The sequence below is a fragment of the Hemicordylus capensis genome, chromosome 6, assembly GCF_027244095.1.
Source record: "Hemicordylus capensis ecotype Gifberg chromosome 6, rHemCap1.1.pri, whole genome shotgun sequence".
In the NCBI taxonomy this organism is placed as follows: Eukaryota; Metazoa; Chordata; class Lepidosauria; order Squamata; family Cordylidae; genus Hemicordylus; species Hemicordylus capensis.
This window is the reverse complement of record NC_069662.1, coordinates 117,362,914-117,433,530: the sequence shown is the minus strand read 5'-3', so window position 1 is coordinate 117,433,530 and position 70,617 is coordinate 117,362,914. Positions and strand designations below refer to the sequence as shown.

Here is a 70,617-nt window from a genome sequence, read left to right as displayed (position 1 = left end):
AGCTGGAATCGCATCAGGAGCTTCTTCCCAGGTCTCCTGTCAGATGTTGGGGTGAGGCAGGGTGGGGGAAGGGAGTGGATTGGTGGGGGAGTGACAATCCACAGGAGTGTTTGGATCATCTGTAAACTCTCAACTTTTATTTTATTTATTTATTTATTACATTTATATCCCGCTCTTCCTCCAAGGAGCCCCGAGCGGTGTACTACATACTTAAGTTTCTCATCACAACAACCCTGTGAAGTAGGTTAGGCTGAGAGAGAAGTAACTGGCCCAGAGTCACCCAGCTAGTTTTATGGCTGAATGGGGATTTGAACTCGGGTCTCCCCGGTCCTAGTCCAGCACTCTAACCACTACACCACGCTGGCTCTAGATTCACAATAGATTCACAAGATCTATTCATAGTGCGTTTTACTGCCGTCTGTTGCCTTCTGTAGAATAGCCTGTCTGCTTCTATACTTTGTATGCATGTTTGTAAATAAAGCAAAAATTATATGCTTCCACACACAGCCTTCCCATCCCACATACCCACAAAGAAACTAAATCCTATAGTATTGCCCTTGGATCTTTCACCACTCAAGGAAACTGAGAGATTCTAAAAACATGTTGTAGTCTTCAGTTACTCAGATTCTTGGGTTTTCTTCCATAAATAAAGCTTCAGCAGTTGGCTTTAATGAAAAATGAAAGAACCTCTAGATCAGGGTTTCTTAACCTTGGGTCCCCAGATGTTGTTGGATGACAACTCCTATCATCCCCAGCCATGGCCTTTGTGGCTGGAGATGACGGGAGTTGTAGTCCAACAACATCTGGGGACCCAAGATTAAGAAACCCTGCTCTAGATGCAATCTACTCCTCAATCCACATAATAAAATATCTTTTAAAATCAGAAATATAGATAATAGATTGAACAATATTAATCTGATTCTGATGAATATTAATTTGTCAGAGTTCCCCACCAAAGCTTCGTGAGTAAACTTAGTAGTTATGGGTTAAGGGGACAGGTTCATGTGTGGGTTGACACAGGAAGTGTAGAAAGCACACTTCCAAGATATGTCCTGACCCCATTGTAGGGAAAATGCCCAGGAGAGAGATCTTGGGGTTGTGGTGGACAGCTTATTGAAAGTGTTGACTCAGTGTGTGGAAGCTGTGAAAAAGGCCAATTCCATGCTAGGGATCATTAAGGGGATTGAAAATGAAAATGCTACTATTATAATGCCTTATACAAATCTATGGTGCAGCCACATTTGGAGTACTGTTTACAGTTGTGGTCACCGTATCTTAAGAAGGACATTGTAGAACTGGAAAAGGTGCAGAAGACGGCAATCAAGATTATCAGGGGTCTAGAGCACTTCCCTTATGAGGCAAGACTACAGCATCTGGGGCTGTTTAGTTTGGAAAAGAGGTGACTACGGGGAGACATGATAGAGGTATATAAAATTATGCATGGAATAGAGAAAGTGGACAGAGAGAAATTGTTCTCCCTTTCTCACAACACTAGAACCGTGGTCATTCCATGAAACTGAAGGCTGGGAAATTTAGGATCAACAAAAGGAAATACTTTTTCACAAAGCATATAATTAATATATGGAATTCTCTGTCACGGGAAGTGGCAATGGCTTAAAACGGGGCTTAGACAAAGTCATGGAGGACAGGTCTATCAAAGGCTACTAGCTGGTGACTATAGGCCACCTTCAGCCTCAGAGGCAAGATGCCTCTAAATACCGGTTGCAGGGGAGCAACAGTAAGAGAGAGGGCATGACCTCACCTCTTGCCTGTGGGCTTCTCAGAGGTATCTCATGGGCCACTGTATGAAACAGGATGCTGGACTGAATAAGTCTTGGGCCTGATCTGGCAGGGTGGTTCTTATGTTCTTATCTGCAACCTATTATCTTAACTATATTTCTGCTTTTAAATGATATTTGATTATTATGTAAACTGAGGAGTAGATTGCATCTAGAGGTTCTTTCTTTTTCATCAGCAATATCTTTTGGAACCTTCTAAGGTTTTTTTGTAGAATCTGTTGTCTTACTGTAGAATCTATTATCGGCACAGGAGGAATAAACTAGCCAAGCAAACTATGGCAAGAACAATTCAAATTTCAAGAAAGCCCAACAAAAAACAAAAAACATGACACTACAACAGTGAGCAGCAAATATTCCCTCTCCTCTCCACCATGTATGTCTTTCAGGGTATTGCTGGCACAATTTGAGCCACTTTTCCTCCTGAACTTAATTTTCTGAGCCCCTGAAATGCTGTTGCAAAGGTCGAGGGACCTTCAGCAACAGCATGGTATATAGTGGGGGGGGGGCTGCAGTGGGAGGGAGGAAGTGATGAAGAGAGGAGAGTGGTGCGCTAGAATTTCTCCAGTCCAGCCCACCACTCTCCTCTCCTCCACACTTCCTTCCACTCTCAGTCCCAGCCTTTCTCCTCTGCCTTTTTAAAAGCCAGGAAGTAAGAGGAAGAGAAGAAACAGTGGCAGCTGGTGAACTGCCTGGTTATAGAGGGTTTTGGGAGAGAGGCATAATGAGCTGGCAGGTGGAGGTGTACCCACCAATCTCCTGCCAATTCTCCCTCTAAGACAGCTATCCTTCTGCACCTCATTGGCAGTCTGGCCCTGCTTATAAAGAATGGGTCTGGTAGTGGCAGCAATATCCCAGTCTAAGAACCTGAAAGGAGAAAATAGAAAACGGGTAGATGATGATGTACAACATGACAAAGGGTTCGGTTTAGATTCAGATACTGAATACAGATTTTAAATATATATATATATAGTTTCATTGATCTTGCATGCAACTAAAGAACCATCATACATCACTGTGGTATATACTGAGAGCAAGACAATATCATTTTGTCTAACATATTGAGGAAACGACATCGCTTCCTGTTCACTATATATCACATTGCAAATAAATCCTCCACTGCTTTTGGTGAAATTTCAGCAGCTACAAATTCCAACCGAAGCCAAATCATTTTCAAAATCGAAGTTCCATTTAATTCTAGGTTTACAGATCAGACTTTATGCTGTCAACAGCAGAAAACTAGAGATAATCCTGCAGCAAGCCTATGCATTCAATTAAAGTGGTGTGTGCAATATAATTTTCACGATGTACAATGATAGCTGTCTCAAGATTATTAGCGAGGAGGTCAGTTCTGAAGTTTCCACTTTGAAATGACCCCAGTAAAAATTAATTTTTACTGTCAGGGTAAAAGACAACTGTCCCATGTCATTTTGCAATAACCAATGCCAGCAAAGCCAGCCTTGGCCGTATATGTTTACAATGTGATAAGCCATGTCAGCTTGGGTGGTTTCCAGATAGTGAGCCTTACAACACAAAAAGTGGTGTAAACTGCAGTGTTTTGTGCTCCAAACTCAAACCACAGTTGAAATCTGTTGTAAGCAACAACGGGGGAAATTTCCGTTGTAAGCAACAACGGGGAAAATTTTCTGTGATGCATATGCGACGTTATAGGGCTACAACGCAGCAACAAAATCCAAAAGAAGGCATCGAAAATGTGAACGGCATCTTGCTTACAGCACAGGGACAACGCAGGCAGTGCGGAAGCACACTTATAAGGGATACGTTGTGAGACACTGTGGTAGCATGCAATCTGGAAAGCGCCCAGTAGAGGTCTCTGTTTCTTTTATGACTACTATTACTCTTGATTATTTAACGGTTTATATATTAAGAACACTCTTGTGCTGAAATAGTGTATGTCAAAAGCTGAGATAGAAAATAGTACAGTACCGCCCACCCCCCTCCTTTAAGGGCATATTTGTGAATCATTCTTGAAAAGCTCTGCAGATGGAGTAGCATTTTAAAATTGACAGATATACATGTAGTGGGAAATTAATGAAAAATGCTAAATATATATGTCTATATGTGCATAGAGAGAGGGAGATATTTGAGAATCTTTCACTCTCCTTGACTGCAACTGACATTTTAAATAGGGAAAGAAGAATATCACAGTAAGGATTGGGGCAGATCCTCATGGACTCAATTCCATGATGGTGGAGCCTGCAGCCAGGGGCAGCCTTTTCATGAGGTGGGGGTGGGGGGTGATCACCTCAGGCATAAGTGCAAGGAGGGGCAAAGGGTGTGGCAAGCACCACTTCCCACTACCACAGACCCCATTGACTACCCACAGACTACCACTACCCCATTGCCCCCTCCCGCCACCCATTGCCACTGCCTTTCCTCACCCCACTGGGGAATGTTCATCCCCCCCCCCGCTTGCTCTGTTGGTGTCTGTCTCTTCTTTGGCCCCTTTCCCCTTAAATGCAAGCTAGGATTTCCCTGCACCACAACCTGGCCAGGCAGCATCTCCTGAGAATGCTGAGCAACCACGAATTCCCACCCCCAAATGCATGCACATTTGTGCTTGAGATTTCCCTGGAACAATGGCATTTTTTGTGACAGCACATTCAGTACATTCTGCATGTCAAAAACTGCTCAAACCACCCACCCATGGGGTGGGGGCCAGAACAGCGGTGACATGCATTCACTACCGTTACTTCAAATTGTTCGACTTTCAGGGAAAAAAGACTAGATGAGTAGGTTGTGCTGGCAGTGGTGTTGCTCCATATGCCAAAGAGAATCCTGACAGGAAAAATGTTAGAGGTCTTAGGAGGAATACATTCAGTCATTGACTCACCGTCAATGACTGAATGACGGTGAGTCAATGACTTTCACAGTCATTGAAACAGTCATTGAAACACCAGGCCAAAGCAACCATGATATAGTTGCACCAGTAACCCCTGCTAACCTGTCAAAGAGGCACCTTTTAACGTGGTGATTCTCTTTATTGAGCAGGGGGAGAGTAACTGGCCCTATCCACCCCCAGCACAGTACCTCCAGTGACTGTTGCTGGTGTGTATCTCTTGTTTCTTTTTAGATTGTGAGCCCTTTGGGGACGGGGAGCCATCTTATTTATTTATTTATTATTTCTCTGTGTAAGCCGCCCTGAGCCATTTTTGGAAGGGCGGTATAGGAATCGAATTAATAATAATAATAATAAATAATAGTGCTGAGGTCATACTATCACCTCCCTGATCCAAGCTCTGATGATGCTCTCGAGATGCGGGAAGAAATAACAAAGGATTCCAAAAGGGAAAATGTTGTGATAATAGATAACTTGAGGAAAGGAGGGGAGAAAACATGTCCATAGGCAAACTGTGTTAGAGATCCAACTCCAGATGGCATCGACCTTTTGCGCCAGTAACCCTAATGACCACTAGGGGCATTGGGAGTAGAGATAGTCAGTTAGGGTCTCCTCCTCTTTCCTGTTTATCTCTGCCTCTAAGACCCCTCTATGGATAGAATGTACTCAGGAATTTCCTGGGAGTGACTTCCTTCTCCTCCTCCCCCAGAATGCTTCTAGCGCTCCTTCGCTCTGAGCCCCATGCTTCTATAGGTCTGTCTCTGACCTCCATGTAGCCTGCAGTTAGAAATAGGTCTTTTCTATCCTTATACACCTCTGAATAAAGTAGATTAGTTTAACCTTACATGAATCTCCATGCCTATCATGTACAAGCTGTTGCCCCTAAGACCCTGTTAACTTCTGCTATAATCAGTGGCACACCTAGGCATATTTGTAGCCCGGGCCTACAAGGCTTTGGAGCCTCCCCACCGCCCCACCCCGGGAAGGCTCTCCTCGCAGCCTGAAAAGCCCCCGGCCCCCTGGCCTGCACAGCAGCAGCTAAGCCACTGGGCCTGGCAAGACGCCCATGACGCTCGCACCGGTGCAATGCAGCCCGCAAGTGTCGCGGAGTGCATGACATCACGTATTTGCAACGTTCGCGCCTGCACAATGTGCCTCGCAAGTGTCGCAAGCATGTGACATCACATATTTGCAATACTCGCAAGGCGCAAGCATCACAGATACATGCCGTCATGTGCTTGCGACACTGTGCATGCGGGCAGCCAGGCCCGGCCAACCCCGGGAGCCATTTGGGGTGCTCTGATGACCAGACTTGGTCCTGGAAGTCGGGTCCAAAGAATGCCCCTGGCTGTAATGGGAGTGAGTTAGTTCCTGAAATACTCCACTATATAAGTAATTACCCCCAGCAATCTGTTCTAACAGGATTCAGCTTAAATTATGGTTCATGTGCTTGCCTTAATGACAGTGGAAAATACTTGTTCCACAACTTCTTGATGAGCTTTTAAGCACTTCAAAACATTCCCCACTAGCAGATTCTATTAACTTTTATGGCGGTTGTTTTTTTAATTTAGCACATATTTAATTTAGCACTTTGCAACAGCAACAACAAAGTTCTCAGGGCAGTTTACATAGCAAGGAACTAAGAATATGGTTCCCTGTTGCAAAAGGGCTCACAATCTAAAAAAGAAATCCAAGGAAGATACTAGCAGACAGCCACAGGGAGGGACATTATGCTGGGTTAAATAAGGAAAGTTGCTATCTCCCTGCTAAATAAAAGAGAATCTCCACTTTCAAAGATACCTTTCTTTGTCCAGTTCACAAGTCCTTTGTAGAGTCCATTGTCACTTTAGTTCAAGGAATGCTGTTGTGGCATACAGCATCCCTGAGAATGAGTCAGAAGCCCCCCACTCCCCTGTCCACATCCACAACACTTGTCTGCAGAGACAAACGCTGTAGAGATGTGTGAGCTGGCTCGGCTCAACAGATTCAGGGTCAAACTGGACTGGCTTTGGCTGGTCCCAACATATCTGCGGGAGAATGGGCTGGCATGGGTGAGTCACCAATTGCCAGTAACTAACTCATTCGGTGCACATATGCACAAAAGTAGAGGGAACACTTGTGCAGTGTTCACTTCAACCAGCAGAAGTGGCAAGAGAGCGGCCCATTTCTCTCTTCCTAGGGGAGGGGAAAGTGTTGTCACAAGACCACAGGCTTGCGACGATCTCTAAACTGCGCAGGCGCGCCACGCAGTTGCTTAAAGACACTGGCCCGAATGGATGGGGCCAGCATCTCTCCTGCTCCCACCCTACCACTGCCAGGGCGGGGGGAGAGGAAAGGAGTGCTCTGCTCCCCCCCCCCCCGCAGCCACCCCCCTCGGCCACAGTAAGGCTTTTAAAAAAAAGTTGAGCTTTGGTGTGGTGGGCCCCCCAAAGGAGGTTTGGGGGGGGTCTCACGTGGGGGGGAGGCTCGCAACTGGGCAGTCCGGGCACCCAAATTACCTTGGTGCACCCCTGGGACAGACCAGGAAGAAGGAGGGGTTCCTCTGCCCCAAAGCCAGAAGTTGCCAAACGACAGTTAGTCAATCGTCTATGGCATGATTCCCAGCTTCAGAGATGAAACATGGCATCATCTTCTCAAGGTTTGATATTATGCCCGCATGGGGTCAGACTTCCAGGAGCTTGGTTGGTACCAATTCAAGTAGATACTACAGATTCCACTTAGTACTCAGTGCAAAATTAAAACAGATTTTGTACTGAATCACAATGAGGCATGAAACCCGTCTCTCAACTGTACCACTTCAGACTGCAGATGGGGGCTCACATGGCACAATGGCTTCCTCAGGAGAGAGAGAAAAAAATCCTACACATAGGGCAGGTTCTCTCAGCTCAGAGGAACAGAAAAGGGGAGAGTTGTGAGGTGTGCACACTCCTGGTTGCTCCCAATTTCCAGTCTTATGAACCCATGAGTGTGTGTGTGTGTGATGTTGGGTTGGCACTCCATCAGCCTGGCATTTAACAACGATCAGTGATCTCGAATTTGATTTAGGGTTGCCCAGTCTCTGTTACGGGTCAGGTTGGCGTGCTGCCAACCCAACATTGCTGAACATTTCCGTGTTCCTACTACAACTAGAAATCAGGAGTGCACACACCTTGCAGATCTCCCCTTTCTGATACCTCTGGCACTGTGTGGGTTATGAGAGCCCAGCCCATCCGTAGAAAACTAGCATGTAAAGAGAAAGTGAGGCTCACTCCCTTCTCCCCAGTAGCTGGCTGCTGTAGATAGCAGCCAAACACTCTGTTCCTCTATGAATCTATGCCAGGCCTGCTCAACTTAGGCCCCCCCCAGCTGTTTTTGGACTACAACTCCCATAACCCCCAGCCACAATAGCCTGGGATTATGGGAGTTGTAGGCCAACATCTGCAGGAGGGCCAAAACTGAACAGCCCTGATCGATGCCCTTTAGGTGGGGTGTAAACTGAACTCACCAGTTAACTGGAGCTGGTGAGTTCACCATGGTGAACTTACTTACAGCACTTGACGATATGGTGTTACATGCTAGGCACCCCCAGCTGCTCCACTACAGAAGGTCAAGTCCCCTTAATGAAACACCTGCTTCCCCAAACACTACTTACAGCCAATATATGCTTGAGGCAGAGGCTGTCCACTCTCTGCCTTGGCAGTCCATCTATGATGAGACCTTCTGCTTGCCTACCACCCTGCCTCTATTGCTGGCTGCTGCTGAAATTATACCTGCATCAGCTCTCCTCCTTATAGATCTTACTTTTACCTCTGTGCTTTGTGCTTACTGTGCTTGCCCTTCTTGTGATTTCTGCGTTTGTAGGATTGAGTATTGGTCAGTTGTCTACAGACATGGTCAACTGCATGCAACTGAAAAGGGAAGAAGAGTACTTGAGACCCACAAGAATGCAAAACACCTGGAGGTTTTGTAAGGTAGGGTGGGGTAAGTGGAAATATGAGGCAGCATCCAGACTAGTGCTCTGCCAGGGGAAGTTCCTTCCAGGAGCAGGAAGGTGTTTCGCTTTCCTGAGCTCCCCTTCCTTCTGTAAATAAAGAAGCTTCTGCCTGCCCTGCAGTGCTGCACTATTAAAAAGGTCTGGATACTGCCATAGGTGCTTAAGTGGAGTCTGGTCAACCTGGCGTGTATGTGCATAAATTAAACATGAAATCTAAAAAAGAAAGGTGGAAGTTGGGAGTGATAGGGCAACTGCCAGGATGACTGAAAACATTTATTCAGATACACATTGATGATGTAATGATAGGTGAGCATTTTTCCCCACCCACCCCATGATATTTGAAGCCATTTTGCACTTCAGTGGTGCAACATGGATGCACCGAATAACTTATTTGTTTTATTTATATGTTTACTACATTTATATTCCACTCTCCCTCCAAGGAGCCCAGAGCAGTGTACATGATTAGGTTTATCCTCATGAAAACCCTGTGGGGTAGATTGAGTGATATCTTACTGGCCCAGAGTCACCCAGTGAGTTTCATGGCTGAATGGGGATTTGAACTTCTATCTAGTCTAACACTCCAGCCACTATACCACAAGGACTTCCACTTTTGCTTTTCGTGAAGCTTGTGTAATATGTGCAGAAAGAACTTGCACATTTCCTCTGTACTGCAGGGGAGCTGTATGGTGTAGAGTTTGCGCATGATACCCCAGGAAAGGTCTGGAAGTCTCCACTTCCCACATTACACTGAAAATGCAAGTCTTCTGTGCACTTTCTTTTTACCACTTGTCACAAGTGAAGCCACCTTTTATTTATTTATTTATTCAATTTTAATACCACCCTTCCAAAATCGGCTCACCTTAGTTTAGTAATGGAATAAACAACAACAAAAAGTATTAGAAACCCTGACATAAAATGCTAATTTATAAAGAAGGAACACAGGATTATATTCAGACTTCACAAGCTACAACTGGTATTTCCTAATCATCACTAGTGTGGTACTTAAACTGGTGATCCACCCTAACCTCATTGGCAGAAGTTGAGCATTCTATTGGGAGTGGCCTGGGAGTAACCCTGGGCTGGTAGCCGCCACATTGCTGAAGGTACTGTGAGAAGTGGGCTCTGGCTGACTGCCAAATGAACAACTTCAAAAAGTGCATGGCATCCTGGAATTGATGGGACATCTCATAAATTTTGGTGCCTAAAATTGGAGTGACAGGCCCTCAGGTTCCATGAAGCTGAGGAGTGAAAGGTCTTCAGCTCTAGGGTGTGGACAGTATTTGGTTGCAGGTCACAAACTAATGAAGCCATGATGTTCAAATCCTACTGGACAGGTTAGAGCAGGGATTCTCAACATTGGGTCCCCAGATGTTATTGGACTTCAGCTCCCATAATCCCCAACCAAAGGCCACTGGGGTGGGGAATTATGGGAGTGGAAGTCCAATAACATCTGGAGACCCAATGTTGAGAATCCCTGGGTTAGTCTACTTCATGCCCCTTACACCCACAACAGAGATTCTCTATTAATTATTATTTATTATTACTAGTAGACCACTTGAAAATTGTTGGGGTCTTGCCGGACCAAAAAATCAAATGCAGGGCATATTCTCAACTATGCTGCAACTTTTCCTGTAGGCCACCTAGATGGAGCTTGGGGAACATTGGCAGTCCACAGACTACAGTTTGAGAACTGCGGAAACATTCTTCTCCCTCTGAGATTAAATCAGTTTTGCAGTAGCAAGCAGGAATTGTCCCCTTTGCTAAGCAGAGTTTGCCTAGGTTTGCATTTGGATGGGTAACCACATGCGAGTGCTGCCTGCTGTAAGATATTCTGCTTAAGGGATGGGGCTGTAGCTCAGTGGTAAAGCATCTGGTGTGCATGCAGAAGGCCCCAGGTTCAATCATCTAGATTTCAACCAGCCATCTCCAGACAGGGTTGGGAAAGGCTTCTGCCTGAAACCCTGAAGGGTAGCAATACCCAACTAGGCAATACCCAACAGGCTGCCTTGGCATAAGGCAGCTTCCTGTGTTCTTATATTCCTGGGATTAACAGGGGCATAGCTAGGGGAGAGGGGGCCGTGTTCACCTCTCCTCCCAGCGGCCCCTTGGAGAGAAGGAGATAATGAAGGAAATAGGGAGGGGTGGAGCTGGGGAGCCCTCAAGAGCAGGGGCCCCGGGTTCTTTGAACCCATCCACTCAATTATAGCTGCGCACCCTGCCTGGGAAACACCTTCGCATGCTTTCTCCAAGTGTCTCCTAAAGACCCACTTTCCAGATCCTCCCCACTCAACTGCCATCTCTTCAGAAGCAATCCATACAACTCATAAAAGGGAATTACTAAAACTCAGGGTCATACAATTATATATCATTGGGCAGGATAGACAACAGAAAGTACTTTTGCATGCAGTGTGGGGAATTAATTGATGGAATTCACTGCCTAAACCTTGAGGTGAAGCTATACGGTACTTTAGGCAGTGCTTTGCAGGCCTGTGCTTATCTATCTATCTATCTATCTATCTATCTATCTATCTATCTATCTAATTCTCCTGGGTGTGTCCAGGAGAAATGCGTCCCGGCAGCCCAGCTGATTGGCTGGGCTGCAGGGGGCGCCTGATTGGCTGGCAGCACACCCAGGAGAACGGCGGTGGCGGCCATTGCCGGGGAGCCAGGCGGGCCCGGCCGCGGAGGTGAGGCGGCGGGCCTGGCCGGGCCCGGCCGCAGCAGCACTCTCTGGCCCGGCGGCGGCACTCTCTGGCCTGGCGGCGGCGGCACTCTCAGGCCCTGCGGTGGCAGCGGCACTCTCGGACCCGGCGGCGGCACTCACGGGCCCGGCCGCGGAGGTAAGGCGGCGGCACTCACGGGCCCGGCCGCGGAGATAAGGCGGCGGGCCCAGCCACAGCGCAGGCGGCAGTGGGCACGGCCGCAGTAGAGGCACAGATGCTCTGTGCCCGGGCCCACTAGTTATATTAATTCTCCTGGGTGTGCCTTGGAATGTGCGTCCCAGAGCCCAGCTGATTGGCTGGGTGGCAAAGGCGCCTGATTGGCTGAGGCGCACCCAGGAGGATTGGTTGCCACGATGGCGGCCCGGCCATGAAGGCCAGAGGTGGTGGGCCCGGCCTGGCCGCGGAGGCAAGGCCCAGGAGGGGGGGAGAAAGTGGGAGGGGGGCAGAAATGGCAGTGGGGAGGAGAAGTGGCTGGGCCCGGAAGCAGAGGCTGGGGCAGAAGGGGGGGAAGAGGTAACCGCCGGCCCCAAATAGCGCACGGATGCTCTGTGCAGGGTCCGCTAGTTATTTATAATACAGTACAGAATAGCAGGTTTTGGATCACCCCTCTAATCAAGACCTGGAAGCAGGTGAAGGTGTTTGGGTTTTTTAACCCTTTCCTTTGCCACAGTCCAGAATCCAATCCCTATGCTCGCTGTTATTGCCAAGGATGTGCAAAGGCTTTCACTGGTACCAGTGAGAAAGTTTTAAAGGGGGTCAGGGGCGTAGCTATAACTGAGCAGATGGGTTGAGAGAACCCACCCATCCCCGCTCCACCCCCCCTCCCTAATTTCTTCATTATCTCCCGGGAGAGGGGTGAACCCTCTCCCCTAGCTACGCCCCTGAGGGCTGCACACACTCATGAAGGAGCAGCTATTAGTCATGACAGCCAAATAGAGCCTCCATGCTCAGAGGCAGTCTACCTCTGGAGATCAGCTGCTGGGGAACAAACAGGGGCTGTTGCCTACAGCCTCTGCTAGCTTGTGGGTTTCGCAGCAAAGAGACACCTGGCTGGCTGTTGTGAGTCGCACCCAGCAGAGTTCCTCTCGTGTCAGTGCTCGGACCTCTCTTCCTCCCCCTCATAGCCTTATTATCCTTCTACCGGAAGATCCAGTCGGGATGGTGGAGAGGCGACAAAGCACGAGTTCGGGAGCTGCCAGCCCCAGCCCGCCTCCCGGCTGCTCCTCCGCCCTAGCCAAAGGCCCGGCACGGCAGCCACAGGGTGTGGGCAGAGAGCAAGAAGACACCGCGAGGACAGGAGAGTGCCTGCTCGCCGGTAGCTCGTGCGTGGGCATTTGCCGGGCAGCCGACCGAGACGGAGCAACCAGGGCGCGGGGGAGGAGCTCTGTCGAGTCCGGCGGGAGACCTTCCGCGCGGCCGAAGCTGCAGGCATGAGAACACCCAGGAGGAGGGAGAGGAAGAAGCCCCGTCGCCGCTGCTGCTCCGAGGAGGACTGGTTGCATTTGATCCTCCTGCTCAGCCTCGTGGGACTCCGGCTGGGCCCGGAGCTTTCGCCGCTCTCCCAAGCCAGCGACAAGGGAAAGCTCCTCTGGCTGCGGGAGCTGGGGGCGCCCCGCTTCCCTGCCGCGCGAGTAGCAGTTTGGCTGGTCCACGAGGGCGCCGAGACGCCGGAGCAGCCCCGCTCAGGGGGCGGGGGCAGCAGCCAGGAGGAGGCGCCCGACTCCGGAGCCCGCTTTCCTGGCAGGGCGCAGCGGCGGAGCGGCGAAGGGCGAGCCACGGGCGCAGCCGCTCCCACCAGCGCCGGCTCTGAAGAAAGCAGCAGCCGATGCCCCGGTGAAGAGGAGGTAAGGTGTGCAGCGCTTCTCTCCTTCGGTTATGGAGTGACGGGACTTCCCATCTTTCCAGGGCTTCCTTCCTTCCTGCTGGTGTCTTTCTTGGCTACTCTACGTTCTGTTTCTTTGAGCCTGTGAGCCCTGCTGGGACAGGGCACCGTCTTTATTCTTTTTCTGGGTTTGAGAACTTTTGCCGAAAAGTGGTATCTATGACATACCTGCAGGGGTGTAGCTATAATTGCGCAGATGGGTTCAAAGAACCTGGGCCCCCCAGCTCCGGAGGTCCCCCAGCCAGTTCCACCCCTCCCTATTTTCTTTATTCTCTCCCTCAGTCCAAGAGGCCACCAGGGAGAGGGGAGAACACGGTCTCCCTCTCCCCTAGCTACATCCCTGCATACCTGCCAACATGTTCCTATTTGAATGGAGAAGCAGGGACATGCAAGCAGGTATGATATAAATCTTCATAGGAAGCTGCCATATACTGAGTCAGACCATTGGTCCATCTAGTTCAGTATTGTCTACAGACTGGCAGCGGCTTCTCCAAGGTTGCAGGCAGGAATCTCTCTCAGCCCTGTCTCGGAGATGCCAGGAAGGGAACTCCATACCCTAAAGGGAATATCTTATAGTGCTCACACTTCTAGTCTCCCATTCATATGCAACCAGGGTGAACCCTACTTAACTAAGGGGACAAGTCATTCTTGTTTCCACAAGACCAGCTCCCCTTCATAGTGTAGTAGTAGAGAGTGGGGTGGTTATCCTCACAAGGCTGAGGTTAAACAGACAACATGGCAGGTAGAGAACCTGACAACTCCTGGCTTTTCCAGCACTGGACTGAGAAGTGAAAGATATCACAGGAGTTGGAACACCTTCCTTGCACACAGGAGGTTCTTCAATTGCAGAAATCTCAAAGATATTGGAGGATCATGCTAGGGGAAAGGCTTACGCCTGGCAGAGAAGTGTTGCCTGGATGAGGTGGATCAATAGTCTGGCTCTGTATAAGGTAGTTGCTTATATATCTTTATAGTACACAAAATGGGGAGAGGCTTCCTAAGAGCTAGGTGTGCTGCTGTATGCAGGGGCGTAGCAAGGTTGGAGTGGGCCGAGAGATAAGATTTTAAAATGGGCCCACCCACCCCCACTGAAGCTCAGTTCATGAAGTAAAGAAATCTTAAATGAGGCTGAATAGTGGTAACAAAAAGCATAGTAAAATTTATATATTCGATTTATATATATATTGTGCCACAATAAAACATCATCCTAAACTATTTTTTAAAATGTGGACGATGCAAGTCATTTAATGGTACTAGAGAAAGACATGCTGTTCTGGTAGCTCCAGGTCTTAACACCCACATCAGTTTTGGAGGAGGAATACAACTGAAGGAAGCCCGGGCAGGGGCGCAGCTGGGGGAGTCAGTCATGTGACTTGCCTCTGGAGGGCCCTCCCAAGGCGGAGGGCCCCCAGACAACTGTCTCCCCTTGCCCTCTTATAGTTATGCCCCTGGCTGTATGCTGCAGGACCATGCTTAACTTCTGTGAAGGTCAGGGTTCAAGCTCGCTCAGAAATTGCATCCTGTGATCTTGTGACCCTTCTCCCTTAACCAACACTCCCCCCCACACACACACGTGTGGAGGCCAGTTGACCATGCAGTTGATCTGCACGTGCTCAGATGAGCTCTCCTTCTGTTGCCACATGATTTCATGCTGAGTCCCAGCACTGAAAGATCCCAAGATGATCTCACTAGGTCAGATTGTCTTCATTATACAGTGGCTTTGGGCATTAAACAGGATTCTCTCTAAGCTCTAAAGTATGGGAATAGGAAGGGAGGTCAGGCTTTGGTCCACCAGTTGTCTGGAATATGTTTGTTGTTTTTTATATGCAGCGGCTCTGAGGAAAAACCATTGGATCTTGTCACTCATCTGCCCATTTTCTTCCCACTCCATCATTTTGGAGTCAATATTGGCCCAAATCTTCCTCTTACAACTCATTCTCAGATGTGCTTATTCAGAAGCAGGTCTCAATGAATTCATTACCTTTGTCCCAAGTAAGTGCATAAAATAGCTACCTTTGGTTGTGATAGCTGTGTAGTCATGCTAGATGAGAACTTCCAAATAAAGTGGCTGACCTAGAGCAAAGATGCATGAATGCCGTGAGAGCAGCCTGACAGAACTTCTCAACTATCTGCACCAGTGCAGTGGAGAAATGCCTCTTGCTGATGCCCTCCCTTCCCCAGGAAGCCCTCTGTGCAACCCGAAAAATTATCCCAAAGGTTGCGCAGGCATTGGGGACATATTTTCAGATGGTACAGAGGGCTTTCTGGGCTAGGGGAGTGCTGGAGATTACCAGTGCACCAGTGCACAGTTAGTTGGGCAATTGTTAGGCTGCTCTGTTGCTGCACCTGTGCATCCTTGCTCTATGTGTCAGTCAGGACACCATAGCATATTTTGGTGGAATTTGCAAGAAGTGAAATTCTGAAATAAAGGATATCTTTTTCTGTGAATAGGATGCTTTAGAATAAGGATTATCTTTTGTCTGCGAACATCTCACTATTTCTACCACAAAAATGATGTAGATGCCAATATTATACACTCTTGGGAAACAGCAGGAGTTTCTTCTCAAATTGGTGGCTCATACTCACACATGCTTCCTTTCCTGCGACAGAACAGTTGGGAGGGCAAAGAATTGGTGGCATCTGCCAATGTAGGGCTCTCCTTTTTCTCTTAAAAGGTGCACATTGTGGTCCAACAGGCAATCTACCTTGAGCATTTGGTGTAGCTTTCACTGAAACCTGGGGGAGTTGCCCTGTTGACTTTAATGTGAGTTGGTTCTAGCTTTTAATAACCTCCTGATTAAAGACAATAAAATATCTTGAAGACTGTCAGATCAGTGCTTCTGTGTAATTAAATGGAGCTACTGGAAAGGCGTGTCAGGCATACATGTTGACCTTAAGCATGCAAAGAATGGAGCAAATTTTATTTTAAATAGGTACTTTTATTTAAATGCTTTATTCTGCCTTTTAATTATAGTTTACAAGGTGGTTTACAGAATATTTAAGAAGAATAAGAGATAAAACAATTAATACTCAAATAAATGTGTGCAGATGTAGGTAGCTATCCCGCAAAGAGTTCATTGCCACATAGATTGTCTATTGTTCCGGTTTTTAAATACAACTCTCCTGCCCCCACATTGTAATAATATTTTGAACAACTATTTTCTTGGCTATGATTCCAAATCAGTTACTTCTGTATATAGTTGCAGAACAAGTTTCTCCACCCTAACCTAAAGGGATTTGTGCATTAGAGCAAGGGATGACTAATTTTGCATTCTAGTTAATGCTGAGCTTCTCTTGGAAATTTAAATCAGAATCATTAAAAGATATACAGCATAAGATAATGTTCTATTACACTCAGTCCATCTGAGCAGATACATGTTTCTTCTTTAACATTATTTTCTTTCTCCTGTCATATAGCTTCCTATCAACTATCCCAATTAAAAGTGGTATATAAATATCCTTAGTAGTAAAAAGATAAGTTTTAAGGGCTGCTAAAACTCTTAAGGCTCTAATATCCATAGGGAACACATTCCAGAGCCCAGGGAAAGCTACAGAGAAGGCCCAATCCTGAATCACCACCGGGCGAGCTGGCGGCAGCCAGAGACAGACCTCTCCTGATGACTGTAAAATGCAGTGGGGATCATACTGAAGGTCCTCTCCCAGGTAACCCGGTCCTAAGCTGTTTAGGGCTTTAAAGGTAATTACCAGCACTTTGTATTTTGCCCGGAAACATATTGGCAGCCAGAGCCGCTATTTTAAAACAGGCATAATATGGTCTCTCTGAGAAAACCAGAAAGCAGTGTGGTTGCTGCATTTTGAACTAATTGAAGTTTCCGAACAACATTCAAAGGCAGCCCCATGTACAGCGCATTGCAGTGGTCAAACCAAGAAGTTACTAGTGAGTTCATCACAGTTCTGAGATCATTAAATTCAAGGAACAGACGTAGCTGTCCTATCAACCGAAGTTGATAGAAAGTGCTCCTGTCAATAGCCTCCACCTGAGAGACCAAGGTGAGGCCTAGGTCCAGAAGCACTCCCAAGCTACATACCTGTTCCTTTATGGGGAGTGCAACCCAGAACAGGAAGTTCTATCACATCCCTCAAATTATGACTCCTCAGCATTATGACTCCTCAACATTAGTACCTCTGTCTTGTTTGGATTCAGCTTCAATTTATTATCCCTCATCCATCCCATTACTGCCTGAAGGCAGGCATTTAGGGGAGCTATGCCATTTCCTGATGATGATGTCATGGAGAATGGGTATCGTCGGCATATTGATAACACTCTGCACCAAATCCCCTGGTGATCTCACCCAGTGGTTTCATGTAGATATTTTAAAAAGCATAGTGGATAGGATGGAGTGCTGACAGACACCATACAATAGATTGTGAGCCCTTTGGGGACAGGGATCCATCTTATTTATTTATTATTTCTCTGTGTAAACTGCCCTGAGCCATTTTTGGAAGGGCGATATAGAAATTGAATAAACAACAACAACAACAACACCATAGGGGCCACAGAAATCACCATCAGCCAATTACAAAAAGCAGCTTTACTGGGAACAGCCTATATTCTGCGACGATATCTATAACAACTGACAATAAAATTCAGCCATCCCAGGTCCTTGAGAAGGACTCGATGTCTGGATAAAACAAACCAGTCAATAACACCTGTCTGACTGTGTAAACAAGAAATAATAATATAAAAAGAAACTGAAGATAGACACTGGCAACAGTCACTGGAGGTACTGTGCTGGGGATGGATAGATAGGGCCAGTTACTCTCCCCCTGCTAAATAAAGAGAATACCACATTAAAAAAGGTGCCTCTTTGCCCAGTTAGCAGGGGCTACACCCTCTCAATCACCTTGTCCAGGTAAGGTGTTTACACATGTAGCCTCCCATTCAAATGCAAACCAGGGTGGGCCCTGCTTAGCAAAGGGGACAACTCATGCTTGCTCCCACCTCTCCTGGAGAACTGTCCTGGAGATTCGGTGCTTCATAATTTATATCCTGTTTCATAGCCTGAGATTTCATTAGCTTGGCATCAGGGCAGGTGACATGGATAGTCTACCTGCAGTTTTGAAATTAGTTTTGCATAGTATATTCAAGTAGACTGCTGGAGTGGTATGATTGTAAGAGCAATAATTCTCATTGCTACTGCATTGGTTGGGAATGAGTGGCTTTATCTTAGATTGTGACTCTTTGGGATGGGGAATTGTTTTCATAGTGTATAATGTCAAGCACATGGAGTCTATGGAATTAGAGAATTTTACATTATCAGACTGATCCTATACATGATTGTTTAGAAATAACTACCACTGAATTATATTGTATTTTCTTCCAAGTTACATTCATAGGACTGTAGTGGTCCACCCTTGCTTGGGAGAAAGTCCCATTGAACTAAGTTGGATTAACTTTTGAATCATATGCATAGGACAAAGCTGTTAGTCTGATGTATATACGGGGTTTAAAAACTAAAATGAGTAAAAATAAAATAAAATTGTGGTGACTTCTTTTTTAAACCAATGAGACAGAATATGGTGCTAAACTGGAGTTCCAGTATGGCTTAGTCTTGAAGGTTTTGTCCAGTATGCAATATTTTTCCAGTTCTGAGTAACATTTTACAAATTCCGAGTTAGACTTACAGTGCAACCTGATGTATGTTTACTCAGAAACATGTTCACTGCATTGAATGGGGTTTACTCCAAGGTAAGGTACATGGGATTACAGCCTTAGTCTCATGTACTTACCAACACCCTGAAGATTGAGACTGGAGGATATTAAACTTGCATAGTGTAATATAGTATACCAAATGATAGGTTTTTCTTTGAACCAACTTGAAATCATGAGACTGTAGTGCTTTTCATGGGGCAATATCTAGTCCAGATATTGTCCCATGTTCCTTAATGCAGACCTACTGTGATTGAATATAAGTGCTCAAACATGAAATTGTTTAATCAAATCTGATTATATACATGTTTCAAGTTAAGGCACTTATAATCAAGTTTAAGCACATTTAATTTTCCATTGTACTGTCTTGGTAGTTTAAAAGTCACTTTGAATGGATTTAAAAGTTGCTCTCTGGTATGTTGTTAGGAATTTCACAGTGTAACCAAAAAATGTCTGTTTCAAATGTGTGGTGCACATGTGCAGAATAACTTGTTAAATATTGGACATATCTTTTTCGTAGCAGATCAAAGGGTAAAGATTGTGAGGCTACACCTGATGAACCTTTTTTTTAGGTTGTGCCATTGAGTCAGTGATGACTCCTTGCAACCACAGAGCAGTGTGGTTTTCTTGGTAGAATACATGAGTGGTTTACCATTGCCATTTCCCGTGCAGTATGAGATGATGCCTTTTAGCACCTTCCTATATTGCTGCCCGATATAGGAGCTTCTCAAATTCTGGGAAACACACCAGCGGGGATTCAAACCAGCAGCCTCCTGCTCTTTAGGCAGGTTACTTCCCTGCTGCTCCATTAGGTGGCTGATGAACTATTACTTTAGTTATAATTGCTGCAATATACATAGAAGAATAACCTATTCAAATAAACATGCTAATTGATGACCCATTAGAATAACACTGCTAAAAATAACTGGTTCAGTTAATAGTTCAGCTATTTACATGGTTTCATCTGATATTTACAGGACGTAGACTTCAAAGCAAGCCAGGAATGTTTGGGGAACCATCACTTACCAGAAGAAGGAGCACACTTGGAAGATGAAGAGAGTGAAGAAAGTGACCACATTGACTGGAAAGAAAGGGAGACTACAGCTTCTAGCCCTTTGGTGAGAATAAGGAAGAAAGATATGTTAGGTTTAATGGTTTTGAAAACGGATTCAGATAGTCTTCTCTCATTGATTCACACAGTCTGAGTTGTTGTTGTTGTTGTGCCATTTGTGTGCATGGTACTTTGCAAATTATGAGAGCAGGTTCCAGCCCTGAGAGGCTCACAATCTATAATTCAACACAGGAGAAGCAACAGAGGAATGGGAACAAAATGTGTTTGTTTCAGTTGCATCTACTTGGGCTCAGTTACAGTAGAACATGAGGACTGCGAGGTTGTGCCAAAGAGTTCATGGAAAAGAAGTACCGTATTTTCTGATAGAAAGGTCGCATCGGCTGATTGGTGTAAAAGCCGCATCATTGGAAAACGGCTGGAATTTTTAAAAAATCAAATCGGAAATGCCACATCGGCGTAAAGACCACAGCTAAAGCACCGAGTACATACACGCCTTTTCATTGCCCATGGATAGCTGTTTGTGCTCCATGTAGGGCATTTCGGCCCCTTGCTCTCTCTCCCCGAAGGGGATTGCTCGGGCAGGGATGACCATGTTGGGCCCATGGCGAGGCCATAGCTGTATTTAGCAACCAGTGCGGGCACCACAGGGGCAGCGGGAGGCACCTTTAAGTGGAAATTAGAAGGTGCTTCGCTCCCTTGATTGCCAGTCCTGAAAGCTCTTCCCAGCAGCAGCAGAGGATCAGCTCTCCTACTCAGCTGGGGCACACACTGCTTGGAAGAGTGGCTACAGGTGAGTAGCAGAACCGATCCACTGCTGCTGCTGCTGCTGGGAAGAGCTTTCAGGGCCGGCAATCAAGGGAGGGAAGCACCTTCTAATTTCCACTTAAAGGTGCCTCCTGCACTGACCGCTAAATATGACCATGATCTTGCCGCTGGCCCAACCTGGCTACCTGGCCACCCCCACCCAAGCAAACACCTTCCGGGTGAGGCGGGGGGAGAGAGCAAGGAGACAAAATGGCATTCCATGGGAAATTGAAAGGAGGGGGAGTATTCAAACCCCTCGCCCCTTAATTCTGGCATAAACACCACATTGGTGTAAAACAGGCGCCTTAAAGTAACTTTTTAAAATGTATGTGCCGCGGCCTTTCTACCAGAAAATATAGTATAATGTGTACAATACTCATGAGCAGAAAGAATAGGGTTTATCATTCAACTCCTTGCTATACCGCTTCCAGTTTTAAACTGGAAGGTCAACTTTTTGTTTCTTTGAAACTTTTGAATGTTCACATAGTTAATAGTTGTGTTGTTTACAAATTCAGAAATTTTTTCTTAAAAGGCTTTAGTCCCATTCATATGTTATATTCAACACTTGTACGAGTGTACAGTGCACACAGGTACAGATCTGTACACAAGAACAGTTATTCACAAGTCAAGTTGAACACAGCTACAGCAATATACTTCCTGTTTGTACTATGCATTTGCGGGGGCCTATACCCAGGATCACTTCTTAATTGACACAGTGCAGTCATTCATGCAAAAGTATGTACAGGTGTCCTTGGAGTGTACAGGCATCTGTACACTCGTACAACATAGCATCTCAATAGGACTTGTATTTATTGTAAAAAGAATTCTGGCTGAGACTTTTGATCAACAACATGCTTGAATTTCTGAAGGGAAGCCCACTTGTCCTCATTTTGATACTGTCTGCCCATTTGCCTTAGAAATATATCATTTCATTTCCAGAAGCAGAGAATGTCATACATATTTAATAATCCTCTCTCTGACTACCATTTCTTTACTCTACCCTCCCTTTGTTAGGTGGATAGTGTCAGGTTTCATTCTCTCACCTGAGAGACCGACTTCCTCTTCCTCTCCCTGTATGTAGCTAACAACCAGGCATGTAGGTCTTCTATATCTCCCTGATGGATTTCCGAAATAAACTACTTTATTTAGAACTTTATGTCTCCAGACAATATTAATTAGCCATGCTCTCCTTGTCTCTTAATTGTCTGTATTTGCCCTTTGTATGAAGCTGACAAGAGGCTAGAATGGGCCCTCAACAGAACTTCAAGGTGGAGGTGCCACCAGCAATCATTAGCTTGGAATGAATAGGGTGTACTTTGATTTCTGCAGATAGTTCTGGCACTCAGTGATATACCTGCTGAGCATATATTAGACGGCTTATTCATCCTCGGTGGCTAAGGTGGCCTGAAGTGATGAAGAGGTGTTCCTGTATTGTTTTGGCCCTCTCTCCCTTACAATTCTGTTCTGTGCAGGATATGCCATTATCTCCAATGACATGCCTGTTTCAAGGTCTGCTCTTTCCCCATCTTTTCTTTTTTGTCAGAACCACAGAAGCACAACTGATTCTATTCCCTTGGAAGGTTATTTCCCTCTACTGTCATCACTGACTGAAAATGCACTGCAAGTAAGTGTGAAAAATAAACATGTAAGCTTGTATTTATTTTTATTTACTTATTTATGACATTTATAGCCCGCTTTTTCTCCGAAGAGCTCGGAGTAGTGTACATGGTTATGTTTACCCTCACAACAACCCAGTGAGGTAGGTTAGGCTGAGAGATCCATGACTGGCCCAGAGTCACCCAGTGAGTTTCATGGCTGAATGGGGATTCAAACTCAGGTCTTCCTGGTCCTAGTCTAACCACTATGCTATGCTGGCTTGTATGGCTTTGTGCTTGTAAATTGCCCCTCAGAGTTAATAGTTTTACTAATTCATAACTAATTGATTTAATGGTCTGATCCAAGCTTGGATCTCTTCAGGAGCCCTACAGTTCAACTCTTCGTCTACCAGCCTTAAAGCTCCTCTTTTCCTGCTTCCAGGAAGCTGGACCTGTACGTCTGAAGAATCCTTTACAGTCTTTACTTCCACGCTGCCATTCTAGCTGTTACGACAAATTTCTGCATACATGACACTGGCTGAAGGTACAATCCACATACAGGGTTGAGTTGTGTGTGGTGAACTAGCTGTAACTCTTGAGGTGGAATTAAGCACCTTGAGCAAAACTATTTTTGCACTCCAGAACGAAAAGCTCTGTCCAGCCATTAACCTAGTTGTTCAAAGCACATGCTCAACTACTGCAAGGTTGATTTGTGCACAGAAGCAGACTTTCCAGGCACGGATTGCTATTTTGGATACTCTCCCTGCATACAATTGGAAAATCCTGTATTCCGACACCCAGAGCCATGTCTGCAGAGATTCTTGGAGGATTGGGTGAGAGTATTTGGGCACCTAAGTTAGTCTCTCTGATGTTAGTCAACTTATCTTGCCCAGCTCTTGGAGAGCAGCTGTCAGGGGTGGTCCCTTTTGCCTAACCTGCAGCATCCTGTTCATATGCTTTCCAGATTAGTCAAGGGGAGTGCACTTCAGGGTAGAGCTATATTTTGCAGCCTCCACCCAAGGAGGCAACACTGGCTGTTGTCCCTTGGTACATCTCTTCCACATGGTTTGGAGAGAGAGAAAGTTGGACACACAGATCTTGCACATTTGGATGCATTGTTGTTTAAGCCTTGCATTGGTAATAAGGAAAATGGTTATTTTTCATTGTTTGATCATAAAGGAGGATGTGAGGCAGACGTAATGATCAATACCATGACTTGGTATTGAGACCGGCTGATTCAAGTAAGTGGGTTAGTCCATTGTCTGATTCAAGTAAGGTTAGTCCATTGTCTTGCTAGGATATGGATTGCGGTAGCCTCAGAGTTTCTACAAGTGTGTGGATCTCTTTGAAGACATACAGATCCTTTCAGTCATCAGAATTATCTTGGAGAGTGGACCTCTGTTTGATTTATTTATAATTAAAAATTTATATCACCTTTCATTAAAACAGACTCAAAGCAGAGAGCTGGTGTTGTGGTAGCAAGCATGACTTGTCCCCTTAGCTAGCAGGGTCTGCCCTGGTTGCATATGAAAGGGAGACTAGAAGTGGGAGCACTGCGAGATATTCCCCTCAGGGGATGGAGCCACTCTGGGAAGAGCAGAAAGTTTCAAGTTCCCTCCCTGGCTTCTCCAAGATAGGACAAGATTTTTATTTTTTTTAATAGGACAAGATATTTTTATTGAACCAACAAACTACCAAAGCATACAGTACGTTGCCAAAGCACAATTATATACAAAGTGGTTGTTTGTACATGATAGATCTACAAAGATTTACACACAAGGATTTGGAAACCCACAAGGTTATGAAGTATATGCAGGTAGTACTGTAACTCGGGGGTGGGGGGTTTCAAGGCACATTAGGTAATCGGGGGGGGTGTTACGTCCAACGTCCATTTCCACAATTTGTCCCATTGCTGTTTAGAAGAGATACTCTTGTCTTTTTGCACATAACCATACAAACCTTTCCAGAAGATATTTACTGTCTCATCTGCGTGAACCTCTTGGTCGCGTCTTCCCTCCCTATTCCTATGCAGGAGCATTGCATAAATGACATACAGGTTTACTAACCTGATTACGAGAAGGGGAACGTTCCAGTTCCCTAGTATGAGGGCACCCGTTCTGTCCCGTTTCCTTGAAGGTTTCTTTCTGGGACCTCGAAAGGAGGTTCTATCGCTCAAACCCGAGGTTAGTTCTTCCCAAGTCTGTTTTTCCAAATCAGGCCAGTCTTACAGCTTGCTTACTCCCTGCCACACTCTTTTGGCTACCACACACTCGTTTAAGAAATGTGAGTGGGTTTCCCTGAATGTTTTACCTAACTCACTAGCTTTCTGTTTGCAGGTGATTTTAGGGCACTCTTGCTGGTCCTCTGGGAGCCATGGCTTAGCCGCATTAAGTGGTAGTACTTGATGGTATAAGCGCCACCTTGTTTCCCATAAATGGAAAGGGACTTTTTTCTCCTTAAAGAGAGCAATAGGGTGATCAGGTTGCAACAAGTACTGTGAAGTGCAGTGTTTGTAGCGTTTACGTTCTAAATCAGGTTTCAAGAAACCCACTTCTAGAATCTCTCCATAAATTGTTTTCCTTAGCTGCTTAACTGAGGAGGATCCTTTAAATAGATCCAGTTCAACCTTCCATTTTTTAAGTGTGAATAACAAATCTCTCAAGTAGTCCGGGTGTTCTCTTTTTAATACTTGTGTGATATTACCATTGAAAGATCCTTTCCCCCACCATGCTATGCCCCATGCCTGAGAGAGATTCCTGCCTGCAACCTTGGAGAAGCCACTGCCAGTCTGTGAAGACAACATTGAGCTAGATAGAGCAATGGTCTGACTTGCTATAAGGCAGCTGCCTGTGTTCCAGTTTACAAAACATTTAAGACAATTTAAGACTCTAAAACAGTTACACAACAAAAATATTAATTTGGAATATAAAAATAGAAATCTAATTGGAAGTTTTAAAAACATACACAAAGGACCATAAAATACAGAGCAGAAACAAAAACAACACTCATAAAAGCCTGGGCAAAAAGCCAAGATTTCTCATGCTTTCTAAAAACTGAGACTGGTGCCCACAGGGAGAGCATTCCAAAGTCTGGGGGCAATAACTGAGAAGGCCCTGTCCCACGCGCATGACAGCTGACACCACCACCACCCCCGCTCATTGTCAGCATGTGTAGCAGAGCCCCCTCCAATGACCTCGTCAAGCTGGCAGAAACCCTTGGGAGCATATGGTCTCTCGGGTATTTAAGTGTTAAATTATTATGTTCAATTGGTCAGCACCTAGCACAGGAAGCTTGCTGCGGCTGTTGATAAAATAGTATCCCAGTTCCAGCTGCTTTTGGGGAGATATTTCTTGTTTTCCTGAGTTGCTGAAGGAGATTGGGGTAGTGGCAATGAAATGACTGCAACTGAAAGATGTATGCTGAATCTGGCAGCGCATGCTCTGGACTCCATTTGCAGACTAAGAGGCAATTATGCTATCAAAACTTTCTACCAATAAACTGACAACACTGCCTAGTTCTGGATGTACAATATCAAGTTGTCTGTGTGGAGGAAGCTTGTACCCAAGGTGGAGTCTGCTTTGTTACATAAGAAACATAAGAACAGCCATGCTCAATCAGGCCCAAGGCCCATCTAGTCCAGCATCTTGTTTCGCACAGTGGCCCACCAGATGCCACTGGAAGCCAGACAGGAGTTGAGGGCGTGCCCTCTCACCTGCCATTACTCCCCTGCAGCTGGTACTCAGAGGCATCCTGCCTTTGAGGCTGGAGATGGCCCACAGCCCTCCGACTAGTAGCCATTGATAGACCTCTCCTCCATGAAGTCATCCAAACCCCTCTTAAAGCCATCCAGGTTGTTGGCTGTCACCACATTCTGTGGCAGAGAGTTCCACAAGTGTTGTTTTTGCTAAACACTTAACTGATAAAGTAATGTACGTACACGTGTGTGTGTGTGAGTCTTTTGTTGATCCAGTAGAATAAATAAGTGGTACTTTGAGACTAAGTGCAGTTTATCTTTAATTGTTACAAATAAGCATTGGCTTTCATGGGCAATGACCCACTTCATCAGATGTTCCAACTTTATGATTTGATGATGAAATAGGTGGTTGCACACGAAAGCAAATGCTGGTTTGCAGCAAACACAATACCCAGTTAGTCTCAAAGTGTCAGCCATTTACTTTGTTAGAGTAACTTTATTGATAATGTGGTGGGTTCCATAGTTAACACAGAGTGTATATGTGAGATGTTAAGATGCACAATCTTGTCATGTCTGCTTCCATTATTTTCGGAAGTATGGCCCTCGCTGAACAATACAGTTGTGAAGCTGTTCTTATATTGCATCATCCATCTAGCCTTGCACTATTTACCCCATCTGGCACCTGTTCTCACAACTACAAAAGTTATATACTGCTTTTCAACCAAAGTTTTCAAAGAGCGTTACATAGAGAAATCATAAATAAATAAGCTGGCTCCATGTCCCCGAAGGGCTCACAATCTAAAGCAGCTCACAAGCAGCCAAGACCAAGCTAGAACAGCTAAGCCTGGGCTTGACTGCCCATGGGAATCGGCAGGAGGTGTGCAGATCCCGGCAGCGCCTCTGCAGCAGACCCATCTAAGAAGCTGGGCACTTAAACAAGGTTAAGGGAGCAAACACTCCTGTAACCCCATTCAGTTGATCCTGTGTCTGCTTTCAGCCAGTGCTGAAGCACTGACAGGTGCCTGTTGGGGGGATCTCCACAACACATTGTGGGCTCACCTGGGTGATCAGCCCTGCTTCGCACTGCACTGAGCACGTCTGATCCAGAACAACAATGATCATCTGCGGGGGGAGGCAAGGCTTAGGAAGCCTTTCCCCAACCCTTGTCGGTCATGTGAATGGCCCCGCAGTGATGGGAGGTAGGCTGTGGAACTTGCTCCCCTGGGTGTGGTGCATTTATGCATAAGTAACCTATATAAAACAATAGAAACTGCACTTCTTTTAGCAGGTCATACCGGTCATGATGGGTTGCAGTTTGAAATGCTGGTAACAAGGTAACAAAAGAGGATATTGCATTTTATCGTGAGTTACTCCTGCTGCGTTTTGATATTTTGTGTTTTCTTTGTTAGCTGGTCTCATAGAAAACATTTTCGGGATAAAAGGCATGATGGAATTTTTGAAGAGCACTCTCACTTGGTGTTCTAAGACCATTTTCCAGAAATATAAAAATGAAGTGATGCTGTTTAGCCTGATAAATATTTAATAGGAACAGTTTCAGAATTTCAACAGTGCATAGAAAACATGTTTTTATCCCCCCACCCCCACTTTTAGGAACAATTGTTGGGAAATATTGCATCTGAAAGCAACGGAGGAGTGAACTTGTCAAACTTTCATAATACTGTAGACTTGACCCAGGCAATTAGCCAGGATGTGAGCCTTCATGATGCTACAATGATGGGATCTGACTATACAACAGGAGCAAATGCGGAGAGGAGGAATTTGGAGATACAAGAGACTTTGTTATTCAGTCCTAGCCTGACCCATTCTGACTTATCACTGATGAATAGCACCAACTTGCTGGGGATATTTGCATCTGACAATTGTTGTAAGAACCTGACCGACCAGGATTTTTTCATGGGCTTAAATGCAAATAGGTTTGATGAAGTTAATCTCACTCCATTAGCCATAGAGGAAGAGTTTGATCCTGGGGAAGTCTCCTCTTGTTTTGAAGAACTGGACTCTGATTCTGGGCTCTCTTTAAATCTAGATCACAGCAATTCATCATCATTTGTTTTGACCTGTGATAGTGATGCCAAATCTGCCCCTTGTGATGTTTTAGGAGCTGTTGGAGGCTGTTGCCTAGGATACTGCAAGCATTGCCACATGGATTATCAAAGTAACTATGATCTTGGTGCAGAGTCGCTTGCAGATGTGTCTCATAATCACACATACAGTCAGATCACACAGAAACTGCCATCTAAATCAGAGCATTATTTTCAATGGCCAGATAAATCCAATAATGCCAGAAGTAGGAATATATATAGAAATCAAAGCCATGATGAACGCCGTGCACAAGCCCAGGGATTTCCATTTTCTGTAAATGATATTGTGACCTTGCCTGTTGATTCCTTTAATAGCATGTTATCTAAGTACTATCTGACAGATAATCAACAATCACTTATTCATGACATACGGCGGAGGGGGAAAAACAAAGTTGCTGCTCACAACTGCCGCAAACGTAAACTAGATGTCATTATGAACCTGGAAGAGGATGTGTGTCACCTTCAAGCACAAAAGGAAAGCCTTAAGAAGCAAAAAGCCCAATGCAGTAGGTCAATTAGGCTTATAAAACAAAAATTACATTATCTTTATTGGGACATTTTCAATAAATTAAGAGATGACCAAGGAAGACCCGTCAACCCAAGTCAATACACTCTGCACTGTTGTAAAAATGGCAGTATTCTGGTTCTGCCTGGAAAAGCAGTCCAATTGGAGCCTAAACAAAATTTAAAAAAAATAAAAAGTGACCATATAGATCCAAAAACTATTCTTTAGAAAGGTGTACTAATGGAAATGGCTGTCTTGAATACTGGGGCATTTGAAACTACAGTTTACACAGGAGAAAATAAGTCAAACTATAAGAGATTCACCTCGCCTGCCCACATTAAACAGAACTTAACTGCACCACCATCTTTAAAACAGAATACTAGGCCACTGAAAGCAGCTTAGTATTTAAATATTTAATTCACTGTCTTTACTCCAGTCCAGACAGTATTCTAAAACATTGCACCTATGATACAGAGGGCTGGTTATACTCAGTGCCAAAAACAAAAAGTGTTGGCTAAGAAAAGCAGACTTCTCCGAACTGAAGACATTATGGACTAATCATATTGCATATTTCTTTTGCATAATGCTGCTTTTGCTAGTCAAGGGGAGGTATTAAAGTTATGCTGAGCTTTTAAACTCTGCCCTAATGAAATCCTGTATTTTGAGAGAACACATGTTAGCACTGCAATATTCTCATATGAACCCCTAAAAGCTGCAGAACTTATTTAAAGTTGAAATATTATATATTTATACATGTCTTTCTATAATAGGAATAAGTTTTGCTTGTTTATAGTTACTGTGAGTCACTTGTCTGATATTGTAGTTTATCCCTGGAGTGGGGTGTGGGTGGAATTCCAGCAAAGTTTACAGGATCATGCACTAAAGTAGTCCTAAGTGTATTGCCCAGCGGGCTACTGAAAAGGGTACAAGTGGCAACCTTCGATCCTACGAGTTTGGTACTATTGGGTTTTATCAAGCACCTTTGAGTTCATTTCCGATTGCTTAAGTCTCCTCTACAAAGGAATTGCATACAAGAATTGGACATTCTTAAACAGTTTATTAATACTTGGGAAACTAGATTCAACACAAAGTTTGATTCTGTCTTAACCCCCCAATACAAATGCATTGGTTCAAAAAACTGTAGTTCTACTTATACATTGCCCTTGGAAGGAATATGATTAACATGTGGTTATAAGAGGCTGTGGCATGGGTCACTGACATTTGGTAAGTTGTGTTCATCCTTCAAGCAGCTTTCATTGTCAACTGAGAATTGATACACTCAGTACTGTGTTCTGTTCAGATCTCCTACAGAAGTAGATTCAAACAGGAAAACTATGGTTTAGCATGATGAGGGTGCATAATCCTAAATTACTACTCAATTTCATGTAGGCTGATATCTAGACTAGCTAAATTGTAGTCCTGTTGAAAACTAATGGAACAAGTTACTCATGACTAACTTGTCCCATTAATTTCAATGGAACTACACATTAGTAACTTAGTCTGAATGTCAGTTGTATACTGCAGGGTTTTTAAGTTGAAAAATGTAACTCACACACAACTGAGATGTCCTTAGGATTTTTAAATTAGTCAACCATCCCTTAATACTCTGACTTGAAATGTTGAGCTCGCATTCACTCATGCTATGTATTCTTAGTGCAACAATTAGGATAGAGAGAACACCACTCTGCAAAAGGGCATACTTTCCACTACACTTTAAGAAGAGACAAGTGACAGCCATTACTTCCAGTTTGTTTATCACAAGAATGCCATACAGTTGTCTAGAAAGGAACACTGACGAGGACTCCTTGAAAGAGTATGGAGAGTTTCCAAAATGTGATAAACTGTTACACAGGTTAAGTTCCATTGTAACTAAGTGATGCATGGGTTTTATTCATCATTCATTCTGAAAGTTAACACCAGCTTGCATCCAAGAGAAAAATAGTGGCACAAGCTAGATGTGGGGAAAGTACTTAAGATTATGAAATGTATGTATTTCAACTTCTAGAAAGTCTGATAGCATATTTACTTTGTATGTTTCTTCAACTATGGTAAGGTCTTGACATCCATAATAGGCAGGTGAGCTAAAGCTTATATATCCCTTGCCTAGAGGTCAAGCACTTACCATTCCTAATCGCAGCCCATTCCATCAGAGGGAAATGACAGCCTTTTCCCTCTATTGCTCTATTGAAGATTTGCAGAGCTGTCACCAGCTCAATTCTCCTTTGTAGACATTCCAGATTGGACATTAATCTAGCAATAGTATTCAGTAGGAGGTGTTCCAACAATTTCTCTTCCCCAAGTCTGAGCAATGTCATCTTGCCCAGGACTTTGGTGCACTTCTCATCCTGGACACCATTCTTCACTGCCTGAGAAAAGAACAGTTGGACCTACTATGAGGATAGATTATCCAGCACCACCTGGGTGTTGCTGCTCAGAAGGTAGGATTGGGTGACCACTCTCTCTCTTGCAACCCTCCATTCAATCTTCTTTCCTTGGTTCTCTGTGGGCCTCTTCTGGACATCCTCCTCCATTGACTGAGAACTGCCATAGTAAGACAATTATGGCACTTTGGCTTGGATTTGGAGGACCTAGTTTTCTACACCTGTATGAGGTTTTTTCCAGATCCCCTCCCACTACAGTCCATGCATTCCTCTCTCCCCACCTGCAAGCTGTTCCTTAAAGGTAAACTAATTTCAATTTCAACTCCTGATGACTTCAGAGCCCTGTAGTTTTCTTTGGTAGAAAATGAGAGGTTTACCATTGCCATCTCCTGTGCAATATGAGCTGCTGCCTTTCAGCATCTTCCTATATTGCTGTTGCCCTATATAGTACCAGCGGGGATTTGAACTGGCAACCTTCTGCTTGTTTGTCAATTATTTCCCCGCTGTGCCACTTAAGGTGAGCTGTTCCTTGAGGAGTGGTAGTTGACACAGCATGGACTAGAACTGAAAAATAAGCAAACCCTTATCTTCCCTCAGTCATGATTGCCAGTCAGCAAGCAGCTTTTATAAAAGGCTGAGATAGCAGTCTATACTAAATGTTTAGACACAAGTCCTAGTCAGCCTTTGTTCTATATGCATAGAAGTGTCTGTATACATATGGCATATTTACCCGAGTCCTCTTCCTTTCAGGTAAATACAAGTATAATGTATATTTAACCTCTATTTTTAGAGGGCGTCTTCTTAAATTCAGAGCCATTTTTCATTCACGTAAATATGGTATACATCCTAAGAACAGCGCCTGCTGGATCAGGCCCAAGGCCTATCTAGTCCAGCATCTTGTCTCACACAGTGGCCCACCAGATGACTCTAGGAAGCCCACAGGCAAGAGATCAAGGCAGGTCCCCTCTCCTGCTGTTGCTGGCATTTAAAGAAATCCTGCTTGAGCCTGAAGGTATTCTACAGCCATCAAAATGAGTAGTCATTGATAGACCTGTCCTCCATAAATTAGTTTAAGCCCCTTTTAAAGGCTGTGTGTGAAAGACTGCGTGTGTTTAAAAAAGTGAGCTTGCAAATACTCTTGAACAAGACTGGTCAAGTCCAGGCAATAGATAGGAAGTGTTCTATTCAATGTATATGGAAGATGATCTGTGTGCCTGTACACTGTACAGAGGTTGCACATAATATGTGAGTAGGGCTTAAAATCATTCCTGCCACCACTTCAGCTAACTTAGAAAACCAAAATACTTGTGATTAAAGAAGTCCTCTCCTGCACATACCTAAAAGATTTTTTAATATCTACCAGCATGTTTCTTAGTCATTGGGAGCTTAATTTTAAAGGAAAATTTAAAATTGACTTGGTGGTGCTTATTCCATGAATAGCTCTACATCCAAGATGTAACAAGGGAGAATTCCAGAAACATATTGCTGATTTTGCAAGTATCTTGTGCACTGGAACCAAGCATGCAGTTGCCAGAAAGCTAGGATACTAATGACTGAAAATTTGGCAACTTTCTGTTCCTGGTTGGCAGAAGAAAAATATACAAATATGCAGATGGGAAGTTTGTGGTAGCAAGATTAGGTTAACTCTAGTTTGAAGAGAGAATGCAACAAGTCTAAAATATACAATTCCTTTCCCCACCCCTGCATAAAAAAGGCACAAAAGTCAAGATGTCTACACAATTGTGTTTAACGTGGTGTTAACACTTATACATTATTTTCAGCAATAGGAGGCACAGGAGGCACCCATTCCAATTTCCTGTCTTAAACCCCTTTCTATATTAAGAGTCTAATATGTGCTGTATATGTACATTCACTTTGAAATTCAAACAGCAATGTATTTCCATTGCATGTGCACATCACAGAGCAATTCACACTTGGGAGAACATTCATAGAATAAGAAAAGATGCATTGGCACTTACCTAAAAGGTCATTCTCAGTGGTAGGGAGTGTATCCAGATTGGGGTTGGTCCTCCCATCTTTTCAGAGACCGGGCTAATCAGAAGCAGACTTCATGTGCCCTATGGGAGGAGCTACCCCTCTTTGGACTTCAGTTTAAAGCCCTCAAAAATGCACTCTGGTGCAACCCCCCCCCCAAAAGATACCTAGAACAAGCTCAACAGATTAACATTACACACAACAACAGCCCAAGGGAAGGGACACCCCACCACCACCTCAGAAGGGATATGACTTATCACTATTACAATGACATAGGGAGATGGACCACCTAGAAAAGAAACTGCCTGATTGGACCGTATTGGGAAGGAAGAGGAACAGATATGAGGGAGGGGAGGATACACTCCCTACCACTGAGGAGAAAGACCTTTCAAGTAAGTGCCAATGCATCATTCTCTCAGTGGGGGAGTGAGTGTATCCTGTGCTGGGACCTGCCAAAGCCCCTGACCCTTTCTCAGTGGAATGAAGAGGCTGGTCCTCAGATAGGCACTACCTGTTGCAAAACCCTTCATCCAAATGAAGCCTCCTCAGATGCCAAGGTCTGGATCATATAGCGCCTTATGAAGGTGGACACAGAAGACCAGGTAGCCACTCTACAGATGTCATACAGAGGGGCCAGAGTAGATAGGGCTGCTGAGGTTGCAGCATTCCTGTTAGAATGGGCCATCACCCCCTTTGGAGGAGTAGGCCAGATTAATGCATTGGCAAATCCACCTGGCTAAGGTGGAATTGGACACTCTGCTGCAGAGAACAATCTCGGAACACAAAAAGGGATTCAGAGCATCTAGAAGTCTCAGTGTGTTTCAAATTAACGTGGATCACCCTATGCGTGTCCAAAGTGTGCTGTGCAATGCCTTCTACCTGGGGGAAGAGGACAGAAAGAGGGCAACACGAGCTCCTGCAATCTGTGAAAAGGCGAGTTTACCTTGGGGAAAAAGATAGGGTCTATCCTTACAGAATCTGGGAAGACTAAGCAAAGCTCCTTGTGCACTGAAATAGCCCTCATCTCAGTCACCCCGTGTGCAGAGGTGATGGTGAAAAGAAACAGGACCTCGTAGGAAAGAAATCTTAGGGAAATTTATCTGAGCAGTTCAAAAGGAGCCTTAGCATTGTGAGGACCTTAAGATCCAAGTGGGAAACCTGTGGACCATAGGAAGATTGAGATTAGAGGTGGCCCTAAGAAAACACTCCACATGGGGATGAGTGGCAAGCTCTGGAGTAGATGCAATGGCTGCTACCTGACACTTCAGGGTATTGGGGCAGAGCCCTTTCTCTAAACCCTTCTGCAAAAAGACCAATATATGAGGAACAGAAGCAGCATGGGGAGAGAATGTCTTGCACCACCCAACAAAGGCCTTCCAGGTAGCCTGATAAATCCTTTTAGTGGAGGGTTTGAGAGAGGCCATAATGATGTCTAGAGCATCCTGAGTGGCCATCAAAGAGCTCTGCTCAACCTCCAGGCATAAAGAGTCATCCAACCCAGCTCCAGATGGAACTCTGGGCCCTGGCTGAGAAGTCGAGGGTCCAATTCCAGACTTTTCTCCAATGAGAGCTCTGCCAGGTCCAAGAACCATGTTCAGTGGCGGTGCTGCTACAATGAGAACTGTATGGAGCCCAAACCCTGCAGATATTTTGATGGATGATGGCCACAGGAAAGCCATACACCAGACTGCCTGGCCAAGAAGTTGAGAGCGTCTACATCCTCTGCTCCCCGAGTACAGTACCTGGACATGAAGCGTGGTAGTTTGGCATTTGTTGTAGAGGCAGCAATCAATGAGAGGATTTCCAAATCTCACAACTATCTGATGGAATGCTTGGGAGCTCAGGGACCACTCTTCCTGATCAATCTGCGAATGGCTTATCCAGTCCGCCACTGTGTTCAATGCCCCTTTTATGTGATCTGCCGACAGTGGCCAGGTTGGCTTCTGCCTATGTTAGGAGAAAGATCACCTCCTGCATCAAGGACGACTTTGTGCCTCCGTCTAGTTACCTGGGCCTTTGTGGTGGCATTGGCCTGACCTGGGGGAGGAACTCCTGAAGAGGGAGCCAAATTGCCCTTCAGTCTAGCCAATTTATGCTGTGGTGCTTTTTGGCTGCTGACCAGGTTCCCTATGCCATGAGGTGCAGGCAGTGGGCACCCCACCCCCATCAGGCTGGCCATCCATCGTTACTTGAACCTACATTACCGGAAGGAAATAGACTCCTTTCATTGTGACTGGGAACATCCAGCACGTGAAAGAGGAAATTAATTTCGTCCTCCCATGGGAGGAATGCCCATTGCAGATTGCGAGAGTAGAACCTCACCCAGGGAGCCAGACCTATGGTGGATATTACAGCTCCCTGTAGCTGACTGAGCAAGAGGAAGCTTGCCCTTGGATGGCACTGAAGGGTCCGACAAATCCTCATTCTCTCCTGCCTGCGTCTGGGGGCAGAGGGAAACCTCTCCCCTGGTGGTACTGATATAGGCCCCAAGGTGAAAAATGCTAGACTATGGGTCTAGGGAACTCTTTTGGTAATTCACTATAAACCCATGCTCTTGAAAACAAATGAGAGTATCCTAGACATTCCTGAGGCTTTTCTGGGTGGAGACCTGATCAGGATATTGTTCAGCTATGGAGGTTAAACCCTCTGGTTCAAGTGTGCCAGAAGTTGGTGAATACTTGTGGGGCAGTCGAGAGACTGAAGGGAAGGGCTTGGTACTGAAGGTGGAGCCCATTGAAGGCAAACTGGAGGTATCTTTTGTCCTGGGTGTGATTGGGGACCTGCAGGTAGATCCCCATCAGATCTATTGAAGTGAGAAGATCCCCCTTCTGGATCATCATCAGGATAAAATGAAGTGTCTCCATCAGTGTTCTTATTTTTTTTATCTGTGCAGAATGAGTTTTGTTCTGGGCAGCAGTATCAAGGCAGTGTGTGCACATGTGAATTCAGAGTGGGGCTTTCCTGATTCAACCTGAGCAGGATCCAAAACTGACTGAAAGAACATCCAAGTGTGTAAGCGCACGCCTTATCAAGGAAACACTGGTCTCCTTTTCTCTCAAGCAAACTTCATGAACTTCAGGTCCAATATGGCTTCTCCATTCCCCCATTTCTTCTTCAATGTGATGAGCAGAATCAAATACACCCCCAGTGATCTTCCAAGGGAGGTAACAGTTTGATGGTTTAGATCTGTAAAAGATGAATGGCCTGTAACATTATGTTTATCCTTCCTTGATTTGATTGAGGGTAGAACTTGTACAGGGGTTGGGAGAGGAAATCCAGGGAGGAGCCCTGTGAGGTAGTTTGCTGGATCTAAATGTCCGTGGATGTTCAGGGAGGAGCAAAGTCCTGAAGACACCCTCCTATCGTGGGGCTGAGTAATTGATTGTTATTGCATCTGAACTCCATTTAGCTGGCGTGGGCAGGCTGGGTATTATTGTCCCAAAATGAGAATCAATTTTTAGACTGGGCAAATTGGTCTTGCTTGGCCTGGCAAAAGGAAGCCTTAAGGCCTTTGAACCGAGATGTGGACGGTTTGCTTGGAATGTAGTCCTCGGAGAATGAGGGTAGGGCCTTCTTTTTGTCCTTCATCTTGACTGGCTCAAGAACTTCAGCAAATAGTCATCATCCCCCTTAAGGTTAGTTGGCTAAATCAAGGCAAGACTTTTGGTCTACCCTCTAGTTCTTCAGCCAAAGCATCCAGATCAGCACACCAAACATCAGATGCTAGGGCTCTGACAGACAACTGAGTAGCATCCACTGAAGAGTCAAGCATGAGGGCCATGGCTTCCCTCAACTTGTTAAGTCCTTAACTTGGGTGAATCTTGAGGAATCAGAGAAGATGGATGCACATGCAAAAATAAAGTTTGTCTATGGCAAACACATTTCTTGTCTACTCCTAATGTGAGGAGGGGCCATGTTCTGACCCACTGAAGAATTAGCTAGGGCGTGTTCTTTTAATTTCAGAGCAACCCTTAAGTGTAGTGTTTCTGATGGCAGAAGGGGCAACTGAGGGAGGCTGCCATCTACCTGGAGAACAGGTGGGACGTTTAGGGGCCTGCTGCTTGCCTCTCCTCCCTAACAAGTGCCAGAGGGTGAGCTTCAATATATTCTGGGATCTCCCCCCAACCCACTTGCCTAGTTCCTGCACCGTGACAGCCACAGAAACTATAGGAGCTGCCCAGACTCACACCATTGTTGGGAGGCTATGGGCCAGAGGCAGCTCTGAGCACAGAAGGCAGAGGCACCCCCCAGGAGCCCTGAGGCAGCGTGGGCCAAATGGAGGTTGAGTTGAATAGGCCTGAGCCCTCACTTATCAGTGCCAGTGTTTCTCCCTGGCCAGAATTCACATCCATCTTAACATGCTTTGGCTTGCTCCAAGGCTTTACAGAGGAAATGGGCCACTGCTGATCAGCAGTGGGATCAGTGGCAGCTGCCACTGCTTGCATCCATTCTGCCTACAAATTGAAGTGGCAGCAGAGTCCTCAGAGAGGAGTCACCCTCTCACTGCTGTGCAACCATGTTGGTGCTGTTCTGTGGGCTGCAGCACATCCAGTTCAGAGTTGAGCAGCTGAAAACGCCATCTCCATATTTCCCCAACTCATGTTTGTGTCAAAAAGGGGAGGGGGGCAACAAGGCTCGAAATACAAGCTTACTAGCCGACCCGCAGAGCATCTGTGCGCTCTTTGGGGCCAGCTGTCCCCCCACCCCCATTCTGTCCCACTCTCTTGCCCCCTCCCTCCTACTCACCACAGGCTGCCCCACTCGCTTCCCCGCCCCCTCGCCGGCTCTCCTCCTCCACTCCCCTGACCGTCACGTCACTGCCTCCTGCTTCCAGCGGCGGCTGCCACTGGGGCCTTCCAACGCCCTGCCGAGACCTCTGATGCCTCCTTTCCCCGGATGGCCTGGCCATTCCACCACCAATGCCTCCCAGTAGCCAGGCGAGGTGGAGGCTGCTGCCGCCACCTCCTCACTGGGGATGGGCCAGGCTGTCCTGCCACTGCCGTCTCCCAGTGCCTAGCCCAGGCCACTGCCGTCTCCTCTCCCCAGACAGCCTGGCCAGGCGAGGCCATCTTGCCACCAGCACCGCCTCCTCCTCCTCACCCAGGATGGCCTGGCTGTCCTACCACCACCATCTCTGGCTGTTTTGCAGCCCACTGCCGCCACCTCAATTTTTTCTTTCCCTTCAAGTCTCGCCCAAGGCCAGAACTCTCCCAATGTGTCACGAGAATTCCACCGCCAAATCCAGGAGGACACGCATGCCAGCTAAGAGAATTAAATATATAGATAGGTACTAAGCTAGATGGAAAGGCTCCTGCTACAAGCAAGACAGGTCAAAAACTGGAGAACAAAAGGGGTAGTTCTTCCCCTAGGGCATGACAAGTCTGCTTCTGATTGGCAGGTGGGAGCATCCATTCTTTATGAAAAAACTTGTTCCTATGAATATGAAACTACATTGAACATACTTGAATAGAACAAGTATGCATGCTCCAAAATCAATATAATAAAAGTGAATAGATAGTTAATTGGCTTATTTCAAGCCATGTTCATATTAATGGTTTCTTAAGGTTTAACTTTAAGTACAAGTTAATGTCTGTTCTTTAAGACAGAAATGAAGAATATGGTCACTAAATAGTACAGATATACCTTGTTACTTATGGGGGTTCTGTTCCTCACCCATGAAAGTGTGCCTAGTAAAACCCCACAAAATGTGAAAAGGGTGTGGAGGCAAAGAAATGAGCAACAAAATGGCCCCTCCTTACAAAATGGTGGCCAGAAGCGACTTCCTGCCCTCTAGGAAATGCGGATACCTGGGTTTTAACCCTTTCATACAGACGGATAATGAAATTGGGTGTCAATTAGACACTTGTGAATACGTGGAACCATGAACAGAAATAAAGCTTATTCTTCTGAATAATCTTTCCAGAAATGCTAAAGCCAGTTGTGTACAACCCACATTCTCTTCAGCTCAGATATGGACTATTTATTGTTCAGTCATCCCTCGCAAAACCTCACGGATGGCAAGGCATTAAAGTCTATAGGAAACGAGATATGGGGAACAATGACCACAAAAAGACCTAAAAACAAAAAAGAGAAATAGAAGAAAAATTGCCTAAAAAATATATGTAAACAAATAATCATGTAATATCGCCAAGAAGAATGAGATCAAACCTCTGGAATTTTTTGAACCCCCCAAATCACAAAGGCATTTTAAATGGGCAAGGGACAGCAAGGATCACCAAGAGGAATGAGCAGATCGAACCTCTGAACCCACCAAAATAGCTGAAACCCGCTCAAAATCGCTAAAAAAACCTTACCAACCGCTGGTACTCTGGTTGGCCTGTCACAATTTTCCATTCCCATATACTCAAAACCGCAGTTGGTAAAACTGTGGTTGGCAAAGAATGACTGTATAAAGATTGTGTTATTGCTGAAAAGTACCAATAACTATCTTGATCTGGAAATGTTGCAACAAGAATCACAAGGCTTTTCTCCCACACTGTTATCAGTATGTCAAGGCCACATGCACAAGTGCATCAGGTGCTGTACATTACTGGTAAAGTATAGGTATTTTTTCACCATTCACATGTGTATTAGCAGGTTACAGGCTGTCTCCTTCAGCATAGCAGTGCTTTCAGCTAGATATAAATGTATATCACACAACATACCCCAAAGTTCCTACCTACCTCACAACACAAGCTACACCATGAAAAATTGTTATTTATATTTTAAACTCTGTATGGAATTTTAAAATGTTAGCAATCAGACTAAGACTATTTTTGTATAAAAGTTTATTATATCACTTATAAAAATATGACAGTGGTTACTGCCTTAACATTAGTTTTTATTTTCTATCCAGATTGAATTCTAAAAACAGTAGTTACTATATGTGTATATATATATATATTAAAAAGCATTACAAGAGGCTGCGCTAATATTCTGTAGTAAATTTAAAAGGTTTTTAATAAAACCAGCAAACAACTATTTTGTGATGACAACAGAAATATCTTATTTCTTGCAGTTTTCTGTGGTTGACCAATTCTTCATTAGTTACCTGCAGCCTGGCACCTTCCTGCCAAAGAAAAAGAAAGTATCTGAAGAGGTTTATCATTTGTGTCTCTTCATTTCACTTATAGGAAAATTTCACCAGTGTAGCAAGCCGCAGATGAGACAAATCCAGGTTTTTCAGTGTCAAGATTGCTTGGTACAATGAAAATTTTAAAGGTAAACATTAGGGCCAAAAAAGCTGCCATTGAATCTACCATTGTTCCCATAATTCATACCAAATAGTATAATACTCTGCATTAACATTAGACGTCAACTATATTGCAGAGATTACAATAACAAAGCATTAGGTAATGGTAGAGGAACCTGACAAGCATAACTCTACAAGACAAACTTCACTTGCATCCTAGCTAGTTTCAGTTAGCAAGTCATTTAAATTCTACCTGAAGTTTTACTTAAGTATCTTTTTATATACAACTCCCACAAACTACTAACAAGAATGTGTGCTAGAAACCAATCAAGAAAATTATTCCTGTTTGCACCTCTCTACAAGACATATATTTAGATATAAGTTTTAAAGATTTCAGTAACACTGAATGGCTTTCAAGAGAGTTAAAACTGAAGGGTCAAAACATGAAATTGATCGTGTAAGTGAACTGCCACATACCATTTTAACTAACCAGAGCAGGGATGCAACCCTTGCAAAGCAATAATGGACACTCGCTGGTTCATTTGCTCAGCAGGTCTATTGCTTGTCCATGATGCATAAAGCTAGATTCCAGTAAGGGAAAAGATAGGTTAAGTAGCTGAAATTAAAATATATTAAATCAAAATATAATAGCAAAAAAACAAAACAAAACCCAACCCCATCACAAAACAAATAAAAACAATTTTTAATTTTCAATATAAGATTGTTAACGCTTGTTCATTGCTATGTTAAACTAGATAATATAACCACTATACTCAAACAGTACACTGTCATATAGTATTAGTTTCTTGTTTTTTGGAATATTAAGAAAGGAAAAGTAAATAAGATCTTACCTAAAGAAGTTTAACTGAAGCTTAGAACTATTTTGCTCTACACCCTCAGCTTTCGTTGGCATCCTTATAAAACTACTGTAGTTAAAGTTTTGCAGAAGTACAGCACAGCTTTTTAAGACTGGCTGTACTTAGTGCCGTTCTCAAGAGTTCTCTTGCACTAGACCTGTGTCCCTGGAAGAGTACCTCGCTGGGGATATTTCCTTTCCTTGCCATTGAAGAAGCAGCATCTAAAAGATCTAAAAAGGTGTTTCTCCTCGCAGAGATATCCCTTAAGTTATCTAGGTATTTTAAACCTGGTGATTTACAGAAAACATTATCTGACCAGCATTTTACATGAACAACAACAACTTTGTAGTATTTGTGGGACCTTCTACTACCCACTCCTTGCCTTAGTTCACAACATATTTTAAATAAATCTATAATTACACAACATTTCCTTTAGAATTATTTTATTAAATCATAAATGTACAACAGCTTCTTAACTCTACACACGCACTTAAATTTTTAAAAGGAAAACGTTATGTCTTATTACACCATGATCCTGGCTAGTAGCTTTTCAAAACTTTGAGAAAATTTTTTAAAAAAGGTTTCACATGTCACCTGAAACTTACAAATTTAACATTATCAAAGGAATGCTTCTACACTCTTACAAAGACCACTAGAAAGAAACAACAATTAAAAAGCTAAGAAACTGTCTCAAAGGCATTTTTACAATCCTTCCTCCACAGTAAGGTATGTTATTAAATAATCCAATCCATTCACAAAATGGCTCTCTGCATCTGCTCTGGTGTCTTCTGCCATATCACTGCATATTTATGCATGACTGAGATAAGTGTTTCCTTAACAATGTTATTTCGAAAACCTGAAGCTGTTCTGTTACCTCTGGGCTCATCCTCTCCTATTTATACAGTGAAGCCTGTTTCAACAGAAGTAAAGAGTAAAAAAATAGGTTATGAAGTTATCCATCTAACCAATTTTTTTTAAAGGAAAGATAATATGATCCTAAAAAGCTTTTACCCCTGCAGCTAAAAATCAAGAAATACTGCCACTTTAGCATTTAAAAAAAGGTACACTCACCCATGAAAAGCTTACAGAAGATCAATAACGACTCCTCCCTCCATATCCCCCACTTCCACCACTTCCTCCAGGACCATAGTTTCCTATTTTGTGAAAATGGAAAACATAGCATTAGAAAACCCATATTTTAACCTAAATCTAATCTGCCTTGTCCCTACAAATCGCTGGTGAGAACACCATAATTGCTAACTTGTGTAATAGTGGAATCATGTTCCACTATTCAAGGTCATATCAAATATATAAGTACTACAGACATCACAGTGCTTAAAGCCCACTCTCGTCTCCAAACTGTTTGTGGTAAACTATAACACAGGGAGATAGTTATATGCCCTTCTTAAATGGCTGTGATCCAGGGGCGTAACTACCATTAGGCAAGGGGAGGCAGTCGTCTTGGGGCCCCACTGCCTCGAGGGGACCCCCAGAGGCACATCACATGATTCCCCACCCGCCCATGTTGCACCCCCTATGAATTATGTTGTCTCTTCGAGATCGGCAGGAGCAGAGAGTAAAAAAACTAGATTCAATGTGAACTGGATATTCACCGTATTCATAATGGGGATGTGAGTACACTATATATTGTGAAGTGTGTTTGTGTGTGTATATCAGTGAGGGGCCCATTTTAAAATCTTGTCTCTGGGCCCCCTCCAACCTTGCTACACCCCTGCTGTGATCTATATATTAAAAAGCCATTCTCAATATTCAGATTTAACAACAAACAGTAAGAGACTATGCAAATAGGAACAGATTTCTTAATAGCTTGAGTCAAGGACAAGGAAAAGGTTTAACCTCCACTGTAATATCTCTTTAGTTTTATGAAAGTCTGCCATTCATTTCAATGGAAATATTTTACTTGAGTGCAAGCCAGTCTAGTACTTCAAATAATGAGTGGCCCAGCCATGACCAACAGGATTATTCTATTGGTCTGAAGCAATGTTCCTTCTAAGGTGTGTGCATGGGCCCACACACACAAAATATTCTGCCCACTCACTTACATTTTAGATCCCACTCAAGTTGAATCAGGAAGGCCCCACTCTGAATGCACGTGCGCACATACCAACTTGACACTGCTGCCCAGAACAAAACCCATTCCTCACACAGATGAAAAAAATGAGACAACACTGGTCTGAAGGGGCAATGTCCCCCTTATGAAGGCAGTTCCAGGTTTTGGGGAAGGAGGGGAGAAATCTGTTTTGTAGGGAGCAGAGGACCAGGTTCAGGAAGGCTCAAGTGTAAGCTCTGGCTGGAACAAGTATCCACGACTGGGAAATGTTGACCGCCTCTGCCAACCCGTGACCTGAGCACCTGTGGTTTAGTGTTTTGGTTTTTTAAAAAAATTGGCATGTTTGGGGAGAATTTCCGGGGGCCCAGGGGCAATTCTATATTTTTTTACCACCCTTATTTTCGGTCTTTCTGCGACCACAATTTCCCTAACCCCGTTTGCCATTGTTTCAGTGGCTTGTCTACTGCAAATTTGTCAACCGCAATGTTTTCTGGAAACGGAACACTCGCAGTTGGCGAGGGACGACTGTACTTCTCAAAACTTGAAGGCTGTGATTAGCTTAGCATAACAAAACATAGCCAGGTTTGGAAAAACAGGTGTGGCATCACCACTGGCTTCAATATCCTTAATGATGGGCAAGTGGGTAAGGGATACATGGGAAAGGTTCTCTCCAGCCTATTCTCATCTCATTTATCTGCAAGGCTGTTGTTGTGGGTACAGCAAGTGATGAGGCCATGAGACCAGGCTAGACTCTTCATTTTGGGAGTCAATATGTGGGGGACAGCAGTGATTTAAGTCCCTGTCCTTCCCCACTTATCAATTTTGAGGGGTAGTTAACTAGGTACATGCTCTTAAGTTTCTTCACATCAAACCTACATTTCAGATGGAAGTTTCTACCTAAGAGTCTATATCTTACCTCCACCATATGGTCCCCCCATGTTCCTGCTTCCACCAAAATTTCCACTCTTCATTGGACCATAGTTTGAGGGCTGTTGGTTGTAGTTTCCAAAATCATTGTAATTCCCACCTCCGTAATTGCCTGAATTAATAAAAAGAGTTCATGTGCAACTGTCCAGTATAGCACTATGCCCAACGCTAGTTGTGTATGTACAAAAATGTATATTTAAATTCCTGCACAAAAAACAAGTCACTTAATGTCCTAATCTCAGCCAACCTATTTCACCAATGGTTAGAAGAATGAGGTCTGCTTAATGTAACTTTTTCCCTATACACGGTGTGCACTTTCTTTCTGCACTCTTATACATGTTGGAAAAACACATGATGAAATTCCAAAAAATAAGTACTACAGTGTGTATGTGCTAAGAAGTAGCGAACATAAAATTAGTCTTGTGGACCATCACACAAGCTACAGTAATTTCAGCCATTCTGCTGAAGTGGTACTAAAGCAGCTTTTAAATCATTGTGACAAACTTTTTTTTAAAATTGTGATGATCAGATACTTTAAAGGAAAAGCAAATTCTTAAACCGTTTCCATTTCAAACAAATGTCTAGACCAAGACTTAATTTTAGAGTTTAAGTATTACCTCCTCCATAGTTGTCATAACCACCTCCATAGCCCCCACCCTGGTTGCCATATCCAGGTCCTCCTCCACCATATCCTCCTCTTGCTCCTGCATAACCAGGACTGCCTCCAAAATTGCCACCTATTGCAAAATAAGACATAATAAAAAGAATAAAAATCCACTGCTCACGTCAGAGCTGAATTGATTTTATGATGGATACTATTAAGGTTGCAACCCAGGAAGCTACTTCAAGTTTTAAGGTCTGTTTGTCCAGTGGATTTCTGGCTTTTGGTTGAGAACAGCAAACTTCTAGTCATATCACAAACTGTGTCCACTAAACTTTAAAAGATGATGCATCATGCAGTATAGAGGTATGACAACACAAAGTCCAGACCTCTGAGCAATTTGTGGAGGGAGGACAGTTGCACAGTTCTGTAGATAATGGCCCTCATCAGATGGATATGTTTTTACATTTATTCTGCAGAATCAAGCCTGATCTATGGAAATGCTATTACCCTGCAAGCCATTTTGTTTAGACACAAGATATTCATAAAAGTTAAAAATTTTGCAGTAATAAATGGGCAACATCCAGACTAAGTTTTCATCAACTTCATGAACAAGTTCCATTGAAATTAAGTCAGTCCTGCATAAGGTGTCCTACTGATTTCAATGGTGCTTGGTCATAACTAACTGGTCTGAATATTCATAAAAGTCAGAAAGAATGATTTAGTTCCAAACAAAAAATATATCTAAATAAAATTACCGAAACATCTTTATTGTCTAAAACATTCCAGACACATATTTAACAACTAAATTTATTATGAATATTTAAGAACCAAACATGAAAACTAATATGGCCAGAAAGAACAGCCTGGTCATCCAGAATCAAAAATTCTATTACAGCAGGGCTACGCAACTTTGGCCCTCAACTCCTACAGAATTTAACTACTGGCCACTATGCCTGGGGATGATGGAGTTGTAGTATAAAAGTAGTTGAACGGCTGAAGTTTTGCAGCCCTGTATTACAGGAATACTACCAATTGAGAATTGGCTTCTGAAGGAAGACAGACAGTGGTACTGTTTCAACTAACAGTAGAAGTGTGCATGCGCACACACAAGTATCCTCTAAAATAAAATAATGTAAGCAACTAACCTCCTGGTCCTCCACCATATCCATTGTATCCATCGCCAAATCCACCACGGCCACCTCCATAGCCATCTGCTGAAGAGAAAGTTTGTTGTTTACCTAAAGTGTCAACTAAAAAAAAAGTTTTACTTTTGTTAACCAACCATAGCCATGTTCATGTGAGGAAAAGTAGCAACATCTTTTCAGCCAGGACTCCTTACTTTCTGTGATAAAAGGTAAAATGTGCCATCAAGTCGATTTCGACTCCTGGCTCCCACAGAGCCCTGTGGTTGTCTTTGGTAGAATACAGGAGAGGCATACCATTGCCTCCTCCGTGCAATATGAGATGATGCCTTTCAGCATCTTCCTATATCGCTGCTGCTAGATATAGTTGTTTCCCATAGTCTGGGAAACATACCAGTGGGAATTCAAACTGGCAAGTTTCTGCTTGTTAGTCAAGCATTTCCCTGCTATGCCACTTAAGGTGGTCAAATTTTATAGAGTTAAATTGTTATAGGTCAAAAAGGTAAGTTGGTTTAAGATGTTATTTGGACAGACCATAGTGATTATCCAACTTACCAGATCCACCTCGGAAGTTACTTCCCGGTCCTGGACCAAAGTTTCCACCACCTCCACGAGAGTCTCCAAAGCCAAAGTTACCTAAGTGTTTTAGAACAGTTTTAAGTCACATATATGCTAAAATATTTTAAAATAGTAAATAATGCAATTCATAACTTACCTCCTCGTCCACTTCTTGAGCTCTGAACTTCCTGCATTTCTTGTCTAGATAAAGCTTTTCTTACTTCTGCATTGTGACCATTAATAGTATGATACTTCTGCACTGCAGTAACAAAAAAGTGAAGAGACCACATTTAAGGTGAACGACGCAGTCTTCAAATGAGCTGTCCATGGCAGTTTCACTTCATCATTATTGTAGAGAAAACCATAACAAAGGCTATTATATGATTAATGTATCTTGTCAGTCTATATTGTGCTACCAATATCTTAGTGGCTAACATATTGCACAAGGGTACGTCAGCCTAGTGAAACTGCTTGCACCAACTGAGCAGTTTGCACCAACTGTTACACACAAGCCCATTATTTCAAGTGGGTGTACTCTTGTGTAATATATTTCACAAAATCTTGTGTTTGTGCAAATGTGTTACTAAGCTGGTGTACTCTCGCACAGTATGTCAGACACTGCAAAGGTCGGGTGGAATTCACTATCACTTTTATTTGTGAAATACACTGGCTTCAGTCAAAGCACACTAGTACAAACTAGCCCATGAATGGTAAACACAAAGTGAGTAGTAGTAGACTGGGATGCTCTCTTTATACAAAGGGAGCATGTCAAAGCCACGATGCAAGTCTTGCAAGCAACTGTGACCAATGTATGGCAAATGTATTGTCATGGCAAATGTATGGCAGCAAAACTACTATCCAGGTCTGGTCACTCTTCATCCTAAAACATTTACTTGCTGATACAGTAGTGTATAGGACAAGGCCCCAATCCCAAGCACACAAAATATGTAATGGTAACAAAGCTTAATAATGTTTACTTACATACAATTTTATCCACGGGATCATGGTCATCAAAAGTTACAAATCCAAAGCCCCTCTTTTTACCAGATTGCCTGTCTGTAATGATTTCAATTGTGTCTATTTTTCCATATTCTGAGAAGTAGTCTCTAAGGTGATGCTCCTCAGTATCTTCTTTAATTCCACCAACGAACAATTTTTTCACAGTAACATGAGCCCCAGGCTTTCCAGATTCCTTGAAAAACATTTTGATGAACTTGTCAGGCTAGCTGCTTGTCAGGCAAAAAAACAACCCCTATATCTCTACATGTTAGTTTTAACAGAAATATTAAAAGTGCTCATCTTTGTTACTGCTGCAGTTTGATAAGAAAATAGCAGACTGCCAACATAAAAAGTCTCCAGGCTATATTTTTATCAATTAATTTGAAGACCTTTCTTTGAATTGTCTATTTTCTATTCTTGCTATTACTTACAATCTCAACAATACACAACATTAATACTTAACATTTATATTGCACTTTAGAATGCTCAAAAAACTTCACACATATAGTTACCATGTTGTAATCCTTAACACAACTACGAGAAGCTTTATAATTATCCCTATATTGCAGATGGCTGGGGCTGAAAGTACTTTGCCTAATTATAGCAGAGGCAAGGTTTGAACTAGGGAATTCCTAAATTGTAGCTCAACCTTTTAGGTAACACACTATACCAATTCTGAATTTGGATTACATCATCAGATTTAATGGCCCACATGCTCTGCAGCCTAAAATCAGGAATCTAAACTTACCAGACCACATGTTGGGCAGTGTTGATCTACCCATGCTGCCATGAAATGCTTGTGTTCTTGCACAAGAGCGCAAATATTTGAAGCAGTGTGACTAAATTGTAGAAGCACGATCTAGATTGGAATTAAGTCACTGAATGTCAAGCAACATGTTTCTGATCCAAATAGTGCTTCTAGTTTAAGAATTAGAATAGTGCTTCTAGTGCTACTTTAAGAATTTGTGTTCTTGCACATAGGAGGTTTCGATCGGAGTCTTCAGAAGCACTGTTGGATCAGCACCACCTGTGTGAGGCTACAGAACATGTGCACTAGGTAAGTTTAGCTTCCTAATTTTTGTGACATTCTTAACTAATTATTTGTAAGACAAGCACATATTCTGCACCCACTCACAATTAAGCTTCCTCAAACTTGTATGAGTATTGGCTGCTTTAAAAATGCACAAAAAAGAGTGGCATCTCCCACAAGATAGCTTCCCAATCTCACAACAGAGCTTACCTCTCTTGCTACAGCTCTTTTGGGTTCAACTACTCTTCCATCAATTGAATGAGGCCTGGCAGCCATTGCTGCATCAACTTCAGACATGGAAGAGAATGTTACAAAACCAAATCCTCGTGAGCGTTTGCTTGCAGGGTCTCTCATTACCTAAATGGAAAATTTTATATTTCAACTACAGAGTTTTCTGAATTACCAAACAATTATTGTATAAGGTTTTTTAAAAACTAATTGACGCTGGTTAAAGATGTTGGAACTATTAGTTCAGGATGAATGTGCCAACATTGGCAGGTCTGGGCGACACAATCAATTTCAGCGTATCTACACCCTCCCCCCGCAGAAGTCAGGTTTGTGAAGCCACCTCATAACAGTTCACTAGCAGACAGAAAATTACCACCACCACTAACACTTTCAGCACCTATATATAGAAGCCACTGCTTCTCCCATTCTAAAAGCTGCATATTTTTATTTACCCCAAACTCCCACCTAGTGTTCCCTCTAATTTTTTTAAATCCAATGGGGGGGGCACTAATTAATCAAATGAGGGAGGAAGAGAGACTGCAAGGTAAAAGCCAGATCAACCCGTCACTCACAAGGAGACACTCCCACAGTGGGGGACCCTCTAAACAACAGGGGTGGAAAGAGGTCAGGGAATGAAAACCAGGAAACATCTATAACCAAACACCACATCACAGAAGCACAGGAATCAGTTAATGTTAGAGAAGAAGCGGGGCATCAAATGGTACAATTTACAACACAATGTGCTACAATAAAATATTACACAAAGATGTGAAGGAGCAAGGGCCTAGAGTTGTGAAGGCAAGGGTTGGGAGATATGGAAAAATACATTTTAAAATTTCTTTTCTGTGAATTGGAGAAGTTTTTTAAAAGCCTGTGAACAATGAATGTGTGTGTTTATTAATACAGGTATTTATACTTTTACATTTCACAAATATATCCAACATTACAATTTTAAGCTGGAAGCCACAAAATAGTGCTAAGAAAACTTTAGGCTTGTATTTCTCAAACAAGAGGAACTCCCCCACCCACATTGGCCATGTCATCCAGCAAACCACTTCTGAAACAGAGAGCTTTTAAAAACACATGCAATGCAATATGGGTTGTATGCCTATCCAGCTGAGATTGAGTGAACGTTGTTCTTGTGTGCAAATATTTTCAGTTAAATATTTCCTATCCCAAATACACAGAAGAGCCCTGGCACTGGCTCAGCTGGGTGTACTGCCCTTTGTGGTATTGTAGGGTAGGTTAAGGAAAGTCCCCTACCTGGAGAGATTGTGTCCCTGTGAGAATAGGGATGCTAAGACAATCAGCCATGTGCTCTTGTATTATTCTTTTTATCATGATTTACATTTCAGATATACCACTCTTCTTGTTTTTAGATATCCAGATAATTCTGATGAGTTTTACACAAACCTATTTCTTTCTGATAAACACACCAATGTTTCACATCAGGTAGCCAGATTTTGTACAGCTGTGATTAAAACCCATACATGGTGTGTTAGAAATGGTCAATTTAGGGGGTTTTTTTTGGAAGTTTGTTTCCCATCCCAAAATTCTGGAACATTTACACTGACATCATTGTATTCACTTAAGAAACACTTTCTTCTCAATGTCACTAGTGTTATAAGATTTGGTCCTCAGAGCATAGTTCACCACGTGAGGATCAGACTGCTTAAACCATTTCAAACATGTATTTAACAAAAAGCAAACAAGCAAGATGAATGTACACAACTTACCACACAATCTGTTAGTTTTCCCCATTGTTCATAGTAGTTTCTCAAACTTTCCTCTGTTGTTTCAAAGCTTAAGCCACCAATAAATAATTTGCGGAACTGCTCCTTTTCCCTCTAATTAAAAATAAAACATAGGAAAAAAAATCATAAACATACAGTTTCCTACTTAGCACCGCTTAACAAAACTAGATTTTATATCCCCAAAAATATACTTAGTACACATTATATACAATACACTTTGTACACAGTACTCCATGAGGGTCAAACATTTTACAGATGGGACAGAAAACCATATGTTCCAAGTTCAATTTGTTATGTTCACCAGGAAAGGTGTGGAAGAATTAATTTAGAACTGAATCTAGAAGCACAAATATTTATCTAAACTGGAAGATAGATATGAGTGATCTATTCCACATCTAGGGGAAAAACCTGTTGAGAACAAAAATTATTATGAACTTCTCCAGAAACAAGGAGAAAAAGCCCTTCTAATTAAGTGCTCAGGGTCTAGTGCAGCCTACAAGTTAATGTTCTGATAAAATAGTTAACACAAGTTGGGAGCTGATCATTCTATACAGTAAACTACTTTCAGGCACAGCTAAAGATCCTCAACTGTCTGAAGTTCCGCAGCACTTAAAAATTCTATCCAGTAATTCTTATTAGCACTCTTAAGCGTTTGAAAAAGGCACATGCCTGATCATCTGTGGCAGAACAGAACTTCCTCCAAGTGACTTTTATGCTGCAGTTCTAAGCATACTTACAGGGAAGAAAGATCTAATGAATTCAATATGGCTTCAATTCCAAGTAAATATGTGGCTGTTAATTACTATTTCTCTTTTTCCTTGCCAGATAACCTAGTTAGGTAGATAAAGCTCTGGCTTGTTCTTTCTGCCTTTGTGCTTTAGATAGGAAACTGCCATATGCTGTGTCAGACCAGTGGTCTATCTAGCTCAGTATTGTCTTCACAGACTGGCAGCGGCTTCTCCAAGATTGCAGGCAGGAATCTCTCTCAGCCCTATCTTGGAGAAGCCAGGGAGGGAACTTGAAACCTTCTGCTCTTCCCAGAGCAGCTTCATCCCCTGAGGGGAATATCTTGCAGTGCTCACACATCAAGTCTCCCATTCATATGCAAGCAGGGCAGACCCTGCTTAGCTATGGGGACAAGTCATGCTTGCTACCACAACACCAGCTCTCCTCATAAGGAAAAAGATAGAATTCAGGAGCTAGAAAGTCTCATTTTAAGGAGGGAGAGTGTGCTGAACCCCAGAATTCTGATTAGGCTACTGCACTCATAGAATGAATTAACTACTTTAATAATATCCACAAACTTACAACATTCTAAGTCTGCAAATATTACGTTTTTTCTTGGAAACAGATGTTTCTTTCTTAATACTGTCATCTATGAAACAAGCTGTTTCACAATGGAGTCAACTCTGCACTTGTAGTTTTCCAAAACTGCTACATGGACTACTCTCTTTACTAAAAGTCAGCAATAGAGTTGCAGTCTACACACATTTCAGTTAAAATCTTTCTATGTTCTCCTAATTTTATGTTTCCAAGTAAGCCTTTACAACTATTCCTACATGGATACTTTAGTAATGGGAAAGGTACTAGTACTAGACTGTGTCCCCAGTACCAGAAGGGACACCATTATTTGAAAATAAAATATATCCATCAGAGCACTGCATTGCAAGCTTCCTTGACAGCTCAATCATCGAGTTTCACATTGCTAGAACAGAAGAAATCTCAAAGGAGTTGCCTTATGCTTAACCTGCAAATGCAGAGACAGGTTTTCCAGAAATTTTTGATTTGGAAAAATGTCGTCCCCCCCGAAATGCAGTGTATTTTTTCATGTTTGCATAAACTTCGCATTACAAATTCTTAGAGTTTTACTATGCACACTTTCCTGATGCCCCAAATAAACTGATCTGATTTGGCATGTTACTTCATCTATACACTTGATCTACAACAAATTCAAAGCTGCATATTGAAAGAAACTGGCTGACATCCTGAGCACTGTGCAACAAAGTTGCACTACTTCAAGGTCACACAGCTGCCCTAAATCACTGGAGTTTTCAGAACTGCACTAGAGCTATTGTGCAAAATTTAAGGTGTGCTAAAGGTTGCAAATCTTAGAGATGGGAAATTTTCCACAGAAAAACAGAGTATGGGAAATTTTCCAACTCCACATCTCTGAAAGACAGCCTGAAGAGGTTTCACAAAGAACACACAGAGAAAGAAGAGAACCTGGGATTGTTTAACCATCTAGCAGGAGTTCCTCTTAAAGTCACAATGCTTTAGCTCAAGTAGTTAACCCAAGATCTAGCACATTTTCTACAACAGCCATTACACAATATTGCTCAAAGCAAACAAAAAACACGCAAAAGCAACTTTTCACACCTTCTATCAATCTCACATATCAGAAAATACACCCACATTTTGAAATACTTTATTTCTGAGAACTGCACAAGCTTTTAAATAATAATTATTTAAGAGGTATTAAGCTGCATCATAACTTTTCTAAGTGAAGAAAGTTTAACTGGCAGTGCTCAGTTCTTCCCAGTAGTATCTCTGGTTAAGTGCAGGATTTAAGATCCCCCAGAAATACAGCATAACCACATTCTGCTCTAGAAAGGGGGGGGGGGGAGAGAATTGCCAATGAAGTGCAATGGCACTGCACTGTCAGCAGATGAGTGTATAAGTAGAATGATCAGACCTCTCCCCATTCAAATAATGTGAAATAGTCACTCTGCAAGTAAAAATATCCCACCAGTTACTACTTTTAAAAAGAAATGGCCATTCCCACTTACTTATCTAGTTCTAAACAAACTAGTTTAGGTGTAGTAGTATTGTTTATTTCGGCCCAAGGCCAGCATAAACTAGTTTAGGTGCATCTAATGCACGTTTCCTGAACCTGATTCCTAAAGATAACAGCTTGCTCTCAAGCCTAATACAGTTGCCCAAGAAGCTCAGGTGTCTTTCACATTGTCAATAGGACTACCTTCTAAGATTGATGTATCTTAGAAGAAAGATAAAAGTTATCCCAAGATTTAGCACATTTTCTACAACAGCAATTACATAATACTACTGAAGATAGTTTGCTTGTGAATTTTAGCCTTGCAATTATAGTCTTTAAAATTCCAGACCAAAACAAAATCAGCCAATAAAAATCACAATACATTTTCACAACTTTTGCCAGCATTCTCATTTAGGACCGGATAGTCCTACTATCAGTTACTGTAAGACTTAATCCGTAGAAAAAGCTAATTTATTACTCTGAAGTATGGCGGGTGCTAAAATTGGCGCCATTTCTAAAGAGTAGATAGAAGAGAATAAGATGTGAACAGATCCATTATTTATGGCCTTTATTATGTAATAAATAAATAAATAACTACACAGGGACAACTTGTGTCCCGAATATTAACAGGGGAAAAGATCTTAAATCTCTTTTTAAAAGGGAGGGGGATAGAGGGAGAAATATGAACTCTTCGGAGAGCAAGTTTTAGTCAGGCGCACTCCTTAAACAGTTAAAAATCCTTTTAAAGGACAGACCGAATCCCCGCCTCCCGCAGCAAAGGCGGCTCCGCCATGTGACGACTCTAAGCACCCGAGGTGCTCAGCGGGCTGGGAGAGAAAATGGCGCCGAGCAACACCGAGGGGGAGGGAATTAGTTCCCATAAAGCCAAGGAAGGCAATTTTACTCCCCTCCTGCGCACGCGTGTCTTCCTCCCCCCACCCCTTTACGGCTCCCCCTGCTGCTACTAGATAAGGGAGAAAAGCACGAACCCTTCCCTCCCCACTAGAATGAGCTCGCTTGCTTCATGGCCGCACACTTTCTCCAGCCACTTCCCTCCCTCCTGAACTGGCTCAACCCATTCTCGTTAGACGCAACGTGGAGAGGCGACTGACCTCCATAACGCGCCCCCCCCGGGCCCGACTTGGGTCCGGAACCCGCATCAGTAACTTAACGGCCGCCTCTCTTCCTCTTCCCCTCCCAACCGTCGTCGGCCCTTCCAGAACCTTCCTCCCTTCTAACGTCTTCAGTCGGTAGAAGGCAGCAAGTCTCGCCAACTGCGCCACCAAGTGTTTCAAATAACGGGCTCTGCGTCACCCCAAGGATCTACGCTAACGGCGTAGAGTGCCGCAGTTAGGGCCTCTCATCTACCCGCTCACACCGCAACCCCCGGTACTCGAGTTTGCGTAACGCTCGAGATTCGGCTTCCGCCAGAAGCCGCATGGTTTGCGTAACATGGTTTGAGAATACAACCCCCTCTCGAGCGTAATGGCGGCCCTCACTGCTACGTACTTAAAAAATCCGTCTTCGCACAATTCCCCCTTGACTCATAAAACGGCTTCTGAGTTAATTTAATACACGAAACCACAAAAATGACACAATAACACCGGGCATACAAGGCATGTATTGAGTAACATCCACTCGCCGTCTTCATACTGATTTCCCCCCACCCCCGGTGAAATAGAAATTTTGTTTAGTGTCATTTCAGTGAGAACACTCCAGAAAGCGGGGTGAAAAGAGTGAGAAGAATAAACGGGTTTTATATAGTCAGTAATTTAAATACGATACGTTCCTTTTGGAAATAACTGAAGCACGCATCGTCATCTAACCGAGATCCTTTCGGCGGTTTCCGACTCCAGGCGGCCATTTTCGGCACAGGTCGGAAGAACCCCGAATGCCACTCGTCTCCGTAACGCAGCCGCTTCGACAATTTCCGGAAAACCCGAAGATAACAAAAGCCTCCCCCAGCCTATTTTCCGGAAAATGCCGAAGAGGCATGAAGAATAATCGCGCCAAAAAAAGCGGGGGAGGAGTAATTACCACCCCACCCCCCATTAAATCAGTACCACTGACCCAACGGGGAAAGCTGTATTTTTAAAAAAGTGTTCTCTCAAAGTGTTCTTTTGTTGATGAAAACTCACGGGGGGGGCGTATTCGTAGTTTCCTCTCTCTTTTCATATTCTGCATTTAATATTCCCTAATAAACCATCTCTCAGAAGCAAGCGGTGAGCAAGCCAACCCTATCCTGAACGAGTCAGTCTCCCTCTCGCCGCCATTAATCGCCTCATGGCTTCTCCTTCCTGGCCCCATCTGTCACGTTCAGAGCCGCTTTTCAAGCAACCGAAGAGCAGCCTCCGGCCCCCTCCCTGCGCCCGCCATCTTTCCTCCATCCTGCCTTCGCGAAGCGAAAGGCCCGCCCGCCTGTGAGGAAACCCGATAGGGGCACAATAGGAGTAAAAGGGGAAAAAAGGTCGGCCATTACTGAGCCACACCGTCCGTTACCTCACTCACCCAGTCGCTCTCCCGATCTCCGCGAGGCATCTTGGGCGTCAAGGAAGGAAAGAAAGACGGGAGGAGGCGAGTGGGTGCTGGAAAAGGGTGGCCTGGGTGGTCGGTCCGGCGGTTCCCCCCGTAGAAGCACGGCGGCGGCAGCAGACGGGTGTGAAGCGGCTAACGACTCTGGTGGCGGCGCAGTGAAGGGCGGGAACGAAGGAGGGCGGCGTCTGGTGTGCGCAGCGGCGGTGCTGACGGAGCCCTGCCCAGCCCGCTCCCGCCCTGGCTGCGGCTGTTGCTGCCCCGCCTCCCGCTCCCCCTCGTCTTCTCCCCTCCCTCCTGCTCTCCCCGCCCCCTCAGATGTCGCTATCGTCCCCGTTCCTGCTTCATTGCGCGCCGGGAGCCAGGAGACTGCGGGGGAGCGGAGCGCAGCAGCAGAGCAGAGCAGAGCGCCGGGCAGCATCGAAGTCCGTATTTTTTCTCCCCAATCCCCCCCTCTTCCCCCCACCCCTGACTTGTTGTAATGTGTGCATAGGGGAGGCAGGCACAGGGAGGAGGGGAGGGAGGCGCACTAGGGGAGGGGGGGGAGCGGGCTGCGCCCCATCCCCAGAACTCCGCGTCTCTTTTATGTAACTCTTAAATGCCCCCGCGTGGGGCCTCCTTCCTCCCCCCCCCCCGCCCTTCCTCTCCAAACCCTACCTGTGCCGCCGCCGCCGCCGCCTTGGGGCTCGGAGAGACTGTAAAACAGGCCGCAGCGTTTCGCGGGGTTGCTCCTTCATCTTTTCTGACTAGGCCTTCCCTCCTTCCCCCCCGCCTCGCCCGCACTCCCTCCCTTCCTCCCTGCTCTGCTGGTGGCTTGCAGTCTGAGGGGAGGCCAGTGAGCATGCAGGCACACGCCAAGTCCGATCGTCTGTGCAGGTTTGCTCAGAAGTGAATCTTGCCCAGTTCAGCAGGGCTCGCTTGCCCCCACATAAGTGAAACGGGGCTGCAGCCTGAGGCCAGCCCCACCACCACAGGAGGAGGAGGAGGCGCGTACAAAGCGGAGCTTGAGAGGCGTGGGGATTTTTTTTTTTTTTTAATCGGTTGAACTTTTAGCGCCTTGAACGGGTAGTGTTGTGCTTACAGACGGGGGCTAGATGTGGCGGTGCCTGTTGGGGCAGCTGGTCAATTTAGAATGATGGTGGTGGAGTCTTGAAGTGATTTGGCGTTTTTTCACGCATCCCATGGAGGCCGCGTTTCCTACCTGAGCTGATTATTTAACTTTACCGTCTGTGCTCAGGGTCATGAGACGCCCATCCGTGCTCAATGCTCTACCACCTCCCTCCCCTTTTCTCACCCACCTCATGCTAAAGATGTTTTCAGGTATTTTTGCAACAGGCCTTTGTTACTCTTGCATTCCATTTCTTCTAAATGGGAGCACGATGCGCGATCTGCATGGCCTAAAATCGTCTTGTGGTATCACATCTTCTGCAAGGAGATGGGAATCAGACAGAATTGCTGAGTCAAAAGAGGGCTTGGTTTCTATCTTCCTTTGCTGAATCTTATGGTTGATGCTTTTTATAGCTTGTAAAGAAATCACAGGGAATTTGATCTGTGGGAAGGTTTTTAGTGAAATTCTTTCAGTTAGCAAAGCTCTACATATTTAACCTTTACAAATGGTTGAAATAAATTATTGTAGGATATTTGCAGATAAATAGCTGTAATTTTATTTTGCAGGTAACCAGACCAAAATCCTGAATCTGCTTGAATGATTGTAAATACGTTTGATCTAAAATCATGCAGTGGTCTAGAATCATGCAGATTCAGTATTCTGTAATGTTACAGCTTGTTGTTGAAGGTTTTATTTGACTATAGCCTATTGTCTTGAGCTTTTGGAAAATAAGCTTTTCTACAAACTTCTTTGAGTGTTAGACTATGATGACTGTGATATATAGCCATCAAAAACGCATGGCATGTCTTGTATATCATTGTTCCAAATAATATGTAGCATAACAGGAATATAACTAAATGTTGTGAATGTACTCGAAATACAGATTTTTCTTCTTCATCACCTGGAATTATACATTGAGCTTTTGTGGGATAGAACAAGGACCATACTTGTATTGAGATGCCTTTCTCTGAGTAATGTCACATTCCTTTTGTCATGCATTTTTCTAGTAAAAGCTCAGCAAGTCTGCAATAAAAATGGCCACCAATAAATCTACTTTGGTAAGTTCATGAGCACCTAAAATATGTAAGGATTTTACCAGCATACTACTTCAAATATATTAAGTTGGCATCTCTATGTAAAAATACATCCACATCTCTCCTCCCCAGCATTATTGTACCAAAATATCAGCTCCTGGAAGTAGGGCTACTTACTGAACTCTGACTTCAGTAGATTTGCTACTTTACAATAAGTTTATGTAGCAATATACACTATGCATTTTGTGGCCTGGGAATGTGGGGGGAATGACCAAGTTGTGTAATTTCACTTTTTATTGGGGAAATTATATTGAATGGGAAGTGAATTATAATCAGTTTAAGAAAACATAGTGGAATTTCATGGAATCAATGAGCATCTAGCAGCAGTAACCGACTGGTGCAAGTTCAGTTGCAGCTATCACGATAATTATTGTGATCCCACCTACACATCTTGTGTTGACAGGCATTAAATGTGCCTGAATCATTTTTTGATCACAGATAATTTAAAAATACAAAATGCAAAAGAACCAATTAGAACTACAATACCTATAACATACTCATGATATAATAAAGTGTACACAAGATGGTTAATTCAAGAATAAAACCAGTATCTCCACAAAGTTTTAAAAAAATGAAAATATGTATACTCCACAGTTCCACCAATATTTAGTCCATGTGTAGGACATAATCAAATACGCTGGTATCAGTCAATTCCATAAAGAAGCCAATGGTGCATTCCTGTTGCAAGTTCTGGAGTTGAAAAAGTCAAACCGTTGAAATAACTGCTGTCCTGATGAATTGCCAGACACGTTTCAGCCAAAATAAGGCCTCCTTCAGTGGCATTTCTTAAAAATACAGGCTATGTTGCTATAAATACAAGTTCATTGTTTTCACCAGATCAAGTGAGCCACCAATGATCCTTCTATCAGAAATAAAATTATTATGCTCTGTAGAGCAAATACTGCAAAGAGCATAAGAATTTTACTTCTGCTAGAAGGATCATAGGTGGTTCACTTGATCTGGTGAATAATACAATGAAATTAGTACCAACAGAGCCTGTATTTTTAAGAAATGTCACTGAAGGAGGCCGTATTTTGGCTGAAACACGTCTGGCGATTCATTAGGACAGCAGTTATTTTAACATTTGGACTTTTTCAACTCTAAAACTTGCAACAGGAATGTACCATTGGATTCTTGAACAAAACTTTATTACGGTCATAGACCAATATACAAGAAATACAAACAATGCATTTGGATTCTTTATGAAATTTATTGAGAGCAGTATATCTGACTGTGTCCTAGGCATGGACTAAATATTGGTGGACCTGTGGAGTATACATATTCTCATTTTTATTTTTTTTTACTTTGTGGAGATACTCGCTTTATTGAATTAACAATCTTTTGAACACTTTATTATATTAAGTGTATGTTAAAGGTATTGTGATTCTAAATAATATATTTTTATACATGTATACAGCAGAGTTCCCTCTAAGGTGTGCACATGTGTGCGCACTCACACGGTTTTTGATGTTCGCTCAGTTAATTTTCGATCCCACTCAGGTTGAATCAGGAAGGCCCCATTCTGAACACACATGCACGCACACTTCCTTGATACTGCCGCCCAGAATTCATTCCGCACACAGATTTAAAAAATTAGAACACTTATATATATGGCTTACTCTGTGTTTTGTCTTGGTGTATGTGAACCCAGTCACAGGTCTTTAACAATAACATTGGGCAAGAATTCAGGCGTGCATATATTAAATCACACTAACACTTGACAAAACATTTAAATAGAAGATCTGAGTTTAAGGCAGTGTTTTCCAAACTTTTGGTACCTGGGCCAAGGTTTCTCTGTTCCACATTGGAAAAACATTTCATTCTTACACTTTCTTGATCAGTTCTCAGAACATTGGGCATGTATCCTCTTGCAATTATGGAGTGGCCCAGTTGATATTGTGTCCTGCCCTCTCTGCATCAGGATTGGGGCTGTAAGTTCTAGGCAGAGATTCCTTCTGGGATTCCCGCATGTTTGTCAGCTGTAGCATGGATGATATCAAAGAATCTTTACTCCCTCTCTTGGGATAATGTTGCTGCCCATGTATTGATTGAGAGGCAGAGATCAGTGCTGCACAGGGCATTTTTGTTCCAGCAGATAGAATAGATGCACCCAGCATAGTGGCCTAAGTTTTCAGGACATTCGTCACCCCATCGTGGAACAGTCATGTAGTTCTGCACACTGGGAATCTCTGAAATAGGAGCACTACCAACTACTATTTGTGAGGGGAAAGCAGTGGGTAATTTGAGTGGCAGTGGGTATCTTTGAAAATAGTTGTCCAAATTAGTTATTCCCACAAGATCCTATGATCTCTACCATGTGTCTTTATACAAAATCTGTATGACAGTGCCTTTATAACTCGGTGCTATATAAGCACTTAGTGAAATTAGTGAGAATATCTTGGAGTCTCTTATTTTTATAAATGAAAGAAAGCTAAATCAACATTTGAGTTTTTAATAGAGGAAACAGTTTGAAAGCAGAAGAATCATTTTTATCAAATTGATAATGCTTGGTTCCTAAGGAAAGAGCATGACTTCTGCATCCCATTCTCTCCTTCAAGAGCTGCAAATACTGTGTGTATGACATCCTGGTGTATGCACCCCTACACGTGCAAAAAATCTGATGTGAATGAGCAGCTGTTCTTATCTTTGGTTGAAACTCAATTTCAAAATGGTGGATGAGAAATACTGACTTTCACAGAGGAGGAGGAGGAGAATGATTCAGAGAAAATTAATCAGTAATATGCAGTATGTTAAGGGTATTCTAGTTCAATCATGTATCAGGACAGGCAAAGTTAAATTTATTGAGTACACACAGCTCACCTGTTTTTCCCATTATAGTTGTAGATCAAACTATTTGGATTTCTTTTGAGCTCTACTCCAAGGTTTTGGGGTCCATTACAATAGCTTCATAACCAGTTGGCTAGTTTGAGATGCTTTCCTCAGTTACCTGTTATTAGAGAGAATCCCTATACACATTTGCCTTACTTTCTTTTAACTGGCAGTCTTGCTTTACGTAGTAGTAGTAGTAGTAGTAACTTCTGAAAACTTTCCATTTGAATATATTCATTTTCTATTGATGATTTTGCTAGCACTATGTTTTTCCTTCAACTAGCTAATTGTCCATATCATCATTTACAAACTGTTTGAAATGCTCAGTTCCAAAAGGAATTTGACTGCTGTTCAACAAAAAGCAAGGCCCTGTCAGGTTCACAAAACTAGTTGCCATTCGTTTACTCCAACCTAGTTTTCCCATGTAACATGCTTTCCTCATGTTGGCTATTTTGAATGCCCCTTCTTACACAACTCTGCATTGGGTTCCAACAGAACTGCAGCACTTCTAACATGACACTAACACATACTGATTTCAAACCAATGCATTAGGGGAATTGTGGAAACATAGCATGTCCTGCTATCCTTAATGTTGCTTTATTGAAGTTGGAATGCCTTGAGGATGATGTGGATGTAATACCTTACTATCTGAATAATGTTTGGCTGTTAAGTACATTTCTATGGAGTCTAATTTATATTCAGTCTTGTTTTAAACCTGTTGATTATAAAAACTACACCAGTGCTGTCCTCATTGATGGACAATGCCAGTATTGGTATTGTGCCAATATAGGAGTTTCAGCTTAACAATACTGCAAGCAACTTGGAAGCTTTTGCACATGTATATTCTGGTTTTCCTTATGAAAGCTGAAGTGATGCATGGAAATGACTGGGGAAAATATTACAAAATTTGCATCTGTAAAATGTGTTGTTAATTGTTGATCATTGCCATTAACTGTGCATTAATTTGTACTTGAATACTTTACTATTTTCCCCTCAAAACTGATGGCATTTGAAAAGCCAGAGGAGCTCTCTCTTACATTTTCTGTACACCTTCCCACAACTAATTCACTGCTAAATGTGCTTCTTGCTCTCATTCAAAGTCTTTTCATATGGTTGGCTGTTGAGAGAATGGCTAGCAGCAATTTGAAACAAAATGACTTGGAATTCATAGCACAGGGAAGAAGTGGCATTGACTGCATAGCCCCCAAAGGGCTCTTTTTAACTAGTACTAGGTATTATCATTGAGCACAATATAACCTCTTTTCTTGTGGGTCTAAGTCCTACAAACCTAGAATTGGGTAGCAGTGTATCTGTTATAAGGTGTGTGTTTTTAAATGATTTTGTTTTGTAGCACAAAATGGGGAAAAAACAGAATGGCAAAGGCAAAAAAGTTGAAGAAGCAGAACCTGAAGAATATGTTGTGGAAAAAGTCCTGGACAGGCGTGTAGTTAATGGCAAGGTTGAGTTCTTCCTGAAATGGAAAGGATTTACCGAGTAAGGAACTTCAGAACTACTTCTTCTGAAACCTGTAACAATGCTTAATTGAAAATGTAGGTCACTATTCTACACTGACCTAGCAGGAATATAGGAAAGGTACATATGCAGCGGAAAACAGTATACCGGTATTGACTTACTGCAGCCAGTCACCTGGCAGAATGGGTATGCTACTTCTCTCAAACTGTGGTTAGTCTGTTTCTCTGTGTCTGGCTGCAATAAAAACTTTGGCATCTCTTACTGTGACCATGTGATCTCTCCTTCCTCCGCCTACACTAAGGATGGGTTGGATTGTGGCCATGAGCAATGTATTCTTCAAGTGCTGCTGAAAGTATATGCCTAGCTAATTATATTTCTTGTAGGCATGTCCTTCAGGTGTGATTAAAATAGTACACAGAAAACAACTATCCATATTAGTGCTTCAAGCAGTTACAAAATTAATTGCCAGTTGAGCTGGAAATTAAATAAGAGTTTGGTTTTCAGAGAACATTGCTTTGTTCGGTGCCTTCTAGGAAACTTAATAGTTCAGGGAATAAAAGAGGCCAAATGAAATCAATGACATTGTAAAAATAAAATATATTTAAAAGAAAAAAGCACAGTCTCAAGTTTTAGGGCAGTGGTGTCCCTAGATCACGGGTAGGTAACCTTGGCTCTCTAGCTGTTGTTGAACTGCAACTTGTATTAGCCACAGTAAATTGTGGTGGGAGTTATAGTTCGACAACATCTGGAGAGCCAAGGTTGGCAAACCCTACTCTAGAATTCTGTCCGGGAGTTAGGTAGATGTTAGCTCATAGGTCCTCCTGCAAAAGCAGTATCAACTGCCTCTAACATGTGGGAAAGATCGTGCAGAATAGGCTGAAAGGGAGCATTACATTATCTCTTTGGTTGATGTAACATTCATATTTCCTTCCAAAGAGGAAGCTTGTGTGTTGTTTAGAAAACAAACACACGGACACATGCTGCAGCTGCCTTGTTAAAGTTAAGTGGGTCTAACTTGGGGTTGTACATCTTTGGCCCTCCTGCAGATGTTGGACTACAGCTCCCATCATCCCTGACTATTGGACACTAACTGGGAATGATGGGGATTGTAGTCCAACAAGAGCTGGAGGGCCAAAGTTGTGCACCCCTGATCTAACTACTCAGTGTCTCCATGGAACCCCAAGTACGCAGTCTTCAGCCCCATAGTGAAAGAAAGCCAAGATATAAACTGAATAAATAGTGTTGGGTTTTTGTTTTTTTTAATGTAATGCATTGTTACAAGATTATCACACATGGAGCACTCTAGTGTACTTGTTGCTTGATTAACTTGATCTGTAAGTACTACTTATGTAGTGCTATTTGTAGATTCTGCACATTTTACAAACCTTGCTATGTCTGATCTACAGCAACCCATGTAGTTTTCCTGACTTCAGGTTTGTGATCTTGTTTAAGTAATAGTGGTGTGCCCGAACCGGTCCGGCGGCCATTCCAAAGAATGGCCGAACTGCCGGACCGGTTCGGACTGGGCTGGTCCGGGTCCGGGTGGGGGGTATATCTTTAAGGGCGGGGAGGGCTTGCTTAGCCCTCCCGCCTCCTTGCCCCCGCCAGCGCCCGTATTTAACATTATAGGGGCGCTGGAAACCAGCCGCCACCGCCGCGAAATCACTCTTAAAAACATCCAGCCCTCCCTCCCTCCCAGCTAGCTGCCCGCCCGCCCACCCACCCACCCAGTCGCTCACCCGGTCGGTAGATACTAAGCGAGAGGAGCTCCGGCACAGAGCTCCTCTCGCTAGGAAGGCCTCCGGGAGAATGGTGGCATGCGCGCGCCGCAAACCACGCCGTTCTCCGGAGGCCCGGTCTACCCGCCGGGAAAGGGCCGGGTAGACCGGGCCTCCGATCGCTGGGTAGACCGGGCCTCTGATCGCCGGAGGCCCGGTCTACCCGGCCCTTTCCCGGCGGGTAGACCGGGCCTCCGGAGAACGGCGTGGTTTGCGGCACGCGCATGCGCGCGCAAGCCACCATTCTCCCGGAGGCCTTCCTAGCGAGAGGAGCTCTGTGCCGGAGCTCCTCTCGCTTAGTATCTACCGACCGGGTGAGCGACTGGGTGGGTGGGTGGGCGGGCGGGCGGGCAGCTAGCTGGGAGGGAGGGAGGGCTGGATGTTTTTAAGAGTGATTTCGCGGTGGCGGCGGCGGGGGGGGGGGCGGCTGGTTTCCAGCGCCCCTATAATGTTAAATACGGGCGCTGGCGGGGGCAAGGAGGCGGGAGGGCTAAGCAAGCCCTCCCCGCCCTAAAAACAAGGCCCCCCTTCGGTGCCGGTCCGGACTTCTCCGGACCGTGCACATCCCTATTAAGTAATGGTACACATGTGGCTTTGTTCTTAAGCGAGAGATTATAGCAGTGACCTGTGATAAAATGGGGTAGAGAAAAACAGGATATTGATGTCAGTAGTATTGTCCTAGTTAACTGAGCACAACTGAATTGTACCTGCTAGAACAGTATCTTCATGATAGGTTATTGAACTCCAAGCTTAGTCTTTCTAGTTTAATTTCTAATCAGTTTTTTTCCTTTCATGAATTTTGTGTGTGTTAGTGCTGATAATACGTGGGAGCCTGAAGAAAATTTGGATTGTCCAGAGTTAATAGAAGCTTTTCTGAACTCTCAGAAAGCTGGTAAAGAAAAAACAGATGGTACCAAAAGAAAATCTCTTTCAGATAGTGAATCTGATGACAGCAAGTCAAAGAAAAAGAGAGATTCCGTAAGTTAGTTAAATTGTTTGTCTCAATGTATCACTTCGCCTTAAATTGCATCACTAAGTCTAATGGTGTTTAATCACATATAGCTTCACTTTCTAGAATGGTTCTTTTTTAGCACACAAGAAAGCTCTCCACACGAGCAGTGTGGAGAGCCTGTAGGGAGTCTGCGGGCAGAATGGGCTTGACCTGCTCTCCCTGCACACAAGCACGCAGCTTGCCCTGGGTGGCTGGATCAGCCACCCACATGATTACCGGCTCCATAACAAAAGTCCCAGAATGCCCTGTGCAACTGCTTGGGGCATTCTGGTGAGGCCACCCACCCCCTGACACCAGGAGGCTTGCTGTAGCCTCCGGGTTTCGGATCTTCTCATGAGTCACCATGACGCAGAGCCGCGCTGTGGTGACTCACGGTGACGAAAATGGGGTGCTTGCTCTGCTAGCCGGGGGGGGGGGCATTTTAGAGTTCCTACCAGCCAAAACAGGGTTGGGCTTCCTTAGCCCAGTTTTGGCTGGTCATGGGAATAGTCTTAACATTTTCTTTAGCTTTGCATGATATCTCCTAGCCTAGTTGCATATGTTTCCTTTCCTTTGCACGCAAAAGAATCTACTTCCAGTTGTAGCTTAGAAAAAAGCCAGAATTTGTCATGATGTCCAAACCAGGCAGTTGTGGTTTATGCTCCCCAGAGTTTCTAGATAAGCCAGAACTGGACTATCCAGGATCAGAAGTAGAATCCTCCCTCCCCTCGCTTGTGGGTGGGGGAAGGTGGAGGGGAAGCATACATGCTCTAAGCTAGGGTTAAACCAGGATTAAATTCTGGCTCTGCATGACATCTAAGCTGGGCTAGCCTCTTGGATAAATCTGCCTGTACTCTAAGAACTTTCTCACATACATATTGTGTGACTTTGTCATTTTTTACTGAAATTCTGAAGCTCTTTTTGGAGGATTACATATTACTTTCTTCAGTAATCAGAAAATACTTTGACTAAAAGTGATTTTCTTTAAATATTTAATCAAATAGGTAGATAAGCCCAGAGGATTTGCAAGAGGTCTTGATCCTGAGCGAATAATTGGAGCCACGGACAGTAGTGGGGAACTTATGTTTCTTATGAAATGGTAAGTGGTGGGATGAGAACTGCAGTAGCAGTTCAGAATGTGTCTTAATATTTTGCCTTGACTTAAGAGGAATAGAATTTTATTGCCAGTATAAATGAATCAATAGAAGCTGTCATTATTGTGGTGGATTTGGTCCTCTTTCTCCAGCCATTGGTCAGTATTTGTGCTTTACTACTTAATTTGCCTGGATTTTTTTTTTTTTTTCAGTCTGCAGTTGCAGCGTGGGAAATTAACTTCCAGAGGGGTAGCCATGATCATCTGTGTTTGTTGCTACAATGTTGTGACACCTTGAAGACTTAAGAATTTATTGTAGATTAAGGTTTCATGGCTTGCAGTCCAGTGCTGCAATAAATATGTTAGTCTTTAATAGGGCTAAGGAAATCCAGTAGTCTGTGACGAGTGAAAAACGATGCTTGACGAGTAATGTACCAACATAGCTCGAGTTACCGTATTTTACGGACTATAAGACGCTACGGACTATAAGACGCACCTTAATTTTAATCCAGTTTTTCAGAGTTGTAACATATTAAACTGTTAAAACATATAAGACGCTCCTGAATTTTGGCGGATATTTTTTGAGGAAAAAAGTGAGTCTTATAGTCCATAAAATACGGTATGTCTTCATACATCTGATGAGTAAACATTTTATCTGGCTGGTGAACTGAGCAAACATTTCTTGATCCTGAGTCTTTAGGGTGTCAGAAGATTCCTTATTGTGTTTACTAGGCTTATGTTTTGGCCATTCACATTTGAATAATGTGCACTGTTGTGCTGGTCCTGTACTCACAGCTTGGCTGTCTTTGTACAGATGCACACTTCTGTGCATGTGGTGGGGTTTCCTTTCAAGGAAGTCAGACCTCATCCAAGCCCGGCAGTAGCTGGGATGGTATTCAGAGCACAGTAGGAGGTATGCATAGGAGGCATTGGGAGGGGTAGTCCCTCCAAGTACTTTTCCCTTAGAGTTCTCGAGGAAAGTGTTCAGTGGGGCTACCTCTCCTATCTTTCCCCATGCACACTCCTGCTGTGCCCCGGGTGCTGTCCCCAGGTGGTATGGGACTCAGCTTTTCATTAAGGAGCCCCACGCGCATGCACACATCAGGTGCATGCAGCATTGTGTCAAGACAGCTGCACTGTAAGTGGCCGCTTCAATGCTGCACCAACATGATAGAGCACTTTTTTTGGAATCAGAGCAGCCAAAGCACAGGCATAGTTCTTCACTTGGGAGATGAATCAACCTGTCAGATATAACACTCACTGATACACAGATTGCTGAAGAGATTACTTTAAACCATGCAGCACTGTTAAATAGGAAAGGGCTTTAGCCATGTCCATCTTTCACACCTGCCAAAAACATGGGTGTCACCATTCTAGTTTATCAGTATGCATGACTACATTCAAATTGTTTTGGCTTAAATTTGAGGTTTAATTTTTGCCCCAAAGAGTCCAGCAATCAATAGAAGTATGTATGAATGTACTGTATTATAAAATGTCATCAGTGGGATTTACTCCCATTAGAACTGTAGTATTAGCAGTTTTATGCAGACACCTCAATTGCTGCTGGCTACTTTATTGATAGCACCATCTATTCAGTGAATAGCTACACAGCTATTGCTATAGACAGGACTGATACTCGCTCTCTTTTCCCCTCCTTTGTGCATTGAAGAGCTGCTACTGCCCAGGTTACTTGAAAAAGCATTAGCAAATCCTGAGTGGTGGTGGAGGGGATTCCACATAATTTAGGATTATCCCAAGCTCATGGAATCCTGATTGTATGTTGATGAAAAGTAGTCAATATATTTTTTCATTAGAGTTCTCTCATATAACAGGAAGGATTCTGATGAAGCAGACCTGGTGCTAGCCAAAGAAGCGAATGTGAAATGTCCTCAGATTGTAATTGCGTTTTATGAAGAACGGCTAACTTGGCACTCATGCCCAGAAGATGAAGCACAATAATTATTTGGCTTTCTTTTTTATAAGTATGATTTTGGCTTATCAGAAATGTGGAAAACTACATTCTAAGATGTTTGATTATTTTTGAAGTAATGTGTTTTTCAGAAACTGAAAAGAAAAAGAAGTTTGTCCTATTTGCTTTGTTTATTACAGGAGAGCATTTGATACTGCTTCCTGCATAGTACATAACATGTTTTATAAAACTTGATAGTTAGTAGTGAATCTTAATGGCAGTTTGTTGAAACTCACAAGTGTTTTTGTAGCCTTCTATACATCTGATATGTGTGCATGCATCTTATCCCCAACTTAGTCCTTTAAATCTGCAAGCCTATTCTTTCTAGTATACGTGGCTACTTGGTCCAAAGGGACCAGATGAAAAATTTGTAGTAAGTTGAAGGTGCAGACTGTATATTGTTTACTTTATTGTAAATACTGGTGAACAGTTATCAATAAAATAGTTTTATATTCTTGTTCCTTCTTTGTCAAACAGTGGGAAGCTAGGAGTCTTCAGAGAGTTGTTTTTGGTATTGATGGTGATAAGATAGGGCTGCTGTGCCCCTCCTATCCTCAGCCAATCCGATTGGCTGCACCTGTTCGAGCTGAGATCATGGAAGCAATCTGGAGGAGTGGGCAGAAACATCCACACAAGCTGATTGTTTAAATCAATCCTTTATTGAGGCTAGTGATTACATGTGAGCAATAAGTGTGCAGCAAACTTAATCAGATTGTAGTGTAGTATTTCAGTAACAGCTAGAAGCAACTTTAAAGTATTTTCCCTTGTCAAAGTGCACAGCTGCTAAAATCAGTTCTGCCTAGAAGCAGGCAGTGACTTTATTTCTTCTGCTACTTAGCAACAAACCAAAACAATCTCACAGCCTGGTTCTAACAGCAAAGGCATTCCCTCCCACTTTAGCAGGCAGATTACTAAATACAAGCAGTTTTGAAGATCACTTTTTCCCTTCGTTAATGCAGCTAGACGAAGCCTAGCAATGTCAGTTATCTCCAGTTTGCTCAGACAAAAAGCAGAAAGCCACGCGTAGTCTCTGAGCTGAGAGGCCAAGACTGAGAAAGGAGGGGGAGAAGAAAGCTCATAACTGACGTAGAAAAATATGAGAAAAGATAAGGGGATTGAGTGGGGAGGAAAGATGGCGGCGCGGAGCTCAGGCCAAGGCAGAATGCTGTTACGCCAGCTAAGGGACTGAGAGCCGCCTTCCTGGGAAGCAGGGAAGACAAAGGTTGAAAGGAGAGATGGCAAGATGAGAAAGGTATGTTAGTTCTGAAAAGGGCTGGACTGAAGTCTTCTAGTAGATAAGCAATTTACCAGCCTGTCGTTTGTAGTCTCAGGAGGCCAGCGGGGCGGGGGGGGGGCGTGTGGAGGCTGTCTAAACAGCTTAGGTGAAAGGCCCAGCTAGCACAGGCTTTCTTCCAGCTCAACCAAAGGGGCAGAGAGGGGTCTCTCCCTTGTCAGGGCAGACCTCCAGCTCCCTGGGGTCTGAGTGGCTTCCCTTCCCATGCGATCTCTACATTGCTCTTTTCTTCTTCCCAGGTTTGGTGTTCCTGTCCTCTGTGAGGGGTGCTTCTTCCAAAGAAGCAAGACCATGCATTACCAACCTTCCCCCTTCTTGTGTGGCAGGGGGTGTGTGCTTTTATACCCCTCCTCAAGGCTGTGGTCCTCTCCGAGATCAAGACAGCCCCTTTAATTATCTCTCAGCATCTCCATTCTTGACTTAAACAATTCAGTTTCCCATGGTTCTCTTCATACCTTGTCAGGGTAAGGAGCCAATCAAAGAGCTTGATGCTGATTTAGATGGAGAACATTCCTACCCAAGACAACTTGACCCAGCCTACGATCAGCTAGCCTGTCAGTCCAGAGCGAAATTGTTAATCAGAAGAAAAAAATGTCATTCAGAGAGAGAGCATATAAAGGAGTCAGCATTTTGTTATCTAAGATGCTTCTCATAAACACATAGGCATTTCTTTATCTAAATCTGCAGTTTCTAAATATGATTCTCAGCATTTAATATATAATTGCTCTCAGCAGTTAAGCACATATCCAAACTGAGCTTCATGCGTATCACTTGATGAGCACAGCTCAAAAACAAATTTCAAACCTTGAGCAGAAATAAGCAATTAGGAACATAGGGAACTGCCATATACCGAGTCAGACCATTGGTCTATCTAGCTCAGTATTGTCTTCACAGACTGGCAGCGGCTTCTCCAAGGTTGCAGGCAGGAATCTCTCTCAGCCCTATCTTGGAGAAGCCAAGGAGGGAACTTGAAACCTTCTGCTCTTCCCAGAGCGGCTTCATCCCCTGAGGAGAATATCTTGCAGTGCTCACACATCAAGTCTCCCATTCAGATGCAACCAGGGCAGACCCTGCTTAGCTATCCAAAGGCTCACACCTGAGTTTCCACAACTGTTTCTTGCAATAGAGCACCCCCAGACACAGGCCTCAATTGGCTTTTGGGTTCAGAGAGCAGACCCCCAATTCTAAAACGGGGTTTGCCAGGTTGTTCATATCAATGGCATTCTCTAATACACACAAGCAGAGCTTTTCCCAAACAGAATTGCTAA

The 70,617-nt window shown here is 43.7% G+C and overlaps 3 protein-coding genes across 17 annotated transcripts; 2 read left to right on the top strand and 1 right to left on the bottom strand.

The window, feature by feature from the left end:
* The first annotated feature begins 11,268 nt into the window (after positions 1-11,268).
* NFE2L3 (NFE2 like bZIP transcription factor 3) lies at positions 11,269-29,473 on the top strand. 5 transcript variants are annotated; one of them, XM_053263843.1, is made up of 5 exons: positions 11,269-11,469; positions 12,477-13,196; positions 19,883-20,023; positions 22,325-22,405; positions 27,682-29,473. In XM_053263843.1, the coding sequence occupies exons 2-5, from the start codon at positions 12,783-12,785 to the stop codon at positions 28,903-28,905; spliced, it is 1,860 nt and encodes a 619-aa protein (XP_053119818.1). In that variant the 5' UTR covers positions 11,269-11,469; positions 12,477-12,782; the 3' UTR covers positions 28,906-29,473. The 5 variants fall into 5 exon arrangements, with proteins under 5 accessions (XP_053119818.1, XP_053119816.1, XP_053119817.1 ...); XM_053263841.1 differs by having other exon boundaries at positions 22,325-22,426; XM_053263844.1 differs by lacking the exon at positions 11,269-11,469 and adding an exon at positions 15,065-15,226 and having other exon boundaries at positions 13,060-13,196; positions 22,325-22,426.
* A 10,351-nt stretch (positions 29,474-39,824) lies between these two features.
* On the bottom strand, positions 39,825-55,857 carry HNRNPA2B1 (heterogeneous nuclear ribonucleoprotein A2/B1). 9 transcript variants are annotated; one of them, XR_008310200.1, is made up of 12 exons: positions 54,301-54,451; positions 50,398-50,508; positions 48,644-48,790; positions 47,386-47,596; positions 46,562-46,663; positions 46,402-46,482; positions 45,850-45,954; positions 44,718-44,837; positions 44,090-44,212; positions 42,174-42,256; positions 40,723-40,826; positions 39,825-40,122 (listed from the first exon to the last, which is right to left on the bottom strand). XR_008310200.1 is itself a non-coding variant. In XM_053263847.1 (11 exons), exons 1-10 carry the CDS (start codon positions 55,724-55,726, stop codon positions 42,195-42,197), a joined length of 1,101 nt encoding a protein of 366 aa, XP_053119822.1. In that variant the 5' UTR covers positions 55,727-55,857; the 3' UTR covers positions 41,529-42,012; positions 42,174-42,194. The 9 variants fall into 9 exon arrangements, 8 of the variants coding, with proteins under 8 accessions (XP_053119826.1, XP_053119822.1, XP_053119828.1 ...); XM_053263847.1 differs by lacking the exons at positions 39,825-40,122; positions 40,723-40,826; positions 54,301-54,451 and adding exons at positions 41,529-42,012; positions 55,688-55,857; XM_053263853.1 differs by lacking the exons at positions 39,825-40,122; positions 40,723-40,826; positions 54,301-54,451 and adding exons at positions 41,529-42,012; positions 55,688-55,857 and having other exon boundaries at positions 45,850-45,915.
* A 117-nt stretch (positions 55,858-55,974) lies between these two features.
* CBX3 (chromobox 3) lies at positions 55,975-68,512 on the top strand. Of its 3 annotated transcripts, none has more exons than XM_053263856.1 (6): positions 56,008-56,145; positions 57,836-57,886; positions 62,103-62,245; positions 64,815-64,980; positions 65,998-66,092; positions 67,919-68,512. In XM_053263856.1, the coding sequence occupies exons 2-6, from the start codon at positions 57,863-57,865 to the stop codon at positions 68,043-68,045; spliced, it is 555 nt and encodes a 184-aa protein (XP_053119831.1). In that variant the 5' UTR covers positions 56,008-56,145; positions 57,836-57,862; the 3' UTR covers positions 68,046-68,512. The 3 variants fall into 3 exon arrangements, with proteins under 3 accessions (XP_053119830.1, XP_053119831.1, XP_053119832.1); XM_053263857.1 differs by lacking the exon at positions 56,008-56,145 and adding an exon at positions 56,517-56,596; XM_053263855.1 differs by lacking the exon at positions 57,836-57,886 and having other exon boundaries at positions 55,975-56,145.
* Positions 68,513-70,617: the final 2,105 nt, after the last annotated feature.

Excerpts from the sequence above, each read along its gene's own strand:
- CBX3 (XM_053263856.1), top strand. The coding sequence starts at position 57,863 with ATGGCCACCAATAAATCTACTTTG. Across the intron at positions 62,246-64,814 it reads AAATGGAAAGGATTTACCGA|TGCTGATAATACGTGGGAGC; the intron begins GTAAGGAACTTC and ends TGTGTGTGTTAG. Across the intron at positions 64,981-65,997 it reads CAAAGAAAAAGAGAGATTCC|GTAGATAAGCCCAGAGGATT; the intron begins GTAAGTTAGTTA and ends TTAATCAAATAG.
- HNRNPA2B1 (XM_053263846.1), bottom strand. The coding sequence starts at position 54,348 with ATGCGGGTTCCGGACCCAAGTCGGGCCCGGGGGGGGCGCGTTATGGAG. Across the intron at positions 47,597-48,643 it reads AAAGAGCTGTAGCAAGAGAG|GAATCTGGAAAGCCTGGGGC; the intron begins GTAAGCTCTGTT and ends ATGTTTTTCAAG. Across the intron at positions 46,664-47,385 it reads TCCCGTGGATAAAATTGTAT|TGCAGAAGTATCATACTATT; the intron begins GTAAGTAAACAT and ends TTGTTACTGCAG.
- NFE2L3 (XM_053263841.1), top strand. The coding sequence starts at position 12,783 with ATGAGAACACCCAGGAGGAGGGAGAGGAAGAAGCCCCGTCGCCGCTGC. Across the intron at positions 13,197-19,882 it reads GATGCCCCGGTGAAGAGGAG|GACGTAGACTTCAAAGCAAG; the intron begins GTAAGGTGTGCA and ends TGATATTTACAG. Across the intron at positions 22,427-27,681 it reads TAAGTGTGAAAAATAAACAT|GAACAATTGTTGGGAAATAT; the intron begins GTAAGCTTGTAT and ends CCCCACTTTTAG.